Raw genomic sequence first — 72089 nt, 5'->3', positions numbered from 1 at the left:
AACCCTCAACGTAGCCAAGGCAGTAATCATCCCATCTCTCATGCTCATCAAGTATGAGAGGGATGATGACACTGTTGGTTCCCTGAATGGGGATTAGAAGACGGCCCGAGAGTGCTATCTCTCAGCCGTCAGAGACAATGTAACCCCAGGCGGCCAGGAACCAATAGACCTTGACAATGTCAAGGATGCTGACCCAGCGCCTGCCCCACCAGCCGCCGAAAAGAAAAGAAAGGCACCTATGCTGGTGGAGGTGAAGAAGGAGAAAAAATAGCAATCACTGACCGGTGAACGGTCAGATGAGCTCCGTCCCCAACCGGCTGGTGAACATATTGACATACCTCTGGACGACAGCCTTCCGGAGCGTACCGTGAAGGTTGGGACGGTTGCCTTTTCTAAGTTAGGTGCAGACTTGCACCTTCTGCTGAAAGAATTCAAAGACATTTTTGCCTTTGAAGTAGAAGAGATGTCAGGCGTCAGCCCGGATCTTGCTGTCCACAAACTCGCCGTGGACCCTAAAAAGAAGCCCATCCGGCAAAAGAAAAGAAATCACGGCGAGGAAAGAAGTCAGGCGGCAGCTGCCGAAGTAAAAAAGCTGTTGGATGCTGGGTTCATTCGGCCATGTAATTTCCCCGACTGGGTGGCGAATGTTGTGCTTGTAAAGAAGCCGAATGGTACTTGGCGGATGTGTGTTGATTACACAGATCTCAACAAGGCATGTCCCAAGGACAGTTATCCGCTTCCTAAGATCGACAGTCTGGTTGATTCAACAGTCGGGCATGCCTTAATGAGTTTTATGGATGCCTATTCCGGCTTCTATCAGATACCCCTGTGGAAAAAAGATCAAGAAAAGACGGCCTTCGTCACTGATCAGGGGCTATTCTGTTACACGGTGATGTTGTTTGGTTTGAAATATGCACCGGCTACGTTCCAACGGATGATTAATCAGATTGGGAGGAATGTAGAGGCATACATTGATGACAAGATAGTCAAATCCAAACAGCAGGCGGATCACCTTACTGATCTCCGAGAAACCTTCACCACACTCAGGCGGCATAAGGTCATGTTGAATTCTAAGAAATGTGTCTTTGGTGTTGAGTCTGGGAAGTTTCACGGATTCCTGATTGATCAAAGGGGGATAGAGGCTAACCTTGAGAAGATACAGGCGGTGATTGACATGAATTCACCCCGTACTGTCAAGGAAGCGCAGAGACTAACCGGTTGCTTGGCTGCCCTGGGGAGATTCCTCAGCCGGTCAGGTGATAAATGCCTTTACTTCTTCCAAGCAATCAGGAAGAAGACCAGATTTGAATGGGGGGATGAGGCTGAGGCGGCCTTTCAACGGCTGAAAGAACACCTCCACTCTTTGCCAAGACTTGTTAGTCCACTGCCTAGGGAGGTGTTATACATGTACTTAGCCGTCTCAGATCATGCCCTCAGTGTCGTTCTCCTTGCTGAGAGAGACGGTGTTCAGCTTCCGGTCTATTTCATTAGCCATGTCTTAAAAAATGCTGAGCTCCGGTACCCCATGGTAGAAAAATTTGGCCTTGCCCTGTATATGGCTTTCAAGAAATTGAAACCTTACTTCCTGGCTCATCCGGTGGTAATCTACACCGACCAGCCCCTCAAGCGGCTAATGTCTACTTTGGAGTCATCCGGCAAAATGTTGAAATGGGCTATTGAAATGCAAAGTCTTGAAATCACTTTTGAACCTAGAAAGGCAGTGAAAGGTCAGGCGTTTGCCGACTTCATTGTTGAAATGACACGACCGGTGCAACCGGATAATGTTGACCAGGTTTGGAAAGTGTATGTAGACGGAAGCTCAACAAAGAACGGCTGCGGTGCAGGAATTATATATGAGTCCCCTAAGGAGGACAAATTTGAATATGCATTGCGGTTTAAGTTTCAAGCCTCATATAACGAGGCGGAATATGAAGCCCTGCTAGCCGGAATCCGCATGTGTAAGGCAGTAGGGGCAACTAAAATTGACGCCTATTCTGATTCACAGTTGGTCGTCAGCCAGTATGAGGGAGCATATGAGGCTACTCATCCGGCTATGATCAAATATCTTCAGGCAGTCAAAGAAGAGACTGGGGCACTTGAGGAATTCCGTCTGAATCAAGTGCCTAGGTCAGATAACAACCAGGCGGATGCATTGTCTAAATTGGCTTCTTCCGCCTGCTGTGATACTCCTCGGTCGGTCTTTTGGGAAGTTTTTGAAAAGAGAAGCATACATGAAGAGCCCATTGGAACCTTAGACCGAAGCTCTACCTAGATGGATGGCATCCGGGCATATTTAGCAGACGGCACGCTTCCTGATTCATCACAGGAGGCAGCCGTCCTGAAAAAGCGAGCAGCAAACTTCGAGTTGAGAAATGGAGAACTCTTCAAGGCAGGTTTCCTCAAACCTTTATTGAAGTGTGTTACCCCAGAAAAGGGGAAATAAATTCTCGAAGAATTGCATGCCGGATACTGCGCCTCTGATATAGGCGGCAGGTCTTTAGCTGTCAGAGCCAGGCGGCATTACTTTTGGCCTACTCTTGAAGCAGACGCCAAAGAGTTAGTCAAAAGATGCGACAAGTGCCAAAGGTTTGGCCCACTGATTCGGCGCCCGGCTACTGATCTGACGGCAATCCACAGCCCGGTCCCATTTACCAAATGGGGCATGGATATCTTGGGTCCATATACGCCTGCACCAGGCGGAAAGCGCTACATTTTGGTGGCTGTGGATTATTTCACTAAATGGGTGGAAGCTGAGCCGGTTAAGAACATCAAGACAAAGGATGTCATCTTCTTTATCTGGAAGAACATCATCACCTGGTTTGGGGTACCTATGTCTATGGTGTTTGATAATGGCCCTCAGTTTGAGACCCCCCAGCTCAAGACTTGGTTGGGAGATCAGGGTATCTCACATTGTTTTGCATCAGTCGGCCGACCCCAAGCAAACGGCCAAGTTGAAGCCTTCAACAAACTCATCTCAGACGGCATAAAAAAGAAAATTGAAAGAGCCGGTGGTTTATGGGCAGAGGAATTAATTCATGTCCTGTGGGCCATCCGGACTACTGCTAAAGGGGCAACCGGAGAAACCCCATTTCTTATGGTATACGGTGCTGAAGCCGTCTTGCCCATTGAGCATTATGAGCCGACTCTCAGAGTTATGCTCTATGATGAAGAGGCAAATTGGGAGGCCATGCGGCTGGCATTGGACTCCCTCCCGGAACGCAGGGGTAACGCTGCCCTGCGCTATGAGATATACCGTCTGAGAATGACCAGAGCTTATAACAAAAGAGTGCACAAGCGTCCCCTGAAAGTGGATGACTTCGTGTTACGAAAAATGGAGGCAACCGATAGGGCCAATGAGGCTGGGAAGCTAACCCCTAATTGGGAAGGTCCCTACCGGATTTATGAAGAATTCAGGAACGGCACCTACCGTCTGGAAACTCCGGACGGTCGCCGCCTGCCTAGAACTTGGAATGTAGACAATCTAAAAAAGTACTACTTCTGAGAATGTATAATTTTTGTAAACAGTAAGTCAATTAATGAAAATTCAGGCTTTGTTTGCAGAATTATTTTTGCCATTTTTATTGTTCGTCCGCCGGGGCAATACCCAGACGGACCCTGTGTTTAACCTGCTAAGTTTGATACTTAGTTTGGTTTAATATTATAACTGCTTGTCCGCCTGGGTAAAGCCCAGACGGACTCTTTATTTAATTACGTTTGATAGTGTAATTTAATAATTGTTGGACCGCCTGGGTAATACTCAGACGGACTATTCGTTCAACAAACTAAGTTCGATACTTAGTGTAAATTCAATGTTGTAATTATGCTCGGACAATGATCCAATTAAAAACTAAGCACAAAAAGGCTTAGTGGCTATACAACCGGTCTCAAACAAGACCAAAGGCCAATATGGCCGGATGGTTGCTTATTTTATAAAACCGCCTGTCCCAATATGGACAAAGGCGTCCGGCGACACCCCTCCGGGTGCAATCGTCGCAGAGAACAGACTATTCGTCGGTTCTTGGTACAGATGCAGATGGCAAAAATTGAACGACCAAATTGGTCAACTCATAGTTGTCTGACCAGAATAATCTATGAAGAACAATTAAGTAACCAAGTACCGGATGCCCTAAGGCATCAGTCGGTCATCGGTTGAAATTCTTACTTGGGTTATTTATTCCAAAGTTGCACCCACTTCCCCCATTGGGGCAAAAGATTGTGTAATGGCTACGCGTTAAACCCAGACAGAATATAACCGCCTGGGTATGAAGCTCAAAGCACCCGCTTTTATGGCCGGCTGTGCACTTGGTTTGGGGCAATCACCATTGTGATTGATTGGCCTAAAAATACTTCATACTTCTCCTTGTATCAAGTGTTTTTAAGCCAATCAATCAGCTTGAAATAAAACCAACCACATAGCCGCCCAGGGGCAAGAGCACCCGGAATACAAATTGCCGCATGCTTTTTTAAGTTAGGCAAAATATTAAAGAATTGCAAACAAATGCAAAATTCAAATTGAAAAACTCAAAACACAAGCATATATAAACACCGACTGAGTCGGAATACTTCATTAATATTCAAAATGGCACAAAGGCCAGAATAAGTGTTAACCTGACACATCCGGTGAAGAAAGAAAGAGATAAAATGTTAACCCAACTCCTTAGTTGGTAAAGATACAACAATACACGGCATACAAGCCGGTAAATAAAATGGTTGGCATACTGCCGCAGAAATTGGGGAGGCCCGCCTAAGGCTTAGGTGGAGTCTTCTCCGGCTGAGTCTGGCTGGCTTGGCCCTCATGATGATCATCCGCCGCCGGCTCCTGATCATTAGAGACTTCATATCCCTGCTCAGCAGCCCAGTCTTTGAAGCGAGGCGGTGGAGCATCACCCAGTTGTTGGGCATCATACACCGCAGTGGCGTAATCATACCTCAGCTTATAGACCTCAAAGTCTATTTCTGGGTAAAGGAGGCCCCAGGTGATCTTTAGCCGGGCCAAGTTGTCCCGCTCATTCTCCTCAGTCAGCCGGGTCTGCTCCTGGGCCAGCTCGTCCGACTGCTTGTTGCGCAGATTGATGAGCTCGACCCTCAGGCGGTTATTGTCTATCCGGAGTTGGGCATTCTCCTTGTCAGCATCCTCCAATGCCTTGAGATCTGATTTGGCATCTTTTAGCTTCTTATCAAGGTCATCAGCCCGGCTGTTAGCTTCATCGTTTGCAGCCGTCAAACTCCGGATCAGCTCTTCCTGTTTCAACTCTACTGCTTTAATCTTTAAATTACACATATAATCAGAATGTTCAGCAAAGTTGAGATTTTCTAGGGCCCTCCATTTGGCGTCATTTACCTCTTCTTGCTTCCGCCTGAAGGAGCCCCGGAGACTGTCCACTCTCACCATAGCCTGAGACAATAACAGCCGGTTTGTGAGTTACTAAGCCAAATTAAAGATAAAAGATATCAGGGTAAAGGGATTTTTACCTCAGCTAGAGAACCCATTATCCGGTCGAAGTCCACGACCTGCAGATCAAGTATGGAGTTCTTCTCAGACCGGGTGAGGGTCCTCACCATCCGCTTTGCGAAGCTTGCAAGATCCAGCTGGTCAGAAGTCAGATCTGCATCAAAAGTAGTGCTTTGTGAGATAGAAGCAGCATAGTTAGCATTCATCCGTTGTCGGCTGCTGACTGACCCCTTTAAAGGATCAACCTTGGTCTTGACTCTCATAAAATCAAGTGGCCAAGGTATTTCAGTTTGTTCCTTACCTTGAGCTTCCGGATGGGTCTCCGGCTTACTCTCCTCCCCAGTGGTTGCCGCACCGCCTGCAACCTCAGGTGGCTCGCCACCCTTTGATGCCGTAGAGACATCCGGCGCTTTCTGCTGCTCTAAGCTTTCACTTAGTTTTTTCAGAACAGCAGGGGATTTGCCCCCAGTCGTTGGACGACCGGATTGGGCAGATGTCTGTTTCTGGGGGGGATCCCTTTTGGCGGCTTTCGCAGCCGGAGTCTTTTCCAGATCATCCCCTTGCCTTTTGAGCATCTTGGAGAACGATCGTGGAATTCTCTTGACGGACTCCTGAGAGAGAAGCAAAATGTAAGTATACCCAACCGGTATATAAAAAAAATAATAATAATAATGCAAACATATAAAGTCAGGCGGTCTTACCCCGCCTTTCTTCGTATCCTTAGCCTCGACGGCTGCCTTTTTGGCAAGTGCCGCCTCCTTGCGCAGCAGCGCCGCGGACTTAGCTGGAGTTTTTTCCTGGTCAACCATCCTCAAGGCTTCCTCTGCAAAAACAAGAATTTCAAGTTAGAGAAAATTAAGGCAAGTTTGCAATAAAAATGAAATAACAATCATTCCGAATGAGAAGTATTGTACCCCTGGGAAACATTGTACTCAGCCCGCAGGCGGACAAGAAGCACTCGTCCTTGAAGAAGTCCGGATGGGGGATCCAGTTCTTGGGAACTATGATGTGAGTCCCATCCCCCATGGGCTCAGTTGTTGTCTCAAAAAATCCCGGCTCTATTATTTGCTCCCGGGCCTTAGTAGATAGCACCGGGAGAGGGCATTTTCGGCCTAGAAGAGCCGGCTCGGTGTTGTACCGGCGCAGTGTCCGGTTGTGTCTTAAAGTGGGGGAAGAAATCAAGTAAAATTTGTCTTTCCACCCGGACCATTTGGACACTTTGTCCAAAGTCATCAAGTATTGGGGCAAGGTAGTCAGAGTATACCATGCCCCATGGCCGCCTGGAGCCTTGCTTAAGTAGTGCATATGAGCGAAGGCAAAAAAGCTGGGGTTTAAATTTTGAAACTTGCAGGCGGCGACGTAACTTAGAATGTTCACCCACGAGTTAGGGGTGAGCTGCCAAACCCCCAGATCGTACCCCTTGAGGATTTTCCTAATCCCGGGGTGGAGGGGGAACCGGAGGCCGGCTTCGATAACCGCCTCGTAGCAGATGAAGTAATCATCTGCGTGATCAATGTCGTCACTCCAGGCCATTACAGCATCAGCCGGAGGGACAATAATCTCCCAACCCCTTCCAAAGGGGTGCTTCTCTTTAAAAGCCCTGAACCCGCTATTAAGTAGGGTGATATTGCTTGGCAGCATCCGGGTCTTTTTGGGGTTGGGATTGTCAGCAACCTTGGGCGGCTGCTGATAGTCAGCCGCAAAATCGTTCTGATCAGAGCCGGAAGATTCGGCTCTTGATCCTTGGCCGGCCTCAGCACCGCCGGCTTCATTAGAGGAGGCGGCTCCCTCGTCGTCTACCTCTCTTATTCCAGAGCTCCCGGAGGTAGAGGGAGCCTCTTCGTCAGATCCGCTCTCCTCCAAATCCATCTATTCCCCTTCCGGGAAAACCTCATCGGCTGGCACTCTCATAGTGCGCCGGCTCTTTGACCGCCTGGCCGTCTGTTTCGTTCTGGCCATTGTGTCCTGCACAGACACAGAGAGGGAGGAATTCGGAGATGAGCATATAGGTTCCGACAGTCCAGAAGAGGCACCCCCTATTCTAGACTCAGCCGTTCCGGGGGATCGGCTGAGTGTCCTAGGCAGTGCCGAGTGGGTGGATTGGGAACTCATTTATATTCTCTTAAGAAAGCCGGGTATACAGGCGGAAAAAATGGTATACAAATTGAAAGGGAGAAAAGCTAAAATGGTACAGGCGGTTACCTTGCTTTAACTCTGGAAATCTGAAAACCGCTACAGCCGGTGAACCGGGTGATGTATTGCTAGCACTCGGAAGCTTGAAACTTGCTGTGATGCAGGCGGGAGCAGAGAAATATCTCTCTAGAATCTCTCTTTTTCTCTCTCTAAAAAGTCAATGTGAACGTAAGGTGTGAAAAGGAGGGGGGTAACTTTCTATTTATAGAAAGTAAAAGTGGGGGGAAAAATTTTGATTTGAAATTCAAAATTTTACCCGTTACTATTCACCTATGAAAGGTGGACACGTGTCACAGGCCCCACGTGATATGCACGTGCGACCTGTGAGGGGCAAATGTTTAGGGTATTTTTACCCTAGACACGTGGACCAGTGAGAGGTCGCCACGTGTCAAGCTCAGGATGGCCCATGTGGCTCAACATCCTCTTGACACTTGGCGCCCTCAGATATGCCTCTGAAATGGCGGCCTTCAAGGGCCCAAATCCCTAGGAGCGCCGTAAAACGGCGCAGCCCACTAAAATCTAGGTCAAATGACCTAGATAGGGGCACATTCTCCAACGACCCTATAAATAGGGAGATATTCCCCCATTTTGGGGACACATTCAATCATTTTATTACACCTTTATTCTCTTACATCATAGAAAGATCTGAGCTTGGAATCCGAGCAGATACCCACCTAAATTTCCGTTCTCTTTATTCCGTTTCAAGTTACTAACTTGACCGTCGGAGGCGGAGCTCCAACCACCCGGAGTCTCCGTTATTTTGCAGGTACAGCTCAGCCGGATCAGACTTCGTGACGTAACTCTCCCAAGGGACAAAAACACCCAAAACAGTTAGGATTCCTACGGAAATCGAGCAAATGCCTCTAACTATAGAGAAAAGGCACAAACCGGCTTATATTCAAGCCATAGAAGATGATGAAGTGATCCAAGATGAAGAAGAAGAAGAAGAAGAAGAATCGTGGAATACGGATATACTCAACTATGCCACCAAAGGAGAATACCCTCCCCAAGCTGACAAAAGAGCAAAACGAGCATTAAGGCTCTTAGCTTCTCAATACGTACTCATAGACAACGAGTTACACAAAAGGGTACCTAAGGGTCGAGCTCTCTTATGTGTAGGAAAAAAGGATGCTCAAAGAGCAATGAGAATAGTCCACGAAGGAATTGGTGGAACTCACGTACATGGGAAAATGCTAGTTTTAAAGATAATGCGAGAAGGATACTATTGGACTACTGTAGACACCCATTTGTGTCTCCCCAAAACCAAACCCAGTGATGAGTACCTTTCGCGTCGAATCATAATCGAATGAAGTGAAAGTGTGGAAAGTCTAGTGATGCGGATAATTTTAATTTCTTTTCTCTTCTCTCTGTTTTTGAAAACTTATTTTAAGAAAACAGCCAATATAGTTTGGTTGGTCCATGATATGGGTCCAATAGTAGTGTAGTTGGATGGGGCTTGACAAGAGCTTTCTAACAATATATTATAAGCCCAATTCAGGTGAATATTGAGGAAGTTATGGCCAAATTACTGAACTGGGCCCGGTTTGAGCCTTATATGCGGCCCAATGATCTAGGGGAGGGCCTAATATAGATTTATCATTCCTAATGCAATTAGGAATGGTTTTAGTCTTCTAGATTCTTCTAGAAGGTTCTTTTCATTCCTAATTCAATTAGCATTGATAAATTGACTTTTGTTGACTTTTCAGAGTTTTAATTAAAATCAAAGAGCATTTTTTAGGGAAATATGATTTTCTCCTCCTGTACGGCAATTTTTATCTGATTTTAAGAAAACGCATGAATTTCCAAATCAGCGCCAAACGCCAGCTGTAGCGCCTGGCGCTACGCTTGGCGCCTGGCGCTAGCATTGGCGCCTGGCGCTAATGTTGGCGCCTGGCGCCAATAGCCAGCGTTAGCGCTAGTTCAGTTTTATGTGCGCCAGAACTCTGTTTTGATGTTTTATCTTTTTGGCTGATTTTCTTTATAAATAACGTGCTAAAAACTCCGTTTTAATTCACCAACTCTCATCAATATTCTCTTGATTACTCTCTCTCTCTCTCTTTTCTAAACTAGCTTTTTAAATACAAAATTCCGCATTCATTAGATCTAGATACACCTAGACATATTCTAAGTTGCCTTCGCCCTAGACGTGAAAGGTTTAATTTCTGAGGGTTTGGTCTCAAAACTCTCTTTCAATTATTTAATTATGATGTAGAAATCATGTTTAGGTTGTTATTATGATATTCCTAGTATCATGTCTAGGGTAACTTTAATATTAAATATGATTGTTATGATGCTTCCTATGTTCTTCCTAATATTTATGATGGTTAGTATCATGTTAGGGATAAAGCTTTGATTTTTATTGCTTAGTGACATGCTAGGATTTGTTATTAATCTTGTTAGTATCATGCCTAGGATCTTGCTATTATTATTATGCTTTAACATGAACATGTTTATTTTTATGATTATTATTGTTATTATAATTATTGTTATAATTATTGTTATGACGATTATTTTTAATGATGATTATTATAATTATGATTATTATTTTTATTATTATGTTGCTTGTTATTTATTGTTATGGCTTGATCACACCTTTTTATGCATGTTTAAAGGGAATTTGTACTTGTAATCACGCTTAATAAGATAATTAATAATCTTGTTTAGGGTAATTTGATTATAATTCAAGTGATTGCCAATAATAGATTTATTTGTACATTAAATTCAACCAATATAGATTAAACAGGTTTAGGGTAATCATATTGATTTCATGTTAGTTCGAAAGCGCACATGAATACGATCAGAATAAAGTAGAGGCCTATTATTAGGGCAGCTTCAATCTCTTTTAGGTTGGATTTGTACCTTCATCCCTGAACCCTATTTGGTTCAAGACCTTATGGAGTTGACGATCTCTTGGATTGTTAAGGGGTGTAACCTTCACCTCGTGAACGATTTACAAGTTCCTACAACTTGTTGGCGACTCTTTTGCTCTATCTTCTTTCCCTTTGGACGCCACCGTACTTTAGTGTATGATCACAGTGGGGTTCAAGCTAGGGGATTAACGCTTGAAATTATTCCCTACAGTTTTTGGCGACTCCACTAGGGAGGATTTCTATTTTAATTCCTGAATTTGTTTCGTCAATGATTTAGAATGAGTGGATGAGACTCGAAACGTTCTAAGTATTTCATGTGCGTAATTTTGATTAACATTATTGTCATATGCATAAAAAAGATCTCATTAGAAAGACCATCCGCAATGAGTTAAAACATAGGATTTTACACGTAGGAAATTTGAGAAATATCTTTCACAACTAGGATTGAAATAACACTGCGCGAAACTGGAAAATTTTATCGAGCACAGAAAGCTGCTGAGGCATGTAGGAATTAGCGTCATCAACCAGAGCATTGGCGCCATAATTTTAACTGTAGCGCCAGACGCCAGCATTGGCGCCAAGCGCTACAGCTAAAACTTGGCGCCAAGCTCTGTTTGCTGGCGCCAAATTCTTCCAATACCGAGCCAGAAATATGCGTTCTAATTTCGACCAGTTTTTCGCATTGTTTGCTCGATCCTACTTCCTGATTGAGTTTTTCTCACTTTTCTGAAACCCATATGTGTTCTACATATGGACATAACCCTCTGGGAATTCATGCTCCATCTACCTGATTGAACGCTCTAAGCAACAAAGGGTACATCCGAGAATGTTGAATTCACCAAACCATGGAATCGAGTTTTTCTAAACTCGCGGTGTCCCATCCACTCGCGCCAACCCTTCACGGTTAGGCTTCCGCGTGGTGCATCCGGACAATTAACCATGTACCCTCTATTGACTAACCCATATCCCGAACTTTAGAGAACTAGAGCCATGATTAGGTTGCAAACTCATTGCATCATGTTGTGCCTACTTGACTAATTGTGCATTATTGGTTGTGCATACTCTATATGTTTTTGCCCTAACCGTTTGTTTGACTTGTGTTAAGATTAAATAAATTGATTTATGACTAAAAGAACATTGCCTAATTAATTAATTAATTAATTAATTTGAGTCAATAAAGTCTAATATTTTAATCAGAATTGACCTAGTACGACTTTAGGCATACCCCTGTTGATTAATAACACCGAAAACAGTCCCAGATTGAAGCTCCAGCATTGGCGCCAAAGTCTGGACTGTAGCGCCACTCTGTGGAGTGTGGCGCCTGGCGACAGCTCTGTCGTTTGGCGCTACACTACACAGTGCGACGCCAGTCCTGTCGTTTTGCCGACAGTTCGGATTATTGATCGAGTCATCACCTATTGTCTAATTAAACAGTTTGCTAATTAATTCGGTTAAATTTCGCTGTCAATAACACCTTGTCGAGTCATTAATTGAGTCTAGTCACATAGTCTAGCCACATGGTCATGACACGAGTCTTAACATGTCACCTACACTCACTAGTCTTAGCACTCACTTCAAGTATATGTCACCGTGACCATGTCTTGGGCTCATGCATAAGTCGGTCTTTCCGTCATTTAAGTTGGGGGTACATCCTATTCCTAATTCTTCATATCCCTCCATCTACATCATTTTTTTCACATTTTATTCCAATCTTTCTTCACTTCCTCCATCCATTGCATGTTGAATAAAGTTTGAGTCAAATAATAAACAATGAATATCCCCAAATTCCTTTTCCACAGTACTTGGTCAAGGAGAGAAGGGCAATTAATCAAGGACAACCTCTTTATTCAAGTTTCACTTTTTGATAAACCAATTCATCAAAAGAGGAAGGCTAAAAAGATAATGGCAAGTCAAGAGGAAGTTAATGAACTTAGGAGTCAGTTAAATGACGTGACTGAGGTGTTAAAGGCTTTAACCCTCAAAATTGATGACCCTGTGAAGCAACAACAAATGAATCTTATGCAAGAAAGCTTGAGCAAGCTAAGCTATCTAGTGACTATAAATTTCAGGGCATGAGTTCACAAGGGGTCTCGCTGGACAAGGAACTTCTTCCACATAAGTTCAACGCCGCTGACATCCCTAAATTTAAGGCGACAGATAACCCTTACTTCCATCTAAGAGCTTTTGAAACCATAATGAGTATTAAAGGTATCGATAAGAAGGTTTTCCCCTCTATATTTTCTCTATCTCTTGAGACCTTTTGTCAACAATGGTTCTTTTCCCTTGACAAAGAGAAAACCTCTTCTTGGGAGTCGATAACAAACGCTTTCATAGATAGATATAAGTGCAACATCCAAGATGAAACAGACCATAGACAACTCGAGATGTTAAAACAAAAAGAAAACGAAGGGTTCACGTCTTTCTTCAATAAATGGAGGGAAACTTCTGCTAATATGGTCAAGGCTCCTACCGAAAAAGAATCTGTGAGGATGTTTATCAAGAATCTCCAAGGGAAGTATTCAAGGCACTTAAAGTACCAACACAATTTGAATGCTTTCAAGGTTGTCTATAATATAGGCATTGACATTGAAGATGACCTTCTGAAAGATAATAATGCGAGAGGAAAGAAGAACGACCATCCTTCTTCTTCCTCTCCCATTAATGAGGTACATGCCACGAACGCCTCTAAATCACGAATCCAAAGGTCAAAAAGGGTATTCACTCCACTTGGTATGAGTTATGAAACAGCTTTCGAGAAGCTACACCACAAAGGACTAGTCATGCCCATAGGGCCTATCAAAGATCCGATTCCAAAAGCCAGGCCACCTAAGTGGGACCCCAATAAGCACTGCAAATATCACCAAGGAAAAGGTCACGACACTGAGGAGTGTTGGAAACTCAAAGAAGTTATTCAAGATCTGATCGATAACGATGAAACTTCCGAAATTCTAGCCATCGAAGAAGAACAAGCATCCTTCGACCCATCACTTCTTATCACACCTGTAGGAGAGCCCATGATCGAGACAGCTTATATAACCTCTCTCGATGAAGTGGCCATGATTGAGGAGGATGAAAGTCTTTTCTTAGATAATACCAAGGAAGGCTCGTCAAGTCTGAAAGAGGACGTTCGGAAATTGCAAGATGTCGTTGCCATGCTCTTGAACGTGGTAGAAGGATTAGCAAATCGGGTGATGGCCATCGAACAAAATTCTCACCAAGGGTTTAATGAAGAATTTAATGCTCCTAAGCCACGGGCAAAACGGACCATTGAAGAATACACACCAATAGGAACGACTTACAATGAAGCTTTTGACTGTCTTCATGATCAAGATCATATTCACTCCATTTGTCCCATTCAAGACCCTCCATCTGAAAAACGTTTTCTCAATTGGGATCTAAATTCCTATTGTCGATACCATAAAGGTCGCGGTCACATTGATTCAAATCTCCTTCATGTTCCTCCGCGCGATAAGAAGGCCAAGATCAGTAACAATAACAACAGTGGTTGTAAAGGGAAGAAGAACGACTATCCTTCTCCTTCCGAAAACACCTACTCTAGCAACAGTGTTGGTACTTTCGACCTTAATGAGATCTTAGGATTTAGAAAGCAACCGAAAAGGGATTTTACCCCTATTGGAATTAGCTACGATGATGCTTTCGATCGACTCCATGCCAAAGGAATCATTACTCCTATTGGACCTCTTCAAGATCCCTCGCTTGAGAAGAGAGTGCCTAGTTGGAATCCAAATGTGCGCTGCAAGTACCATCAAGGTAGGGGTCATGCTACTGAGAGCTGTTGGAAGCTAAAGGAGACTATCCAACATTTGATTGATAATAACAAGCTTCCCATACCTCCAGTTAACAAGAAGAGCGAGTGATGATAAAGCAAACAACACAATGCAAGAGGCGAGCTTCAACGACGAGATTTCATGACCTCTTTTTCTTTATTTTCCCTTTCCCTAATAAGTCTAGCATAGGCACATTTCTTTTCCTTTAGATTAATTTTGTAGTTTTTTCCTTTTCCCCTTTTTAATAAAATGAGCGTTTATTCTCTTACATATGATCATTTCATTACATTGCATTAAAAAAAAAAAAAAATCTGTGTCGAATTAAGCACAAGGTATACCAATGATTTGAGGCACCCCTTGTAGCCACATCATATTACCTTTCACCCTTCAATTATACATCCTTTTTTGGTAAACCACTTTGAGCCTCGTCTAACGATAGACCCTTCATTTTTTCAACCCATATCTACCTAACCTTGGAATGGGACAGTGTGCAACTTATGCAATTCTAAAAAAAAAAAACTTGAGCGAATTCAAAAGATTAAATAGAAAAAAAAATAATAATAAGCAAAAGCAAAAAAATAAAATAATCATAAAAGTGTACAAAAGGGTAAGTGTTCCAATGTCTTTGATATGAAAATATCTTTGATATGAACACGTCTCAGATTGCGTCTCTTGTCGAGTGCTCGGTACTATGCCTAAGAAACATGAATGCCAAGTGAGTGATAGACCGCATGATCGGGATTGCCCACACTTATAAAAATGAAATAAATGCTAAAGCAAAAGAAAGAGCTAAAAAAGAGTAGCAAGCCTCAAGTATAAAAACAAATATTCAAAAGCAAGGTTGCACACCTTGGGGGCTTATCTAGGGTCTTGAGCCTTTTATCCCCTTCTTCTTCAACCTTTAGCCTAACCACGTTACAACCCTTAAAAAGACATTTTTGAGGTATACACACACTTGTGCGAGGTTCGGCTAGAGCTACGTTCGGCCTGATTCCTAACGGATACGTAGGCAACCTCACATCGAGGTGCGGCCGTAATAAAAATGCATTCATATTCAAATTCACACACTTACACCATGATCATATCAAGGGATCTCCTACGCTCATCCCTATTCATTTAAAGCTAGACTTGGGGGCTTGATCCCTACATCATTAGCTTACCTAACCTAAGAGGCACCACCATTTGACTCTTTTCAATATATTTTCCCACACACTTAGCCCTTGCGGCCTAACTTTAGTGTCACTTTCACACACTGCACAGATACATGACCAAATATACCTTCCCTTAGGAACCCTTTGTCATGAAATCTTAACACAACGCTGAAGCATGCCTTGTCATATCAAAATCACTCATCAATCATCACGAAGTATGAAGTTCTTAGCCGCCGTGCCTAAGTTACCCAAATACTTTCATCATTGAGTCAACCATTGAGATAGCCTAGGATGGATTAATCCTTGCCCCTTGAGAGATAGTATCAAACAACAGTTGACTAATCTCATTCAACATGCACCTTCAAAAACTTCGCTTCTTTCTTTGTCGCGTCTTTCTTTTTCGGAAGAAAGTCGGTACCCTCCACACAAAAAAATGACAGAAAATTTTTGAAGTTATCCCATAAATTTTTGCTTTTTTGCATTTTCGAGTCGCACGATCACATTACAATGCACACACGAGTCATGTACACATTGAGTTATGTCGTGTCATGTCACCTTGATTTGAGTCTAACGCATGTGTCAAACACTTTGAGTCGAATCAACCTCGAGTCAGTCACAGAGAGTCAAGTTTATACTTTGAGTCGTGTCAAGTCAGTGAGTCAAGCGACATTAAACCTTAGGTCAACCCTAAGATAATTAAATATTAGCAAAGTTCTATAGTCAAAAATAAATACAGGTGCAGCAGAATAGGGAATACCCTACTCCAGCGCCAGACGAAAATATTTAGCGTCTGGAAATAGTTTTTAGCGCTTGGCGCTAGATCTCAGCGTCTGGCGACAGAGCCAATTCTTGGCGCCAGAGATATTTCAGCAGGAACAGAGCTCGAAGCCTCTCAGAAAGGTGATTTCGACCTCATACAGCAATTTTGGGTTCCTTGGTACGCCAGTTAGCCCCTATAAGCAATTTGACATGATTAAGTAGTCGGTTTGATTACAGTCTAAGTGATCGACCTGACGGAAGATTGTCTCACTTAGCTTAAAGCGCCTAAGCGTTGGCTCATCACGGACATAATGGTTCAGCGGAAGCAAAGATCAAGCGAGCTTTAGCGATCGGCAAGCGTTGGTCTTTGGAAGTTTTTCTTCGGAATATTATCGCGACAAACATTATTTTCAAGCTCTTTTGCTCTAGAGACGCGTGAGCATATCATCAAAGCTCTTTTGTTCAGAGACGCGTGAACATTACATTCAAAGCTCTATTGTTCAGAGACGCGTGGACATGTATTTCAAAAGCTCTTTTGTTCAGAGACGCATAAACATTTCCATCAAAGCTCTTTTGTTCAGAGACGCGTGGACATATCATCAGGCTCTTTTGTTCAGAGACGCTTGGGCATCCTATTATCAAGCTCTTTTGTTCAGAGACGTGTGGACATTCCATCAAAGCTCTATTGTTCAGAGACGTGTGGACACATCATTCAGAAGTTCATATCATCAAAAGCTCTATTGTTCAAAGACGCGTGGACATATCCAAAAAAAAAGAGAAGCTCTTTGTTTAGAGGCGCGTGAACATATCCTAAAAAGAAAAAGAAGCTCTTTGTTCAGAGACGAGTGAACATCGAAACAGCAAGATGGCGTTCCATAGATTGTGGAAAGTTGTCAAAAAGCAACTGAAGGTGATTTCAGGCGAAGTTGTCTTCAATCATGTTCCCTTAGACGTGGAAGATGGTCATAAAGCAGAAGGGGATGATTTCAAGCGAAGCAATCTTCGATAGTATTCCCATGGACGTTGAGTATTATCATAGCGGAAGAGGATTGTTCCAAGTGAAGCAATCTTCGATGGTATTCCCTTGGACATGGAATATTATCAAGGCGGATATTGGAAGCAGTTACAAGTGTAGGAGTTTTCAAGCAGGATGGCATTCTCTTGGCAGGAGGTCATCAAAACAACAGTAAAGCAGCAGCAAATCGGTTACTTTCAGAGACGTGTGCTCGACGGTGCAAGATACGCGTTTCTTAACTCTTTTATCTATTTTAACTAACGCTAGTTTGCAGGTATCGGTGTTACAAGAGTGATTTAGGATCGCAGAATGTTCTGAATCATTCTCCGTCCCTATCGATACTTTGACTTTTGTTTTCGAAACTTGCGTTTCTCCAAACTCAGTCAAAGTGGGGGCTTCTGTAGACACCCATTTGTGTCTCCCCAAAACCAAACCCAGTGATGAGTACCTTTCGCGTCGAATCATAATCGAATGAAGTGAAAGTGTGGAAAGTCTAGTGATGCGGATAGTTTTAATTTCTTTTCTCTTCTCTCTATTTTTTTAAAACTTATTTTAAGAAAACAGCCAATCCAATTTGGTTGGTCCATGATATGGGTCCAATAGTAGTGTAGTTGGATGGGGCTTGACAAGAGCTTTCTAACGATATATTATAAGCCCAATTCCGATGAATATTGAGAAAGTTATGGCCAAATTACTGAACTGGGCCCGGTTTAAGCCTTATATGCGGCCCAATGATCTAGGGGAGGGCCTAATATAGATTTATCATTCCTAATGCAATTAGGAATGGTTTTAGTTATCTAGATTCTTCTAGAAGGTTCTTTTCATTCTTAATTCAATTAGCATAGATAAATTGACTTTTGTTGACTTTTCAGAGTTTTAATTAAAATCAAAGAGCATTTTTGAGAGAAATACGATTTTATCCTCATGTACGGCAATTTTTATCTGATTTTAAGAAAACGCGTGAATTTCCAAATCAGCGCCAAACGCCAACTGTAGCACCTGGCGCAACGCTTGGTGCCTGGCGCTAGCATTGGCGCCTGGCACTAATGTTGGCGCTTGGCGCTAATGTTGGCGCTAGTTCAGTTTTATGTGCGCCAGAACTCTGTTTTGATATTTTATCTTTTTGGCTGATTTTCTCTATAAATAACGTGCTAAAAACTCTGTTTTAATTCACCAACTCTCATCAAGATTCTCTTGATTACTCTCTCTCTCTCTCTCTCTTTTCTAAACTAGCTTTTTAAATACAAAATTTCGCATTCATTAGATCTAGATACACCTACCATATTCGAAGTTGCCTTCGCCCTAGACGTGAAAGGTTTAATTTATGAGGGTTTGGTCCCAAATCTCTCTTTCAATTATTTAATTTAATTGTTGTTTATTATTTTCCTTGAAGTTACTAACGCGTGTATTTTGTTATTAGAAAGAGGTACGAGGCATCAAAGTAAGTACTTTAATGGCTTTTATTGATGTTATGATGTAGAAATCATGTTTAGGTTGTTATTATGATATTCCTAGTATCATGTCTAGGGTAACTTTAATATTAAATATGATTGTTATGATGCTTTCTATGTTCTTCCTAATATTTATGATGGTTAGTATCATGTTAGGGATAAAGCTTTGATTTTTATTGCTTAGTGACATGCTAGGATTTGTTATTAATCTTTTTAATATCATGCCTAGGATCTTGCTATTATTATTATGCTTTAACATGAACATGTTTATTTTTATGATTATTATTGTTATTATAATTATTGTTATAATTATTGTTATGACGATTATTTTTAATGATGATTATTATAATTATGATTATTATTTTTATTATTATGTTGCTTGTTATTTATTGTTATTGCTTGATAACACCTTTTTATGCATGTTTAAATGGAATTTGTACTTGTAATCACGCTTAATAAGCCAATTAATAATCTTGTTTAGGGTAATTTGATTATAATTCAAGTGATCGCCAATAATAGATTTATTTGTACATTAAATTCAACCAACATAGATTAAACAGGTTTAGGGTAATCATATTGATTGCATGTTAGTCAGAAAGCGCACATGAATACGTTCAAAATAAAGTAGAGGCCTATTATCAGGGCAGGTTCAATCTCTTTTAGGTTGGATTCGTACCTTCATCCCCGAACCCTATTTGGTTCAAGACCTTATGGATTTGACGATCTCTTGGATTGTTAAGGGGTGTAACCTTCACCTCGTGAACGGTTTACAAGTTCCTAAAACTTGTTGGCGAATCTTTTGCTCTATCTTCTTTCCCTTTAGACGCCACCGTACTTTAGTGTATGATCACAGTGGGGTTCAAGCTAGGGGATTAACGCTTGAAATTATTCCCTACAACTACCATGAATAGTGTAGACACCTAAAAATGTCTCCCCAAAACCAAACCCGATGATGAACAACCTTTCACCGCCATTATTGGTCGGGTTGAGTATTTAATCTTGGAGTGCTTAAATCCATATTTCCATTTCTTATTTTCCTCTTTTCGTGTCCTTTAAACCCAAAATAATTCATTTCGTGTCCTTTAAAATCATTCATTTCGTTCCTTTTTATAAAAACGTTTGATCCAATTTATTTTGGTCCATAATATGGGTACAATGATTTTATAGTTGTTTGGGACTTGAAAATTGCTTTCCAACGGTATATTATAAGCCCAAATCCGAGTTATAACGAATAAGTTATGGCTAAAATATTAAAATGAGCCCAAACCGAACCTAAGCCCACCTTACCTACGACCCAATGATCATGTGGAGGGTCCAAATTATTTAATCCCATTCCTAAACTAATTAGGATTAATTAGAAGCTTCTATAAGTTTCTAAAAGATCTTGATTATCCTTTTTGAAAAGATAAGATTAAATAGTTTGAAATTGAATAAAACTCCTTTTTTTGAAAGTCTTAATTTTATCCGAATGAAAGACGTTCAAAGATAGACAGATATTATTTTATTTCCTCATATTTTTTTATCTAAATTTTATATGGTTGGATAGCCCTTTAAATTATCTTTCCAATGATATATTATAATATCAATTCCGAGCTATAACGGAAAAGATATGAATAAAATGTCAAACTCTATCCAAAACTGACACCGTCTACCTATTTCGGGTATATCTTTTGTTCTACAAAATATTTTAATCTGATTCTAATTGGGTTAGAAATTAGACTTCAATATCTTTCCAACGATATCTTATTCATCTTATTCCGATTTCTGGATCAAAAGATATGATAAAAACAAAAATCGCAAAAACTGCTTTCTATCGAGTTTTATTCCGATTTAATTCGGATCTTATCTTAATTTTTCGACCCTTCTTTTATCTCTATAAATAGAGGTCATATCTCCCCTTTTTTCAAACATCAACAAGCTTGATCATCAAATCCTTCTCTCTTCCTCTCTTTTACACAAAAAATCATTCTTCTTCTCTCTCTCTCATATTCTAAGCCTTAAACCTACATTCCTAATTACACCATTCTTCCCTTAAGCACTCCAAGGAGTCCATACAATACCTGAAGTTCTATACTTTAACCAAGGCGTGATAGGTAGAATTAACTGAGGGTTTGGACCAAATCAACTCTACTTTTAATTTAATTTAATTTTCAATTTGATTTATATTTTTATTGAAGTTACTAACAATTTATTCATGATGTAGCAATTTAAAGGAACGCGCGGAATGTGAGTAATTAGTTAATTTAATTACTCTTATTTTTATTCTTGTTGCTAGCATCATGATTAGGTTATTTTATATTTGATTTGATTAACTCTATTATGGTTAAATTGCTTCCAATATTAATGTCAATTCTATTATTTTTATTGATCACCATATTGCATGTTTAAAGGGAATATGTAATTGAAAATCACGCCTAATAAGATAATTTGGATGACCGGTTTAGGTTCCTTTTTAATCTTGTTATTAATTAAAGTGATCACAAATATTTTAGAATTATATGTTGCATTAATATTAAACCAATTTAGCTTAATGATAGTTTGGAGCAAATTGAATCTTTGTTTGTATGCCTTTGAGATCGCAGGAATTACTTTTCACTATAAGAATCGAGTAGAGGCCAATACGGGCGAATGTGGCTCCATGACTCACTTTGTACCATCATCCCCGATCCTCCTTTCGTGGTTCCGAACCATATGGAGTTAGTAATCTCATGGATTATGAATGGGGTGTAACCTTCACGGGTCAATCGTTGTTGCCTTCGTTGTCCCTTTATCGTGGTTGCCTTTTATGATCCGTGAACGGTTTACAAGTTCCTTAAAAACTTGTTGGCGGCTCCCTACTTTATTTGTCCCTAATCGTATTATGTCAATTCCCACTTCCTATGAGTGCCAAGCATATTCACAACATGCTTTAACGTAGGCGCACTTCGAGCGACGCCTACAATTTGGCGACTCCACTGGGGAGGATTCTTGATTATTTATCGATTTGAGTGATCAGTATTTAATTAAGATTAGTGGATGAGACTTGAAAGATTCTTGAAAAATATTCCTGTGATTTAATTGGCATTGTCACATATGCATATGCATTTTAGCTTACCTATTTTGCCACAATAGTACGTGTTCTACGTATGTGGCTAGCCCGGGGAATTTATGCTCTATCAACCCGAAAACGCTCATGGCAATAAGGGTTCATCCGAGTTTTTAAATCCACCCAAACCATGGAGTCGAGTTCGATTTCATCACAAACTCGCGGAGCCGCCCGTTGGCATACACCCTCAAGGGAGGCTGCCTTGCTAACGCGTCCAAACTCTTAACCATGGTATCCTTTGACACCCAAAAGCTTGACCATAGTCGAACATAGAACTTGACTTTAGGTTGCGAACTTCATTGCATCATTCGTGACAATGTGATTATATGTGCATTTTTTGAATTTTTAATTATTTATTTTTTATCAAACCCTTTTTTTATTATTAGAGTCGAGCCATAGATTTTTTTTTTTTTTTAATTTTTGAGTCAACCCGGGTTTGTATTCCCGTATACTGCACAAGAGTCAACTTGTTTTGGTCATATCTGGAGTTCTAGAAAGAGTTACGTGTCGTGACACCTATGGATCTGTAGCCCCAAGTTTTATCTTTCATTTGGAATTGGTTTCGTCTCAATCAGAGTCACAGATCAAAAGTTACAACCGATATACTACGGCATGTCCAGTTTAGGTGTCTTTTTAGCGTCAACTTTTATTTATTTATTTTTATTTTATTTTTTTTATTTATCTTTTCGTGTCAAGCTAGTCTTAGCCAAGTCCTTTAATCCGTGTCAAATCGTATAACATAGGATTATAGATTTTTTTTTATTTTTTTCATTTTTTTTTTATACCCATGAGTCATAACTCTTCTAGAATTCTAGTCCTCTTCCTAGTTTCTTGTGATCATTTTTTATGCTAATCTTAACATGTGTTCTTCGTCTTTGATTGTGGTTAATCTTATTTATGAATAACGATTTCCAATGGACCGTTTTCACCTAGTAAATAGCATAAACATTAAAATTTGACAAAATTAATCAAGTTAGTTTGTCTTTTAGTCTTCCGTGCTATTTGGTCATTGGGTCCTTTGTTTTTCACAACGTCTTCATGTCTAGCCATGCGATCATACCACGAGTCTTAATAAACTCATCTAATCACACATGTTGAGTCATTGCACACACTTTTTCTTCAAGTAATGCACTAAATTGTTTATGATCGTATATCAGGACCATGCATGCGTCGTTTTCCGTCGTAATAGGAATGAGTGGAGTTTTCCCATCAGATTTCAAAATTGTTTCTTACACTCTTCCTTTCCAATCTGAGTATTGAGTGAATGCATTAAGTGAGTTCATCCTTACAAAGTACTTGAGTCTAAAATCACTAGGCAATAGTTGGAAGAATAAGGGGAACGTCACTCCTTCCTTCTTTCCTTCCAATCAAAGCATCAACAACAAGAAACTTTTTTTTTTCACCAGGCAGCAAGAAGTTACTCATAAACAGCCATGAAGACAATGAACGATGCATGCTTCTCACCAAGATTTCATGTTTTCTTCTTCTTTTGTTTCAAACCCTTCCCCCTAAAAAGTCTAGCATAGGTTCTCCTTATCCATGTGTATATATGTCACATTTCTTACCTTCTTCATAAATGAGCATCTCTTTCTTACATTCGATCATGTGATAAAAATAAAAAAAATAAAAAAAATCATCAATTGCCGAACTAAACACAAGGTACACCAATGATTTGAGGCACCTTTGCAACCCTGTCATTCCCCATTAACCACTCAATCACATATCCATTTCTTTATCAACCACTTTGAGCCTCGTCTAACGTTTGGCCTTCATTTATTCAACCCACATTCACTCAACCCTGGGATTTGAAGATGTGTAATTGTATAAAATTCAAAAAGCAAGTAAAAAAAAGTAGCAAAGCAAAAATAAAACAATGTCTAAAGGCAAGTGTTCCAATGTCTTTGATATGAACACGTCTCAAATTGCGTCTCTCATCGAGTGCTTAGTACCGTGCCTGAGAAACATGAATGCTAAGTGAGTGATGGACCGCATGATCTAAGATTGCCTACATTGATTCAAAAGAATGAAAAAAAAAAGTTCAAAGCGAAAAAAAAAATGTGTTGAAAATAAACTTGCAAAATTCAAAATTTTCAAATTCACAATTACACATCTTGGGGGCTTCTCTCGGGTCTTGAGCCTTTTACCTCTTTCTTCCTTAAACCATCAACTTAACCACATTACAACCCTTAAAAGACCTCTTTGAGGTGTACATACACTTGTGCAAAGTTCGGTTAGAGCTACGTTCGGCCTGATTCCTAACGGATACGTAGGCAACCTCACATTGAGGTGCGGCCACATTCATATTCATATCTATGCATGATCGAGTCAAAGAATATCCAATGCTTATCTCTATATCCCTACCCATTTAGAGCTAGACTTGGGGGCTTGAACCCACATCACATTAGCTTACCCAGCCTAAAGAGTCATCATCTTTGACTCTTCACACATATATTTTCATCACCATAACCTTTGCAGCCTCACCTTAGTATCACTTTCACACACTTCTTTCACACATACATATCCATATCATCTTTCCCTTAGTAACCCTTTATCATGAAATCTTGTATCTCTATCGCGCATGCTTCATCATCTTTCAAGACAACATTCATCAGAAGAAACGTTGTATACTTGCTTAGCTTCTTGACCTGAGCAATGTTCTTTGTTTCATGCATCACATAATGTGTTGAGCAATATTTCTATATCAATGATTTGTAATAATACAAAGCATATAGTTCTTAGCTCCTTGACCTAAGCAACGTTCATAATCACTTCATCTATATACGTGTTTAGCTTCCAGACCTAAGTGACGTTCAAGATCGCTTCTTTACACCATATATGATGCTTATCTCCATGACTTAAGTTCATTCATCGTGTCACATGATGTAATTGTCCTTAGCCTCCTGGCCTAAGGACATGCATCATGCATACATTACTTTAAAAAAAAAAAAAGCAATTCAATCCATGCGATTCATTTTGTCTTGCTCAACGAGGAAGTTCAAAACTTCTTTCCTTTTTTTCGCGTCTTTTCTTTTGGGGAAGTTTAAAAAAACTTTTTCAAAATTTTCACATCGAGGGAAGTTCGAAAATAAAAGTTCAGTTTTCACATCTTTCTTTTTCGGGAGAAAGTCAGTATCCTCCACTCATGACAAAAATTGACGGAAATTTTTTTATTTTGCATCTTTGTTTGCTTGTGTATGCACACACACATATACACACACACACACACACTCACAAGTCATACACATGTAATGTCACATCAAGTCAAACTTGGTCAAGTCAGTGGTCAAGTCAATCACAATATATACGAGTCCATTGGCAAATTTATTTTTGCAGGTCTCATCTACAACCCACGTCCGGGGACAAGCGGACCATCTACAGCCCACGTTCGGGGACAAGCGAACCATTTACAGCCCACGTTTAGGGACAAGCGAACCAACTACAGCCCACGTCCGGGGACAAGCGGACCATCTAAAGCCCAGGTTCGGGGACAATCGAACCACCATCATTTCATGACACAAGGTTCTCGATACACAGAGACTTGAAATCTCATCATCTGTCGACTTTCCTTAAGCATGGAAAGTATTATTTGGTGGATTTCTTCAAGCATAGAAAACCACCAAGTCGGCTTTCCTCAAGCATGGAAAGCGTTATCGGTGGATTTTTCTTCAAGTATAGAAAACCGCCAAGTGGTCGGCTTTCCTCAAGCATGGAAGGCATTATCCGGTGGATTTCTTCAAGCATAGAAAACCGCCAAATTCATACATCGGCTTTCCTCAAGCATGGAAAGTATCATCTGGTAGATTTCTTCAGGCTTAGAAAGCTACCAAATTCATCAGTCGGCTTTCCTCAGGCATGGAAAGCGTTTCAACATACGTCATCCGGTGGATTCCTTCAAGCATAGGAAGCTACCAAACTTATTTGTCACCGATACACTCGTGTCAGATACTCATTCTATCCCTTTACTCTTTTATCTGTAGAACTAATATTTTTCTGCAGGTATCGGCGTATACAGAATGATTTAGGATCGCAGAACGTCTTAAATCATTCTCCGTCCCTATCTACTACTTTGACTATCGTTTTCGAAACTGACGTTTCTACAAACTCAGTCAAAGTGGGGGCTTCTGTAGACACCTAAAAATGTCTCCCCAAAACCAAACCCGATGATGAACAACCTTTCACCGCCATTATTGGTCGGGTTGAGTATTTAATCTTGGAGTGCTTAAATCCATATTTCCATTTCTTTTTTTCCTCTTTTCGTGCCTTTAAACCCAAAATAATTCATTTCGTGTCCTTTAAAATCATTCATTTCGTGTCCTTTTTATAAAAACGTTTGATCCAATTTATTTTGGTCCATAATATGGGTCCAATAATTAAATAGTTGTATGGGGCTTGAAAAGATCTTTCCAACGGTATATTATAAGCCCAAATCCGAGTTATAACGAATAAGTTATGGCTAAAATATTAAACTGAGCCCAAACCGAACCTAAGCCCACCTTACCTACGACCCAATGATCATGTGGAGGGTCCAAATTATTTAATCCCATTCCTAAACTAATTAGGATTAATTAGAAGCTTCTATAAGTTTCTAAAAGATCTTGATTATCCTTTTTGAAAAGATAAGATTAAATAGTTTGAAATTGAATAAAACTCCTTTTTTTGAAAGTCCTAATTCTATCCAAATAAAAGACGTTCAAAGATAGACAGATATTATTTTCTTTCCTCATAGTTTTTATCCAAATTTTATATGGTTGGATAGCCCTTTAAATTATCTTTCCAATGATATATTATAATATCAATTCCGAGCTATAACGGAAAAGATATGAATAAAATGTCAAACTCTATCCAAAACTGACACCGTCTACCTATTTCGGCTATATCTTTTGTTCTACAAAATATTTTAATCTTATTCTAATTGGGTTAGAAAGTAGACTTCAAGAGCTTTCCAACGATATCTTTTTCATCTTATTCCGATTTCTGGATCAAAAGATATGATAAAAACAAAAACCGCAAAAACTGCTGTCTATCGAGTTTTATTCCGATTTAATTCGGATCTTATCTTAATTTTTCGACCCTTCTTTTTTCTCTATAAATAGAGGTCATATCTCCCCTTTTTTCAAACATCAACAAGCTTGATCATCAAATCCTTCTCTCTTCCTCTCTTTTACACCAAAAATCATTTTTCTTCTCTCTCTCTCATATTCTAAGCCTTAAACCTACATTCCTAATTACACCATTCTTCCCTTAAGCACTCCAAGGAGTCCATACAATACCTGAAGTTCTATACTTTAACCAAGGCGTGATAGGTAGAATTAACTAAGGGTTTTGACCAAATCAACTCTACTTTTAATTTAATTTAATTTTCAATTTGATTTATATTTTTATTGAAGTTACTAACAATTTATTCATGATGTAGCAATTTAAAGGAACACGCGGAATGTGAGTAATTAATTAATTTAATTACTCTTATTTTTATTCTTGTTGCTAGCATCATGATTAGGTTATTTTATATTTGATTTGACTAACTCTATTATGGTTAAATTGCTTCCAATATTAATGTCAATTCTATTATTTTTATTGATCACCATATTGCATGTTTAAAGGGAATATGTAATTGAAAATCACGCCTAATAAGATAATTTGGACGACCGGTTTAGGTTCCTTTTTAATCTTGTTATTAATTAAAGTGATCACAAATATTTTAGAATTATATGTTGCATTAATATTAAACCAATTTAGCTTAATGATAGTTTGGAGCAAATTGAATCTTTGTTTGTATGCCTTTGAGATCGCAGGAATTACTTTTCACTATAAGAATCGAGTAGAGGCCAATACGGGCAAATGTGGCTCCATGACTCACTTCGTACCATCATCCCCGAACCTCCTTTCGTGGTTCCGAACCATATGGAGTTAGTAATCTCATGGATTATGAATGGGGTGTAACCTTCACGGGTCAATCGTTGTTGCCTTCGTTGTCCCTTTATCGTGGTTGCCTTTTATGATCCGTGAACGGTTTACAAGTTCCTTAAAAACTTGTTGGCGGCTCCCTACTTTATTTGTCCCTAATCGTATTATGTCAATTCCCACTTCCTATGAGTTCCAAGCATATTCACAACATGCTTTAACGTAGGCGCACTTCGAGCGACGCCTACAAATAGGGATTGTCATCAATACGTAAAAAGATGCCCTAAGTGTCAAATCTACGCCAATTTACAACATGTTCCTCCATCTCTACTCTACACCTACACTTCGCCATGGCCATTCTCTACATGGGGAATTGATATCATTGGCAAAATCACTCCCCTAGGAACAGGAGGTAACGAATATATCTTAGTGGTAATTGATTACTTCACAAAGTGGGTCGAAGCGCAATCATACGCTAAACTCACTAAAAAACATGTAGCACTCTTTATCCTAATCATACGCTAAACGCAGACCGTATTTAGATTTACAAAAATACATCACGGATCGCAGTTCGTAGTTTTTATCCTAATCGGGCCCCACTAGTTGCCATTTCATAAAACCTGTGTGAGCATATACATTCCATTCATCCATTCACTATTTGTGAATGGCCCATGCATTTTACAACAATAAACAAGTAACAATTCATAAACACGTGTGAACTAGTAACTAATCTAGGTGGTTAATCCAATTAACACGCCTAATTAAAGCAAGTCAAAGTTGTTTTAACCGGTTATGTAAATAAACGCAATTAAAATTTGAAGCTCCCACTAAATTCCGCATCCAACTTAATTAATCCAATTAATTAAGCCGGTAAAACCCAAAATTTGTCAAAAATAAATTTTGCCAATGCCGCTCAAAACCCGAGGCCTAGCCTCCAAAATTTTTAATTAAAATAAACAAAATTAATTAAAATAAACAAAACGGCCAAAAAGCAAAATTAAAACCGAGAGAAAAGTGCATCGACTACCCAAGGCTAGCACCCTTGAGCACTCACACGCACGCAAGTGCTGGGCGCTTGCCTAACAGCCTCGGTCTTGCGTGTTGTGATGCTTCTGGGCGCTGCTTGGAAGCGCGCACTCGATGCGCGTCTAGCTGCAGCTGCCTAGCACTGATGCTACGCCTTGCATCGTCTCGCACGCCCCTCATGCACCAAGTCAGCACACGGCTCCTCGCACACACCTAGCACCACACGCACCAAGCGCATCAGCCTCGTCCCTCCGCAGCCACATGCGGGCTGTGCGGGCAGCCTAGCTGGCCGAGGGATGCACATGGCTATTGTGCCTTGGTTTGCGTGCTTGTGCCTCGGGATTAATTCCCGATTTTGTGTGACATCTCTAATCAATTCTAAATTAATTTTAGAATTAATTCATTGAGCAAAAATGAAAATTTAAACATGTCTAACTTAATATAAAATTTTCAAAGTGCATCTAACCAAAATAATTCCCAAGAACCATTCTTTAATAAAATTGGTTTAACTTGGTGCAACAAAAATAATAAGAGAGCAATTACTCACTATTAATTTAATTAGTTTAAATTAATCTTGAGTTTTTGACAAAATAAAAGGGAGTTGGAAAAAATGAACATAAGTTCAATAAAGATTCCAACTTTAATACTTGTGAATCCTTGAAAAATTATATCTTCCAGTATGAAGATAAACAATTTTTCTATCACAAAGTTTCAAAATTTATGATTCCAATCAACTACAAAATGATTAAATCAACAAAGTTTAACAAAAATTCATGGAATTTAGTAATATAAAGTTTCAATCACTTAACATAATTAAAGATTGAATCTTTAATACTTGGAAGCCTCAAAGGACAACAATTTCACACTTAATGCAATTAGTTTGCAATTATGTGAAAAATAAAACCAAGCATTCAAGCACAAATTACTACAAAGTAATCATGCCTACAGAGGTTTAAAATTGCATATAAAATATGTATTGAACCAATTACATAACCACCATAAATATGCAATTAATTTTCAAGGTTAGAAAGACTTTAAATTTTTCGTAAAAACGAAAAAACCCTCGAAAATAGCATTTCTGGTCGTTTTTTTGGCTAAAAACCGAGTATTAGAAGGGTAAAACCATTTCCAGAATGCCTTTTCCACCCAAAATTCACTATTTTGGGTCAAAATCTGGGTTCGGGGCTGAAGGTAGCTTAAATACGAGGTTAAAATAGATAATACGAGCTACTAACCTAATTAGCAACTTAAACCAGAAAAATTAAGCCATAAAAATCACCTTGAAAAATATTATGATTTTAAAAATAAACGAGCGTGGCTCTGATACCACTGTTGGGGTTTGGTAAGTCCAACTTACCGTGGAAACGACCCCGACCCAAAGAACCGCTCGCAATTAATAAAACCATAAAGCATAACAAATAAACATAAAAGGATAAAATCGGAATTTACCTTTGACGTGTGCTTCACCCGACCAAATTGGCTCTTACTTGAAAGCTTTAGCTCCGAAAATACCGAGCCTCCAACGGTATCCACCCACAAAGGACAAACACCGACTTTTTAGGTCTTTTACCTTGGAGTTAGAAAGGTCCGACCAAAACCCAAGTGTTAATGGAGTTTAAGAGTTTTTGCCAAAATGCAATGCTATGCTCTTTCTAACTCCCACTCAAGCAAAGAATTCTCAAGCCATGCTTTGGTTATTTATAAGGAAGGATAGCTTGTGAATTCCACTCATCTTTTAATGTGGGACTTTTTCACAAAAAGTTCCCACATGAAAAGATTGATGAATTCAATCCTTAGTTAAATAAACCAAGGAACAAGTAAAAAGTGTCACATGGTTAGGTGAGCACCACTTTCCCACTTGGTCCCCAAGGTATTTCACATGCAATGTAAACTAACCATGTGTCACCCAACCTTGAGCCCCAAGTTGGGTTCGGTTGGGCTATTTTATTTTGGCCTGTGTCCATGACCCATCGCCCCGGGTCCACGGCCTCTTGCCACACGTGCCGCCACCATGGCGCGTTGCCACGTGGCACGCTGCCTACGTGGCACGCTGCCACTAGGTGGCTGCCACTTAGCGGCTGCCGCGTGTGCTGCCACATGGCGTTTTGCCATATGTGCTGCCATGTGGCACGCACCTATTAGGCGCACTTTCCTAGCCTTTCGCGCGGATAGGATTTTACTTGTTACTTGAAGCATTTTCCCGTCTCGCCAAATCCTAAATTTTGGCTCGACATTTGAGATTCTCCGGCACTCGGTTTCGACGCTCCAAGCTCGAATTTCCGACGTCTAAATATTTAACACTCGAGCGATGAATTAATTTCTTCCGAATTAATTCGTCGAGTCGGTTCGTATATTTCCTTGGGTGTGACCCGAAGGGTTCAGTCAAGATTAAGCTGTAATATTAATTATACATTAATATTACTGATCGGAAGCGGCCTCCACCCAAGCATTCCGATCGCTTGACCTTACTGAATATATTAGTTTTCTAATAATTCTGAACCCGCTATCAGAATAATACACTTGTTCGAAGGAAACCATTCCTTTCACGCCCTTTGTGCTAAACGGGTACCCGCTTAACCGCTAAGCTTTTTTTTTATTTAAACATAAATATTGCTACAGTACTAGTGCTAGAATGCTAGTATAAACCCTTTAGGGATTTTTTTGTTCCATTTAGCAGCCACCAGCCCACCACTCCACCAGCCAACTATATTCTCTCTCCTTCATCTCCCTCTCTTTCTCTCGGTCTCTCCATCCACCTATTTCTCTGTCCCCCTCTCGATCTGATCTCTTCGTCATCCTCTCTAATCTCTTTGTCCCCCTCTTTCTTCGTCTCCGTCCCAACAAATTGAAGCGGCACAACCTCAAATTGTAAACAACAAGCAAATGATTATGGGTCCGAGGTGTAACATTGATAGAGATGAGTCCAATTTCAGATTTAATTAGAAAGGAAGATGTTTTTCGTAATTATTCTAGCCTGTTTATTTGTATTTTGATTTGCTAGATTGAATGGGTATAAGGTTTCGTTGAAAGTAGGTATAACTCATTTTTAAAGTAAGGAGCTCAGTCAAATGATGAAATTCATTTTATTGATTTACTAAGATCCAGGAATTTTTATGTAATTAATTGTTTAGTTCTAATTTGTGTTTTATATCACAGTTGACTAACTTGAGTCTTGATAACTTTACTCACTTAGAATTACTGTAATTGTTATAATTCTTCTTGTTTTAATTGATTATATTATAAAATTAAGCCATATAAGATATGAAAAAATGAAAGATGATAAATTAATGTAGATAAGAGTACATAAATCCTGGTACCCTTTGACCCGACCCGAAAATCGGGTACCCGGTTTTACCGGGTCGGGACATGGGCCGCGTTACAAGCTACCCGAAGATCCAGGTGCCCGAAGTTTTGGGTACCCGGATTTGAAGACCCCTAACAGACACTAAAATTGCTCGACCCTCAAAATTATTACCACTAGTGAGGAGATATTGGCTAATCATGCAAAAGAGAAAAGCTCTCCTCCTATAAACATGAAAAGACTCAGAATATGGTCTATCAAAGTACTGGCGTGCAAATTCTTTCAGATTAACTACAGTCCCATCTACAATATTTGTTAGATCCCTGTCTTTAAAATTAAAGAAACGCTCAAAATATTTATAATAATATTCACTAATATTGGGAATTACCGCAAGATCCATGGAAGGAAAGCCTAGAATAGCACCAAATTCTTCCGGTAAAGGACTAATTTCATCATAGCCTAGTCTAAAGCAATGAGTGTATGGATCCCAATATTCTAAGGCGGTATGAATAAAATCTACATCTATGTCTACCCCCTTAATACCATAAATACCTCCCAGATGAAAGAAATCAAGCTCTTTTCTCTCCCTAGCAGTCAAAAATCGGCACCACTCACGAGTAAAATCACTAAAAATCTTAAACATGATTGCTTAAAGAGAATTAAAGCTATAACTATTATTTTAATCTGTTTAAAATATACAAAATTCGGCAGATTTGGGGGCCATTTATGCACAAAACTGATACAGTTTGTTTTCCGAAAGGATTCAGAGAAAAAAAGTATGTCGCCAGACACAAGGACAGTGTCTAACAAATAGGCATGTCGCCTGGCAACGAGGTCAACGTTTGGCGACGACGTCAGCGTTTGGTGACAGAAAGTCGGCTCAACGACAGCTTTCTCGCGCTATGCAAATCATATGTTTTCTTTGATTACGACTCGATGTCGGTGCATTGACTTTATGTTTTTTACCTTTTTCAAACATTTTTTCGATTAATTAAAGCTTAATTAATTTAGGCTTATGTTGTCAGAATTTTATTTTTCATTTTTTTCTTTTTGGGGGAGAAAGTCGCATACCCTTCATTAATAATAAAAATGACAAAAATTTTTGAGCAAAAATTAGTCACAATTTTTTCACACACTTACATCCACATAAAATAAAATATAAAGAAAAAATAAGCATAATAAAGTTGTATATACAATATGTCTAACATAGAAGTCATATGATACAAATTAGCAAAGTCCTAAAAGTCAAATAAAATAAACACAGGTACAGCTACGGTGCCGGAGGACGCAAATGGGGAGGCACTTCCAAAGTGTCAAAAAACAATGTAGATCGTGGAGTATTCCCCTCACCGGCTCCAGGATCACTGACAGTCAGGATCGACAGAATAGGGTCAGCCCATCCAGGCTCACCCTGGTGCTGAATAGCCAACGACTGAGGCTGCGGTGGGTTCTGCGACGACGAGCCAACCTCGTACGTCCCACCACCCCCTAAAGGAGTCGATGGTACTCCTCCGTGGCCTGTCAGCCTATCATATGCACCCTCAGACGAAGAGCCTGAACCCTCCGGTCTCTCAGCTAGAGATGTCTCCGATCGATCAGCCACCCTCACCCCTCAAAGAGATGCGACGACACCTCGAGTCGGACCTCTCTCTTCTAGCCTCAAGTCTCGCCCGAGTGTGCGGAGGAGGAATAGGATGTCTCTGCAAAAGTAAATCTGTCAGATACTAAATGAGTAAATAAATCATTAGATAAGGATAGGAGAAATGCCTCTGCAGTGTCGTCACGACGACAAGAAGCTCGATCCCTCAATCTCACAAGCTGGTAACGAAAGGCGTCCAAACCCCTCGCCATCCTCGTTACCACCTCGCGAGAGAACTGTCAAGAGATAAGTCAGTAACAATAAAAAATAAATGCGCAAGTAAAAGGGCAAACAAATTACTCACCCAAGTCTGGTGTCGTGGTGTAGACTTCTCGATAAAGCGATAATCCGGAGGAGCTAGAGGAATCATCTCCTCAACAGGGCCATACATCCCCTGATAGGTGATGGACACAGGTGGAGCGACAAACTCCGCGTGCGCATCCTACAAAATAAACTGAGTAATCAATATCTACTTGGGGGGCTATACAAGAGACAAATACACATGATTAAGAATACCTCCTCTCCTCCCTCTGGCAAAACAGGTGGTGGAGCCAAGAGCGGCAGCAATGCCTCTGTGTAGTATAGCTCCGGATGAGCCTGAGTCCGCCAATGCGTTCCCTCTGGCGCCCTACTCGCCAAGGTCCTCAACCTCGCCTTATCGAATATATGTCGAGGAGGGCAAGCAGGAACAAAGAAAGCCTCCGAGGGGTGTTGAATAGCCACTCTCTCGCCTAGATACACCGCAGCATCATACGTCCTCTGGAAGTATCGACGCTGAGCGGTGTATTGCGCAGCAAGCGCAGGAATGTCAAAATTGGCTCACGGTCAAAACATTACGGCCGACTCCTACAAAAGGCATACTCATAAGATAAAATCCTACTAAAGGTATGAAAAGGCAATTATTTAAATAACATGCCGAGAGGATCAACTCTCGAACGCGCCTAGAAGTAACATCCGCACTGTGAAGGCCTCCCCAACCGACAACAATGGGGAGCTCGCGAGGTGAAGGTCTCGCCAGCGTAAGAGATGGAAAGTACTCGTAGAACCAGATCTATGAAAATAAAGAAATATCAACGTAACAAATGCCAAAATAGATGTAGAGCTAACTTTAAAAGAAATAAAGTGTACCTCTACGACTCTCCAAAAGCTGGAAAGTCCGATGTCTCCCTCGAAGGAGCTATAACGACTAGCAAATCGCAGTTCGATTAGGAAGTCCGCATAGCCAAGCTATCCCAATCATACGACCCGACCATAAGAAGGTCGCGAAGAGCGGGCAGGTAGTAGAGTAGTACTCGGCTACCCCTGTCAGGAGAAAAGGTCCCTGACAAACAGATGAGGGTGAAGATGCACACCCGCTGCTCTAGGGTGGTCGCATTGTCCTAAAAGGTCGTCGCAAGTGTGGTCCGGCGAATGCACCTAGTGCTAAGCTGCGTCGGATCAGCCTGAGCACGAGCCCAAATGGTGATAGGGCCCAATAGCTCCAATAGCTTTGGAGAAAAGACAGTGATCTTGCCATCGAAAGGAAGCGGGATCGAAGTGAACTCCAATCCCGTGATGAGACTGAAGTTAGTAGGGGTAACGGTCATCTCACCCCAAGGAAAATGGAAGGTGTTGGTGGTGTCCTAAAGAATTCCACCAAAGCTCGGACTACATAGTGGCTCTGTCCGAAAGAGTACATAGCCTGAGTGGCTCTCAGCAAAGGAGTCAAGCCACATGACTCTCACAGAAGACGCAGACCGTTATGGTCGCGAAAGTATGTATCGTACAAAGAGCCGATGGCCGTGTTTCCAGAACCATGGCTACGGACCCTCCCGCTGTGAATCTCGCGTCGGACGCACTCTGAAATTTGGAATTCAGGCGCGAAATACAGAGTGCGCTCGTCCCACTCTAGAAACCTCCCTAGGGAAGAAGACGTCCCTACGCCGGCATCAACGGGATCGTCCTCCCGATGAGCCTCCCTAGAACGAGAACATGAACCTCGTCGTCTAGCCATGCTATATTATGCAAAATACCAAAAATTAAGGTTCTATAGTATCTAAGGTTCGCCTAGACGCATGATACTATGTTCGCAAAAAACAGAGTACGTAGTACTAAAATAGAGCATAATTCCAATTTAAGCATAAATGGCAATTTTCAGCAATCAAACAATTTCTTGCAATACTATGACAAATATTGTGACAAGTTTGACAAGAATGGCTAGCAAAAACACAAAGAACAACTCATATTGTTCTCACGTACTTAAGAGTTTCAACAATGGCAATTTGCTCATTTCTTCACCAAATTGAGTAAAACAAAACTCCAAAATTCTATAAACATGATATATTAACATAATCTAGCAATTTCAAGGCATAAAATTCAACAAAAAAGTGAATTAAGCATAACTTGGTTCGATTTTTTCGAAACCCGTGCACAAACATCTCCAAATTCAGCAAAAACCGAGTTGAGTTTGAGCAACTCTTACATGGAACGGGAAAATAGAAGAAATGAGCTTTGATTTGCAACAAATTTGAGCGAATTTGGTGGACAAATGAGCAAGAACGATCGATTCGAAGTCTCGAGCGAACACGAAAAAACAACAGCAAGCAGTCACGGCAAATGAAGAAGAAAGGGGTTTTATTTCAAAAACCCGACATCATCGCCAGGCGCTGACCTTCGTCACATGGCGACAGAGCTAAAACCTGGAGATAGTGCGTTCTAGCGTGCGCTGGTGCGGCGACGGATATCTGGCCCTCATAAATGACTATGTGGACCTTATGCAGCAATTTCGGGTTCCTTGGTATGCCAGTTAGCCCCTATAAGCAATTTGACGTGATTAAGTAATCGGCTTGATTACAATTAAAGTAGGTGATCGACTTGATAAAAGATCGTCTCACTTAGCTTAAAGCGCCTAAACTCTGGCTCATCACAAAGGCACCGACATAATGGTTCATAAGCAGCAAAAAGCACCGACATAATGGTTCACAAACTGCAAAATGCGCCGACGTACTGGCACCGCCGAAATTTCAGTAAACATCACAGCAGCAAAGTTCAAGCGAGCTTTAAGGATTAACAAGAGTTGGTCTTCGGTAATTTTTTTCGAAATATTATCGCAACAACTAAAGATGGCTGCAAGCGGAGTTATCTTCGACGGCATTCCCTAGCTTGCGGAGGGTTGTCACGAAAAACTAAGGATGGTTTTAAGCGAAGTTATCTTCGACAACGTTCCCTAGGATGTGGAAGGTTGTCAGAAAATAGGAGGTGTTTTCAAGCGAAGTTATCTTCAATCATATTCCCTAGTATGTGGAAGATGGTCAAAAAACAGCGGAAATTGAAGGCAGTTGCAAGCATGGTAGTTTTCAGGTGGTATCCCCTAGCTTGAGGAAGATCGTCAAACAAAAATCGGTTACTCCAAAGACGTGTGCTCGACGGTGCAAGATACTCGTTTCTTAACTCTTTTATCTGTTTAACTAACGCTAGTTTGCAGGTGTCGGCGTTACAAAAATGATTGAGGATTGCAGAACGTTTTGAATCATTCTCCGTCCCTATTGTTACTTTGACTTTTGTTTTTGAAACGTGCATTTTTCCAAACTCAGTTAAAGGGGAGGCTTCTGTAGACACCCAATTGTGTCTCCCTAAAACCAAACCCATTGATGAATACCTTTCACGTCATTTGTTTATCGAACAAAGTGAAAGTGTGAAAAGTCTAGTGATGAGGATTTTTTTTATTAAAAATATTTCTCTTTCTATTTTCAAAAAATATTTCTTTTCTTACCCTATTTATGAGAAATAGTTAGTCCAATTTAATTTGGTCCATGATAAGGGTCTAATAATATTGTAGTTGGATTGGGCTCGAAAAGAGCTTTCCAATGATAGATTATAAGCCCAATTCCGATGAATTATGAGGAAGTTATGGATTAAATTAAATTAGGCCCAATGATTTTAAATAATGTGGCCCAATGATCTAGAGGAGGGCCTATTAATTATTATTCCTAAAGTAATTAGGATTGATTTTAGTCTTCTAGGAATATCTAGAAGGTTCTCTTTAATTCTAAAAAGATTAGGATTGATAATTATAATTTTAAAAAGATGTTTTACTTTGAATAAAATATATTAAATCTGATTTTAAATCTTCTTGGACGTAAAATTACCTGTAACCGGTTTTAAAGGTGGTTCCGCGTGTAAAACCGCATTGTACTTTTGAACCAGCGCGAGACGACAGAGTCATCACTTGACGCTGACTTTCGTCGCCTGGCGCTGGCCTTCGTCGTCTGGCGACGAGCCTATCGTCTGCCGCTGATTCTTGTCGTTGGCGACATGAGGTATTTTATTCCGAATATGATTTTCTTTGATCCTGTGTTATTTTTCCTATAAATAGGGGTCGTATTTCCCTGTTTTCGGAGGACTCAGAATTCTCCAATTCTATTCTTTCTCTCTCTAAAAGCTAGAAACTTTCCCTCTCTCTATTCTTTTTCTAAACCTTCCCTCTCTCAAAATTCCTCACTCATAAGTTCTAGAAACACCTAGCCAAGTTCGAAGTTTCCTTCTCCCTAGACGTGAAAGGTTTGATATTTCTAAGGGTTTGGTCCTTAACCCCTATTTCAATTATTTAATTGTTTTGTTTTGTTTATTCTTTTCCTTGAAGTTACTAACGTGTGTATTTTGTTATTAGAAAGAGATACGAGGCATCAAAGTAAGCGCTTTAATTGTTTTATTGATATTTTGATATAGAAATCATGCTTAGATTTTTATTTTGATTCCTAGTACTATGTTAGGATGTTTTATTACAAACTAGTATCATGTTTAGGGTTAACTAAAATTTCTAATATCATGTATGATTATTATGATGCTTCCTATGATTTCTAATATCATGTTAGTATCATGTTAGGGTTAAAGCTTTGATCTTTAATATTTAGTGACATGCTAGGGTTTGTTATTTATCTTGTTAGTACCATGCCTAGGATCTTGCTATCATTATTATGCTTTATTTTTAACACGATTATTATTATTTTTATGATGATTGTTAAGTTACTTAATGTTTATTATTGTTATTGTTTGATCACACCTTTTATGCATGTTTAAAGGGAATTTGTACTTGTAATCACGCTTAATAAGATAATTAATAATCTTGTTTAGGACAATTTGATTATAATTCAAGTGAGCGCCAATAATAGATTTATTTGTGCATTAATATTCAAACAACATAGATAAACAGGTTTAGGGTAAACCTATTGATTGCATGTTAATCAGAAAGCGTACATGAATACGAGAAAAATAAAGTAGAGGCCTATTATTAGGGCAAGTTCAATCTCTTTTAGGTTGGATTTGTACCTTCATCCCCGAACTTCCAGCCATGGTTCCAGACCTATTGGAGTTAATGATCTCCTAGATCGTTAAGGGGTGTAACCTTCAACCTTCTTCCGCAGCAGGTGTCGCCCGCATCTGAATAGGTTGCGCGCGACAGCCCAACGCAAGTCATTGAGATGCCCTGCTTTGGGCAGCGTAACTGATGCTCTTGCGTGTGGTATTATGGTAAGATTCGATTTTATATTTTTATGAAATCTGAATCTTTCGTAAGCGCGTCACTAGAATTTACGCTAGGTGATGTGCGCAACTCCGTAAGTTGCGCGCGCCTTACCTGCGCGACTCATTGAGATGCGCGCGGATTTCTTTGCGGCAGCATTAAATTTTAACCTAGGCGCCCCTAAATCCGTCATAATTAGGTTTTAACCTCGGGCTTAATTCTAATTATGATCGAACTTAGTTAGTTGGACCTTATTACATTTGTTTTTTGGGCTAGGCTAGTCATTTTTGTGTTTTTGTGATTCAATCAGTTATCCAAAAGTATTCTTCACGTTGATCCAATACGAAGATGGTTTTATTTATCGTCATTGCACTACCTGCTGGGACAGGAGGTCAAAAGTAGGTGTCTGCAAAGGTTGAACTCGTTCAAGGTCTTTGGTCCCCATCGATCCCGATCTCGAGAGGTCTTTGTCATTGCTAAGAATAGAAGTGAGAGCAAGGAGTGGAAATTCCCATACTCCTATAAGAGAAGGAGTGAGAGAAGAAGAGGATACTCCACCTTCCTCACCCTCAAGTGAAGACGTAGGTAGCTCTAATTCTTCACCAAGTTCGGAAATCAATCCTTTTTCAACCTTTGACTTTGAGAGTGTGCAACCCCCAAAAATGGGAGAGAATACGCCTTTGAGTCTTCTTGGGGATCCCGAAGCCTTTAGGGCTCAAAGTGGAATCCTAGCTCATAGTACTCAAGCCAATAATTTCGAAATCAAGCCTAATTTGATTGCCTTGATAAAGCGGAAACAATTCTCAAATGGAAAGTATGAGAGCCCTCATGAAGATCTAAAAGAGTTCGAGAAGTATTGTGATATAATATAAGCCAATGGGGTAACTTAAGAATACATTCGACTCAAGATGTTCCCGTTCTCTTTAATTGGGAAAGGTTTAGAGTGGTTAGAGAACGAGGTGTCCCCTAACTCTCTAACAACTTAGGACCAAGTTACTACGACATTCTTGAGGAGATTCTATAATAATAGAAAAACCGCCACATTTGGAGATAATCGAACCATTTACAGCCCACGTTCGGGGACAATCGAACCAACTACATCCCACGTTCAGGGACAATCAAACCAACTACAATCCCATTCGGGGACAATCGAATTATCGTCATTTTTTTAGTGATCATCTCCCAACCAAAGATGATTCACAGTGCAAGGTTTTTGATACACAATGGCGTGGAAGTAGACCCAGCCAAAATCAAAGTTGTGAAGGGTTGGCCTACGCCCAAAACAGTGTCTGACGTTCGGAGTTTCTTAGGTCTAGCAGGATATTATAGGCGTTTTGTGAAAGATTTCTCAAATATTGTTAAACCTATGACTACTCTGATGAAGAAGGACAAGAAGTTTGAGTGGGATGATTAGTGTGAAGAAGCATTCCAACTCTTGAAACAGAAGCTAGCACCAATGCTTACACTGCCAGACGATAGTGGTATCTATGATGTGTATAGTGATGCATCAAAGAATGGTTTGGGGTGTGTGCTTATGCAAAATGGGAAGGTGATTGTATACGCATCAAGGCAGTTAAAGACCCATGAAGTGAATTACCCAATCCATGATTTGGAACTTGCTGCAATTATCTTTGCACTAAAGATCTGGCGTCATTACTTATATGGAGTGAAATGTAGAATTTACACAGACCATAAGAGCTTGAAGTACATTTTCACTCAAAAGGATTTGAACTCTCGCCAAAGGAGATGGTCAGAGTACACGACGGATTATGACTTGGACATATAATATCATGAAGGGAAAGCAAATGTAGTTGCAGATGCTCTAAGTCGTAAGACCAATCATGGATTGAATACATTGATAGTGGCTGATGAGTTATGTAGAGAAATGAGTAAAATGAACTTAGAAGTTGTAGAATGGGGAGTACCAGCTGGCATTCTTGCGAATTTGACTATCCAACCAACCATATTCGATGAGATAAAGGAAAACCAAGCAGAAGATGTGAAATTGGATAGGATTCGTGAGAAAATAAAGCAACGCAAAGCTACAAATTTCAAAATTCATGAAGATGGAAGTTTGAGGTACAATGGCCGATGGTGTGTACTTCAAAAGTGTGAGGAAGTGAAGAGAAAGTTGATGGAAGAGAGACACAATACACCCTATTTAGTGCACCCAGGAGGGGATAAGCTATATAAGGACTTGAAAAGGTGTATTAGTGGCCTAGAATGAAGAATGGAGTTGTGGAATTTGTAGCAAAGTGTCTGACTTACCAAAAGGTGTAAATAGAGCACAAGAGGCCCCAGGGAACTATGCAATCATTGGAAATTCCTGGATGGAAGTGGGATTGCATTTCAATGGATTTTGTGACTTGCCTTCAAAAGTCAAAGAGTGGAAATGATACCATTTGGGTAGTGGTGGACTGACTTACAAAATCTACAGTGTTTATACCAATGAAGGAGACTTGGAAGATGAAGCACAACTTGCAAAAGCTTACATCAAGAATGTTGTGAGGTTATTACATGGAGTTCCAAAGGATATTGTGTTTGATAGAGACTCTAAGTTTCTCTCAAAATTATGGAAAAGCGTGCAGGAAAACTTTGGTACGACACTTAAGATGAGTACAACGTTTCAACCTGCCACAGATGGGCAAATTGAGTGAACCATTCAAACCTTGGAGGACATGTTGAGAGATTGTGTTATAAACTTCCAAGTAGGATGGGAAGATAGCTTGAATTTGATTGAATTTTCCTATAATAATAGTTATCATGCGAGCATAGGATTGGCTCCATTTGAGGCATTATATGGGAGGAAGTGTCGTAGTCCAATTCATTGGAATGACATAAGTGAAACAATGATTCTAGGGCCCCAAATTATTGAGGATACAGTGAAGCAAGTAAGGGAAATTCAAGCTAAGATTCAAGCAGCTCAAGATCACCAAAAGAGCTACGAAGATTTGAAGCATAGAGAAGAGGATTTTGGAGTTGGTGACAAGGTGTTATTAAATGTATCACCAATGAAAGAAGTAATGATATTTGAGAAGAAAGGAAAATTGAGCCCAAAGTACATTGGTCCATATGAAATTCTGCAAAGGATAATAGGCAAGGTAGCTTATAGGTTAGCCTTACCTATGGAGCTAAGCAAAGTGCATGATGTATTTCATGTGTCTCAATTAAGAAGGTATATACCTGATAAATCCCATGTGATGCAACCTGAAACCATTGAGCTAGACCAAAGTTTAACCTTTGAAGAGAGACTTGTCAAAATTCTTGACAGTAAAGTGCGTAGTACACGCAATAAGAATGTTAAGATTGTGAAAGTGCTATGGTCTAACCAAGAATATGAGGAAGCCACTTGGGAGGTAGAAGAAGAAATGAAAAAGAAATACCCAGAGTTGTTTCAGCTATGTTGAGTTACGGGGACGTAACTAGTTTTCTTTTAGGGGGTAGAATGCGGCAGAATTTCGCACTTTTTCCCTATATTTTCAGTTATTTTTGTGCTTTTTGCACAATTTTAACGAGTATTTTGAGTTATTGTGTTCTCAATAAAACACAAAAAGGTAAAGGTATGACAAAAAGTACAGCAATATTATACTAAATGAGGAAAAACTTTGAATTTCGTTTCCCAAGTTTCGGGACGAAACTTCTTTTAAGGAGGGTAAGGAGGGTAGACTGTAATACCTCTTATTTTTATGCATATTTTATTTTAAGTATTTTGAGAAGTATTTAATTAAATTTAAATGTTTTATTTAAAGTATTTTAATTATTCATTTTAATAAGTTTAGAAACATTTTATAAAAAGAAAGTTTTATTTAATTAATTATTTTATTTAAGTTGGGGTTTAATTTAAGAAAGTTTTATTTTAGTAAAGTTTTTATTAGGGAAGGGATTAGGAAATAATAAAAAAGAAAAGTTTAGGGAAAAGGGTTTCTAGAGAAGGGGTATAAACATTCAACACTTGAGGCAAATCAAACTTTGCCCAAAGTGGAGAAAACCCAAGGTAAACTTCTCTCCCTTTCTCTTTCTTTTTCTTTTTCTTTTTCTTTTTCCCCCTTCCCCTTCTCGGCCTCACCCTCACCCTCGGCCACCACTACCACCGGTGGGCCGCCAGCCGCCAGCAGCACTAGCCATCGGCAGTAGGCAGCCACTGGCGCCGGGAGCAGCCGTGGTGGCTGTCGGCTGCCCTCCTCTTTCGAACAAAAAAAAAATTAATCTTTTTGTTTTAAAACTAGTTTAATCCTAGATCTAATTATTAATTATGAGTTTTGTGATTTAATTATGATGTTTGATTATGAGCAAAGTTATTAGAATCAGGATTCTACTTTGAATCGGTGAGTGGGGTAGAATCAAATCGGTAAATCGAATCGTAGAATCGTACGATTCTACCAAAATGTAAAATTGGGCTTCAAAATGTAACAAATGACTACATACATAATTTTATAGCAGTGAGAATGATAATAATGTATATTGTTAATAACATAATATTGACATACAAACATAAAATAGTTTTTAAAGTAATTTCGCACGCGCATAACTCAAACAATACACTATAAACTATAAAGTCGGATTATTGGTACACATTCTTAACCATGAGAGTACACGACAGTTGTTGTTAAATTATGAAAAAAATAATGTTGTTGACTCGTAAAGTTATTTTCCCTAGACCCATGCATAATAAAAAAATTCCAATAAAGATAGAAAACTAAGTGTCAAGTTAGTTCATTTAACGAGATAGCTAAAGAATGACAACTACAACAAACTCATGTTATAAAAGTGTTTTTTATATGCCCAAAGTTGAGAGCATGAGACTCATGAATACATTCTTATGCCCATAAAATTTAAATGGTTGGATGGAATCTTAAAAGCTATTTAAATTGATGTTTCATAAGCTTTATTATGATTTAGATTGAATAATATGTAAGTCATTGACTAAAGTTAGGTTCAACTATGACACCCTTACACTCTTTACTCTATAACATAAAATATATAAATGATATAGGTACGAAACCAATTTTATCAGAAAGTAGACTTCAAGAGCTTTCCAATGATATATTATAAGCCTAATTCCGACTTCGGAATCAAAAGTTATGGGTTTCCAAAAATCAGGTTTTTTGCAGGAGTAGAATCGGTATAGAATCGTAGAATCGGTACCGATTCTATGAGCAATTCTACAACATAACGATTCTACCAGCGATTTACATCGTTTAGGTGGATTAGGATCGTAGAATTGTACGATTCTACGATCTGAATTGCGATTTTAATAACATTGATTATGAGTATCATGTAAATTAATTTTCAAATTTTATTTTTAATTGAAAAGCCCCAATTTTTGAAACCCTATGTTCTTAAATAATGAGTTATTGAAGGATTATGATATATAAAGGTGTAAACCTTTGATTTAAGTGTTTTAAGGCCTAATTACAACAAGTTTTCATTATAATATAATGCTGGAATTTTTGGTGTGCATTAAAAATCAAGTTTCTTTAAGGAATTTCAATTACCCAGTAATTGGGATTAAAGTATGATGTTTTAAATATAATTTCAAGTTATTTTAATTAAATTATGAGGGGTTTTATAGTATTATACATTGCTGGAAATTTGTGTTGAGAGAATTTTAATACTCTTCTATGATTTTAAATTGTAGAAGACTTCGAAGTGAGTGATTTCTATTAGTCGTGGCGATTTTAAGATCGTATACAAGGTACGTTCGCGTTCTTAGCATAACTTTATTGATGTAGTAGCATGCTAAAGGTGTTTAATTGATTACAAGTAGTATCATGCTAGATTTGGAATGAAAATTATGATTTGGTTGTTGTTGGTGATTGAATATACACTACTAGAAATTCCGTGGTTTTTGGACGCTTTTCAGGCTTATTTTCGACACAATAAAGCATCGGAATTTTTTTTCTCGACGCTTCTGAAAAGCGTCAAAAAAAGGTGAGTCGAGAAATTTGTTGGACGCCTAAAAGCGTCGCAATTCTCGACGCTTTTTTATTGTCCAAATTTTTATACGAAGCGTCGAAACATGTATAGTTCTCGCACTTTCTCATGTTTGGCGATGCTTTTTCTTGTCTATTATCACAAAATTGAGACGCTTTTTTGTGTCCTTAGATTTATGTATTAGATGTCCTCTGTTTTATCGACGCTTTTTTCCGTCCATATTTTTAAATTTAGTGACGCTTTTTCTACTCTTTATAAAATGTATCCAATTTGGAGAATATTTTTCTAGCAAAAATAAAACTTAATTCAGTCATTGGAGATTAATATAGCTAGCAAAGATACACCATATCAGAGTTTTTAAAAAATTAAAAGAAAATTTTACTCAAATTCAATTTTACTCATAATTAATGAAGAGTACAACTTGGTATATGTACAATACAGTGCCAAAAACCAAGATATTCTGACATTTTTTTTTATCTAAGCTAGAATAATAAAAGAAAGTACAAATACATTCTATGTATCACAAATCTTGTACCAGAAACATCAGTGTGACAAGCCTCCACCACTGGCTAACCATGACTGATAAGATAATTAACCTTTGCAATTTGCACCCTACATCAGGGGCAACGAATAGGAGACGAAAGGCCTGTCAAAGTAAGGCATGGGCTGAGCTTTCGGGACGAGTTCCTTTCTTAATCTTCTTATTTCTTCCTCCTCTTCTAACTGTTAGAGCAAAAGAGAAGTTTCTGACTTAATTTACTGCGATCATAATAATACTGATTATGTTCAGTTTATTAGTTCTTTTGTAGTGTACCTTCTGTTGCCTCTCTCTATCCAGTTTGTATTGCTCTATCAACGTCAATTTTTCAGAAATCTGGTAATTGAATCACAATTACATTAGCAACATATGTGATGCATACTATGATTACCAAAAGTACTTAAAAGAAATGAATTCAATAATCACTAAACATACCTGGTTTGACCACGAATAGGTGAGCTTATCATTGTCCAAGCAAAATCCTAGAGCTGTATAGGATTAATAATCACACATATGTGTAAATTCAATCACCAGATTTCAATTACCTGCAAATTCAATTACCAGATTTCAATTACCTGGTGGTCAATTATCACACATATGTGCAGCTTTAGGTCAATTGGCCTTGTTATGTCTTTAATTGGTGGCTTTATCAGACACTACATATGAACGTACACGTCAAGTTAGCATTCACTGAATTATGACGATGATGATGAAGACAATGAGATCAGAACCAAACATGTCAATGAAGTTTTTTAATTCCAGCCCTTCCTTTGTCCATGTTCTCCGGATTCCTCATATTTGCACCAATCTACTATACCATAAAACAAGTCCTTGGTAGTAAATCATTAGTGAAAACCAAATCTCCACAATTTAAGATGATAAAAAAAAAAAAAAAAAAAAGAGCTAACATGAACTTGACTAACAAGGATTAAGACATATGTGTCTCCAACTCTCCATTAATTTACTTAAAGCATGAGTGCATGACATACAAGTTATGTTCCACAAAATGAGTAAACTTAAGTACTACAATTAGGGCTGGCAAAAGCTGACCCAACCCGACCCGAACCCAACCCGAAATAAACGGGTTTTGAGAAAGATTTTCAACCCATTTATGTAATTGGGTCAACCCGAACCCAACCTGAATTTAAACAGGTCGGGTTCAGGTTGGAAATCCCAACCCGAAACCAACCCGCCTAAACCTATTTAATTAATTGGGTCAGTTTCAGGTCGGGTCAACCCGAACCCAACCCACCTAAACCTGTTTACCAGCCCTATTTTTGAACCAAATTTTTAAATATGGGCCAAGCCCAAAATATTTAATGACAAAAAATGAAAAACCCTAAAACTCTTTCTTACCTCTCGCAGCCGCTTTCACTCTCTTTCATTTTCATTTACTTTTCATTGTCTCTTTCTCTCTCCTCTTTTCTCTCTCTTGTTTTCAATTTTTTCCATTAGAATTGCTGATCAAAGTTCGTGAGTCTTCAATCTTCATCTGAAAGGTAATTTACTTGTTAATTTCATTATCTCTACTTAATTTTGTTGTATTTTTATGCGTTTGTTTCTTCAATTTCAGTAATTTACTTGTTTTAATACGTTTTGTTTCTTGAATTTCAGTATTTAACTCGTTTTTAATCTAATTGAAGTTCGTTTGTTTATAAATTCATTTGTTATGCGATTTTTTCATCATCTGATTATGCAATTTTATTTGGTTTTTTTATGAGTTCATTTGTTTTTTCTTCACCATCTGTTTATGGGCTTTACTTGGATATTTTCATGAGATCAATTTGGTAGTGTTGGTTTATTTAGATTTGAACTTATTTCTTAATTCATTGTTTTCTTAAGTGTGTGATAATTGTAGAATGCCAGATTTGGTTATGTTTATTTAGAATTTTTTTAAATGATTTAATATAAATCTTACCCTTTAATTTCTTTCTTTCTTTCTTTAAAAAAAAATAAAAATAAAAATTATTAGTATTAATTTATTTTTTGTTCGTGCATGCAGCAGAAATAAAACTTACAAGGCTGTAATCAACCATTGAAATAAAGATTTGATGTAACCAAGACATAAGGAAACAAGCTTTCTGCGAATTGGAGAAGCTCATAAGCGTTTTATTTTGAAATTTATTAGGCATCAATGTCGAATATGTATTGAATTTATTTGTTGGAAACATCTAATAAAATTTTTATATTTACATTCTAGCATTTTTAGAGTATATTTTCTGTTGTTATGCCTATCAATGTCGATCAGTTTAACTAACAGGTTTAGAAAAAAAAAAACTTTTTAAAAACCAGGTTAAACAGGTCGGGTTCAGGTCAACCCGATTATTATCAGGTCGGGTTTGGGTTTTATTTTCAGACCCGTTTAAGTAAACAGGTCGGGTTCAGGTTGGGGGGTGCTGACCTGTTTATGTAAACAGGTCAACCTGAACCCGAACCAACCCGACCTGATTGCCAGCCCTAACTACAATCACTCATGTGACAAAGTGCTAGACTGTCAATGATAAAAAAAATAATAATAATAAAAAAAAAAAAAAAGTCCCAAATGAAATGTTAAGTGTCTATACAAGTTCAATTATTGAGAATCCAACATGGGTATTTGAGGAGTAATGAAGAGTTTAGAGTAACATAACCAAAAAACACAAAAATAAACAAAAAAAACAAAAACTGTGCATATATATGGAATTGCAGAAATACAAGATCTTTCATTAAAACAATGCCTAAAATAAGATGATATTTCATTTAAACATAGATCTTTCATTAAGTCATGATAAATGGCTAAAGACGAGAAGCCATTGAGAATTGCATTACTATCTCTAGTCAGTTATCTTTTATGTGTTTGAGAACTCTTTAATTATTTCTAAAATACAAAGAGACAATGTTATGGAGTCCTCACAGAAAAAGTTATAAATGTATAGAAAGTGACCAAAGAAAATATCCCAACCTTAAAGATTTTAAAACTAACAAATTCACTAGATGCGGTAATTCTTTTGGCTATTGCAACTACGACCTCATACTCTCATAGACACATATAGATATCACCACTCAAAGCTACCATCTAAGATCCACACCCAATAAAGGAGATGTTGCTTAAAAGCCATCATCTAGGCAACCAAATTGACCAACAATTGTCATCCAAGCAAAATCCTAGAGCTGTATAGGTAATTTATAAATTCACAAAAAGGTTTAATTTCTTTTATTAATTCAAGTCTAGTAACAAAATATGGACACAAATCACAACCACAAACACACAAACAAGAGATAGGACACAAACAATACACATCCATGAAGATAGCTAAGGCAGCTCAGTCAACAAGGGAAGGCAGTAGCACGTTTGCAAACACCTCAATGCATGCAGACGCAACACCAAACAATAACAACAGCAACATAAAAAAAAGAACAAAACAGAACAACAATTAATAACAAAAGCAACAACACATACATTCCTACATCACCAACCTATTCGTTTCTCAGCCACCTGCCATGAGGCTGCCAATATGGTTGCTATGCCAGGAAGACAAGAGCAACAGAGATATCAAGTAGGCACCAAATTAGCACAAAAGCATCAAGTTGAGAATAAACTCCTTCACATCCTCTTAATCACAGTCCCTTATACATCCTGAAAAAAAATAATGAAAGAAAGCAAACCAAAAGAACTTTAACATTGTATTTGTTGCATAGATCTAGAGAAGGAATTAATTATTTAATTGAAAAATCATATGAGAGTTGATAAAATTACAAGTAACATTTGCTTGGTAAAAGCTACAGCCAAAGATGAATTGAATTTGATTAAAATAAAGTAACTAAAAAATAAACAAAAATATATCAAACAACCAATTAAATACAGTAAAAAGGAACGTTTCTCAAAATCTCAACTTTTCTCTGGAAAATACTTCAAAATTTTCAATTTAATCGATTGTGTATAAACTTCTTTTAAATTCGCACATGAAATCGACAATATTATTTCTTATAAACGAATATTTACCTAGATTCATCGCAAAATGAAGCATAACAATATATAATAAATCCCTATAATCTCTGTTATTCATAAATCAAACAATATCTGATAATAATTTTGTAATATTGTTGAAATTAGGTTGCTAAAACGATTTAATAGACTTCAATCAAAAGCGAAATTCATATTCAATCGAAAATGAAAGATGTACCTTTGAAACAACAGCGGCATAGAGAGTGACAAAATCAAGTAGAGAAATTTTATCAAGCATTAGGGGAATTGCAGGAAGAATTAAGATCTAGATTAAGATTCCATAAATCTCACAAAGAGGGCGGGAAAGTTAGGGTTGAGAACTAAGTAGTCTGAATTTTTTTTTTTTTTTGGTTTATTTTCCGCTTAAAATTGAAACGTGGGCTTAGTTGTGAGGTACTAACAATTCACGTGCTTGACATGTGCTTGTCTTCTCGACGCTTTCTAGCGACGAAAATTGCTTTCGTCACCTAAAAGCGTCGAAAAATGCGGATACTAAATTCTTCTGCTAACTCCCCTTACCTAGCGTCGAGGCCCCAGCGTCAAAAAAACACTCATTTTGTAGTAATTATGAAGCGTGATTTATTTGTGATGAATGGATGGAAAATTATAGTATGGAATATTGTTTATGAACCACACTTTTATTTATGGCATGTTAGAGAGCATGTTTAATTAAACTAAATGTTTAATTTGGTTTGGAATATTAAAAGGGAATTTTATTATGGTTCATATAATTTTTATTGATGCTTTAAGCATGGGAAATGAGCTATGTAAGTGTCTAAGTACACGATGAATAAATTATATGTTGGTGCCTTAGTGCACTTAAGGTGTTTTTAACATCGAGGGATAGGATTTGTGGCGCTTTATGCGTTTAAGGTGTCATTGGCACCGAGGTAGATTTAAAAAGGGTTCAACATTAAATATTATGTAGTCACTAATTATTCAAGAGTTAAATTGGTATGTTTGATTGTTTGAATAATTATTGTTGATTGAATCACTACAAGAAAAAGGGTAATTAGCGACGGCCAAAGTAGTCGCAAATCCGTCGCAAAAGTGGATTTGCGACAGATTTGCAACTACTTTGGTTAGTTGCCAAAGACCTTATCGCAAATCCATTGTTACGACTAATTTTTCAACAGTCGTAAATTTAGCGACGGATTTGCAACGCCTTTGCAACTGTCATTTAGCGACTAACTTTCAAATTTTAGCAACTAAATCATTGTCCGTCGTAAAATATTTGCGACGGATTAGCAACTACGGAGACCAATGTTTTAAGACTACTTTTGCGACGGATTAGCGACTACAAGACCAAATTTTTGCGACTACGAGACTAAACCTTTGCGACTACGGAGACTAGTTTTAGTGCGACGGATTTACAACTGCTGAGACTAATTTTTTTCGCGACGGATTAGCAACTACTTACGAGACCAAACTTTTGCGACTACAAACCAATTATTTGCGACTGATTAGTGACTATTGAGACTAATTATTTTGCAACTAACCAATTAGTCTCTAAACCAAATTTGCAGTTGCTAAATTTCTGTGACTGATTATCAATATTTGGAGACCATAATTTAGCGACGACCAAAATCAATCACAAAAAAAGGTACCCATGCATAAATTCAATAACCAAAATGTTAATTTTATTCAAATATCCAAAATATAATCAATTTTGTATCAATGTATTAAAAAACAATATTTAACTCATAAAACTAATTGTTTCAAAAATCACCTCTCATATAAAGAAAGCTACTTCAAATAAGAACTAATGACAATATAAAAGACCAGTTGTTCACAAAATTACCACCAAGAAAATAAAAATCACTTAGTTGAATCACGAGAGCGGGTGATTGTAGACGTAGGAGGCTTAAAAGGACGGTAGCGTTGTTGGACAAGTGATGTCGTTTCCTGCATTTTTTTTTTTTTTGCATAGCTAATTTTTCCTTCTTTCATGTTGCTTTTTCGATCTCGTGATTCAAAAAATTAATTAGCATATTTTAAGCTCTTTGTCGCTATTTTTTTTGGCTTTCTTCTACCTTGTTAAGGTTTTCTTCCGTCATCTTCTTTAATTCTTCAACTTGAGAGCTTAGTTGAGAAATCATGGAAGAAGTTGAAGATGATGCAGTAAGTTGAGAAGTAGGATCGCTCTTGTAGTACATTTGTGAAGCACTCCCTAAACCATAAATTTTTCCTTTCTTTTGCCCACCTGCAACCTCCAAATAGACTTTGTCGTGGTTTCATTATTCCTCAAGTTTTTCCATATATTCTCCCTGCATTAAGATATGTATTAGTAACTGTAGACACCTAAAATGTCTCCCCAAAACCAACCCGATGATGAACAACCTTTCACCGCCATTATTGGTCGGGTTGACTATTTAATCTTGGAGTGCTTAAATTCATATTTCCATTTCATAAAACCAACCCAACTGCTAGCCCATTTCCCCAAACCATAACTTATTTTCCTCTTTTCGTGCCCTTAAACCCAAAATAATTCATTTCGTGTCCTTTAAAATCATTCATTTCGTGTCCTTTTTATAAAAACGTTTATTCCAGTTTATTTTGGTCCATAACCTGGGTCCAATGATTTAATAGTTGGATGGGGCTTTAAAAGATCTTTCCAACGATATATTATAAGCCCAAATCCGAGTTATAACGAATAAGCTATGGCCAAAATATTAAACTGAGCCCAAACCGAACCTAAGCCCACCTTACCTACGACCCAATGATCATGTGAAGGGTCCAAATGATTTAATCCAATTCCTAAACCAATTAGGATTAATTAGAAACTTCTATAAGTTTCTAAAATATCCTAATTATCCGTTTTGAAAAGATAAGATTAAAGAGTTTGAAATTGAATAAAACTTTTCTTTTTGAAAATCCTATTTCTATCCGAATTGAAAGACATTCAAAGATAGACAGATATGATTTTCGTGCCTCATATTTTTTATCCAAATTTTATATGGTTGGATAGCCCTTGAAATTATATTTCCAATGATATATTATAATATCAATTCCGAGCTATAACGGAAAAGATATGAATAAAATGTCAAACTCTATCCAAAACTGACACCGTCTCACTATTTCGGACATATTTTTTATTCTATAAAATATTTTAATCTGATTCCAATTGGTTTAGACATTAGAATTCAAGAGCTTTCCAAATATATCTTATTTATCTTATTCCGATTTCTGGATCAAAATGTATGATAAAAACAAAAACCGTAAAAACTGTTGTCTATCGAGTTTTATTCCGATTTAATTCGGATCTTATCTTGTTTTTTCGACCCTTCTTTTTTCTCTATAAATAGAGGTCATATCACCCCTTTTTCAATGATCAACAAGATTGATCATCAAAATAATTCTCTTCTCCCTCTTTAGCCTAAATACTAGCCACCCTATTCTCTCAAAATACTTCCCTTAAGCACTCTAAGGAGTTTATACGACACCCGAGGTTCCGTCCTTAAACCAAGGTGTGAAAGGTACAAATAACTAAGGGTTGGGACCAAATCAAATCTACATTTATTAAATTTAATTTCCATTTGATTTTTTTTTTATTGAAGTTACTAACAATTTATTCATGATGTAGCAATTTCAAGGAAACGCGGAAAGTGAGTAATTAATCACTTAATAACTCTTATTTTATTTTCTTATTGCTAGTATCATGATTAGGTTATTTTATATTTAATTTGACTAACGCTATTATTGTTAAATTGCTTCCAATATTGATGTTTATTCCATTATTATTTATGATCACCATATTGCATGTTTAAAGGGAATATGTAATTGAAAATCACGCCTAATAAGATAATTTGGACGACCGGTTTAGGTTCCTTTTTAATCTTGTTATTAAATCAAGGGATCACGATATTTTAGAATTATGTGTTGCATTAATATTCAACCAATTTAGCATAATAATAGTTTGGAGCAAATTGAATCTTTGTTTGTATGCCTTTGAGATCGCAAGAATGCTTTTCACTATAAGAATCGAGTAGAGGCCAATACGGGCGAATGTGACTCCATGACTCACTTCGTACCATCATCCCCGATCCTCCTTTCGTGGTTCCGAACTATATGAAGTTAGTAATCTCATGGATTATGAATGGGGTGTAACGTTCACGGGTCATCGTTGTTGCATATCGTTGTCCCTTATTCGTGGTTGCCTTTTATGATCCGTGAACGGTTTACAAGTTCCTTAAAAAACTTGTTGGCGGCTCCCTACTTTCCTTGTCCCTAATCGTATTATGTCAATACCCACTTCCTATGAGTGCCAAGCATATTCACACATGCTTCTAACGTAGGCGCACTTCGAACGACGCCTACAATTTGGCGACTCCACTGGGGACGATTTCTTGTTATTTATCGATTTGAGTGATCGGTATTTAATTAAGATGAGTGGATGAGACTTGAAAGATTCTTGAAAAATATTCCTGTGATTAATTTGGCATTTTTGCATCAGCATAGACGTTTAAACATCGCATTTAGGTCTGTCCCGTAGAAAAAAATTGAATAACTTGATTGCGTACGAAGGAAAACAAGGCACCAGTCAGATTTTCTGACTGCCGTGCCACGGCAAAATCTGCCGTGTCAAGGTACAATGCACCGTCTGACGGTGTGCCGTGCCGAGGCACGGGAATATTTGTCGTGTCACGACAGTCTTAAAATCAGTCATGTGGCTTATTTTCTCTTCTCACAGTCAACTTCCTTCGATTTTTCTGAAAAAACGTGTGTGTTCTACATACGTCTTAGCCCTGGGGGATTTAAGCTCTATCAACCCAAAAACGCTCATGGCAATAAGGGTTCATCCGAGTTATTAAATCCACCCAAACCATGGAGTCGAGTTCGATTTCATCACGAACTCGCGGAGCCGCCCGTTGGCATACACCCTCAAGAGAGGTTGTCTTGCTAACGCGTCCAAACTCTTAACCATGGTACCCTATTGACACCAAATAAACTTGACCATAGTCGAACATAGAACTTGCCCTTAGGTTGCGAACTATTCTTTGCATCATTGTGCCTACGTGTTTTATGTTTGGTCCTTTTGATCCTAACCTTAACGATCTTTCTTTGTCTATGGTGGATTATTTTATGATTAACGATTGCCAATGGACCGTACTCACTTAGTAATTAGCAAAAAAAAGGGGAAGGGTTGTCGCGACACGGGACTGTCCACCGTGGCGCGATGGACCCGCAGCAAAAAAAAAAAAAAAAAAAAAAAAAAAAAAAGTCTGTCGCGCCACGGGAAACTCTACCGTGTCACGGCAAATTTTCACCGTGACACGGTGGATTTCCAAAAAAAAAATTCCCGTGCCACGTCAGCATCCACCGTGGCACGGGAATGTTTACCGCGCCATGGGAAACTCTACCGTGTCACGGCAAATTTCCACCGTGACACGGTGGATTCGCAAAAAAAAAAAAAAAAAAAAAAAAAAAACAATTACCGAACTAAACACAAGGTACACCAATGACTTGAGGCACCTTTGAAACCCTGTCATTCCCTATTAACAGCTCAATAACATACTCATTTCTTCGTCAACCACTTTGAGCCTCGTCTAACGATTGACCTTATTTATTCAACCCACATTCACTTAACCCTGGGATGGGAAGGTGAGCAATTTGTGTAACAGTCAGAAAGCAAGTTCAAATTAAAAAAAAAAAAGGGAAAAGAATAAGTAAATAAAAAAAACAATGTCTAATGGCAAGTGTTCCAATGTCTTTGATATGAACATGTCTCAAATTGCGTCTCTCATCGAGTGCTTGGTACCGTGCCTGAGAAACATGAATGCTAAGTGAGTGATGGACCGCATGATCTGAGATTGCCTACATAGATGGAAAAAACAAAAAAAAATTCAAAAAAATAAAAATATATATATATATATATATATATATATATATATATATATATATATATATATATATATATATATATATATATATATATATATATATATATATATATATATATATATATTATATATGAAAAATAAAACTTGCAAAGTCTAATACATAATTGCATATCTTGGGGGCTTCTCTCGGGTCTTGAGCCTTTTACCCCTTTCTTCTTTAAACCTTCAGCTTAACCACATTACAACCCTTGAAAGACCTCTTTGAGGTGTGCACACACTTGTGCAAAGTTCGGTTAGAGCTACGTTCGGCCTGATTCCTAACGAATACGTAGGCAACCTCACATCAGGGTGCGACCACATTCATATTCATATCCATGCATGATCGAGTCAAAGAATATCCAATGCTTACCCCTACCCATCTAGAGCTAGACTTAGGGGCTTGAACCCACATCATTTATCCTACCTAGCCTAAAAAGTCATCATCTTTGACTCTTCACATATATTTCCATCACCATAACCTTTGCAGCCTCACCTTAGTATCACTTTCACACACTTCTTTCACACATACATATCCATATCATATTTCCCTTAGGAACCCTTTATCATGAAATCTTGTTTCCCTATCGCGCATGCTTCATCATCTTTCAAGACAACATTCATCAGAAGAAACGTTGTATACTTGCTTAGCTTCCTTACCTGAGCAATATTCATTGTTTCGTGCATCGCATAATGTGCTGAGCAACATTTATATATCAATGATTTGTAATCATACAAAGCATATCGTTCTTAGCTCCTTGACCTAAGAAACATTCATTATGCACTACTCATCAATCATTTCATCTATATACGTGCTTAGCTTCTAGACCTAAGTGACGTTCAAGATCGCTTCTTTACACCATATATGATGCTTAGCTCCATGACTTAAGTTCATTCATCTATCGTGTCACATGATGTAATTGTCCTTAGCCTCCTGGCCTAAGAACATGCATCATGCATACATTATTTTTAGGACAAGCAATTCATACGATTCATTTCGTCTTGCTCAAGGAGGAAGTTCAAAACTTCTTCCCTTTTTCGTTATTTTATTTTGGGGAAGTTCAAAAACTTTTTCAAAATTTTTATCGAGGGAAGTTCGAAAATAAAATTTCATTTTTCACGTCTTTCTTTTTCGGGAGAAATTCGGCACCCTCCACTCGTCTCATGACAAAAATGTTGGAAAATTTTTGCTTTTGCATTTTCGGTTGCTTGTGTCTGCACACACACTCAAACTATACACACACAATCACAAGTCATACTCATGTCATATCATGTCGTGTCAAGTCAAACTTGGTCAAGTCAGTTGGTCAAGTCAATCATAGTCTATACGAGTCCCCTGGCAGATTTTATTTTGCAGGTCTCAATTACAGCCCACGTCCGGGGACAAGCGGACCATCTACAGCCCATGTCCGGGGACAAGCGGACCATTTACAGCCCACGTCCGGGGACAAGCGGACCAACTACAACCCACGTCCGGGGACAAGCGGACCATCTACAGCCCACGTCCGGGGACAAGTGGACCATCTACAGCCCATGTCTGGGGACAAGCGGACCATCTACAGCCCACGTTCGAGGACAAGAGAACCATTTACATGCCACGTTCGGGGACAAGCGAACTAACTACAGCCCACATCCGGGGACAAGCGGACCATCTACAGCCCACGTTCGGGGACAAGTGAACCAACTACAGCCCACGTTCAGGGACAATCAAACCACCATCATTTCATGACGCAAGGTTCTCGATACACAGTGACTTGCAATCTCATCATCTGTCGACTTTCCTCAAGCATGGAAAGTATTATCCGGTGGATTTCTTCAAGCATAGAAAACTGCCAAATTCCTTTGTCGGCTTTCCTCAAGCATGGAAAGCATTATCGGTGGATTTCTTCAAGCATAGAAAAACGCCAAAATCATATGTCGACTTTCCTCAAGCATGGAAAGTGTCATCTGGTAGGTTTCTTCAGGCTTAGAAAGCTACCAAACTCATCTGTCGGCTTTCCTCAAGCATGGAAAGCATTTCAACAAACGTCATCCGGTGGATTCCTTCAAGCATAGGAAAATACCAAACTCATTTGTCACCGATACACTGGCGCCAGATATGTATTCTATCCTTTTACTCTGTTATCTGTGGAATTAACATTTTTCTGCAGGTATCGGCATATACAGAGTGATTTAGGATCGCAGAACGTCTTAAATCATTCTCCGTCCCTATCGACTACTTTGACTATCGTTTTCAAAACTGACATTTCTACAAACTCAGTCAAAGTGGGGGCTTCTGTAGACACCTAAAAACGTCTCCCCAAAACCAAACCCGATGATGAACAACCTTTCACCGCCATTATTGGTCGGGTTGAGTATTTAATCTTGGAGTGCTTAAATTCATATTTCCATTTCATAAAACCAACCCAACTGTTATCCCATTTCCCCAAACCATAACTTATTTTCCTCTTTTCGTGCCTTTAAACCCAAAATAATTCATTTCGTGTCCTTTAAAATCATTTATTTCGTGTCCTTTTTATAAAAACGTTTATTCCAGTTTATTTTGGTCCATAACCTGGGTCCAATGATTTAATAGTTGGATGGGTCTTTAAAAGAGCTTTCCAACGATATATTATAAGCTCAAATCCGAGTTATAACGAATAAGGTATGGCCAAAATATTAAACTGAGCCTAAACCGAACCAAAGCCCACCTTACCTACGACCCAATGATCATGTGGAGGGTCCAAATGATTTAATCCAATTCCTAAACCAATTAGGATTAATTAGAAACTTCTATAAGTTTCTAAAATATCCTAATTATCCGTTTTGAAAAGATAAGATTAAAGAGTTTGAAATTGAATAAAACTTTTCTTTTTGAAAATCCTATTTCTATTCGAATTGAAAGACATTCAAAGATAGACAGATATGATTTTCGTGCCTCATAGTTTTTATCCAAAGTTTATATGGTTGGATAGCCCTTGAAATTATATTTCCAATGATATATTATAATATCAATTCCGAGCTATAACGGAAAAGATATGAATAAAATGTCAAACTCTATCCAAAACTGACACCATCTCACTATTTCGGACATATTTTTTATTCTATAAAATATTTTAACCTGATTCTAATTGGTTTAGAAATTAGACTTCAAGAGCTTTCCAAATATATCTTATTTATCTTATTCCGATTTCTGGATCAAAATGTATGATAAAAACAAAAACCGTAAAAACTGTTGTCTATCGAGTTTTATTCCTATTTAATTCGGGTCTTATCTTGTTTTTTCGACCCTTCTTTTTTCTCTATAAATAGAGGTCATATCACCCCTTTTTCAATGATCAACAAGATTGATCATCAAAATAATTCTCTTCTCCCTCTTTAGCCTAAATACTAGCCACCCTATTCTCTCAAAATACTTCCCTTAAGCACTCCAAGGAGTTCATACGACACCCGAGGTTCCGTCCTTAAACCAAGGTGTGAAAGGTACAAATAACTAAGGGTTTGGACCAAATCAAATCTACATTTATTTAATTTAATTTCCATTTGATTTTTTTTATTGAAGTTACTAACAATTTATTCATGATGTAGCAATTTCAAGGAAACGCGGAAAGTGAGTAATTAATCACTTAATTACTCTTATTTTATTTTCTTATTGCTAGTATCATGATTAGGTTATTTTATATTTAATTTGACTAACGCTATTATTGTTAAATTGCTTCCAATATTGATGTTTATTCTATTATTATTTATGATCACCATATTGCATGTTTAAAGGGAATATGTAATTGAAAATCACGCCTAATAAGATAATTTGGACGACCGGTTTAGGTTCCTTTTTAATCTTGTTATTAAATCAAGTGATCACGATATTTTAGAATTATGTGTTGCATTAATATTCAGCCAATTTAGCATAATAATAGTTTGGAGAAAGTTGAATCTTTGTTTGTATGCCTTTGAGATCGCAGGAATGCTTTTCACTATAAGAATCGAGTAGAGGCCAATACGGGCGAATGTGACTCCATGACTCACTTCGTACCATCATCCCCGATCCTCCTTTCGTGGTTTTGAACCATATGGAGTTAGTAATCTCATGTATAATGAATGGGGTGTAACCTTCACGGGTCATCGTTGTTGCCTATCGTTGTCCCTTATTCGTGGTTGCCTTTTATGATCCGTGAACGGTTTACAAGTTCCTTAAAAAACTTGTTGGCGGCTCCCTACTTTCCTTGTCCCTAATCGTATTATGTCAATACCCACTTCCTATGAGTGCCAAGCATATTCACACATGCTTCTAACGTAGGCGCACTTCGAATGACGTTTACAGTAACTATGATATAAAATGTTAAAACTTAAAAGACTAAAAACATTTAAAAAAAAATAAAAAAAAAAGTTAAAAAAAATTTAAAAAAAAGTAAAAAAAAAATATGCAACACTTACATTAAAATAATTTATGTAAGCAATTATTAGTAAAAATTTCGACAGAGTCTCCTTTGTAAATTGAAGAATTCCCTCCAATAGGGTATGACTTCAAAATAAACCTGTTTTAATTCACATCATTCCATACCACGTTAATCATTTGATTAACGCGGACCAATTATTCTCATCCTCCAACTCAAATCACACAAACAAATAAATAATCTATAATATCTTGAGTATCAAATGCCTGTAAGTTGTAACTATCCAATCCACATGCTACTAAGTTGATCATTCATATGCTTCCTATTATTGTAGCAAAGTGACACAGAAAAGCAAAGATATAATCTACTCTCTGCTTTTCTGAAAGACGGTTATGAAAGGCCAAAAAAAGTACCTATTTTCCTTTGCCCTCTCATCTGCAGCACCACCAACACTCATACCTTTGTGTGGTCGGAAGGCTACCAACTCTAGGCCTCCATCTTAAATATTAAGGTTGCACTACATTATACAAGATCAGGTCGATGAAATTAACAAAAGGAGACAAAAATTACAAAATTTAGAATGAAAATTCTTGATCCCCATCCCCACTTTTTTTTCTCAAAAAATATCGTGAAGCATTGATTATAATTAAATAACAAAACCGCTTAGTAGTTAGCAATATAATCACTTGCCAAAAAGGCAGTAAAGTTAAAAAGGCAGTGAACAATGACATGCCCAGGAGGAATATCTTGAGGTGTGTTGGGGTTTGGTGAGTCTGACTCACCGCGGAAACAAACCCAAAAACAAGACCGCACTCGCAATAAATAAAACCATAAACATAATTAAATTAATCACAAGATTAAGATAAGCTAATTACCTTTGACGCGTGCTTCACTCCAAAATAAGCTCTTACTTGAAAGCTTCAAGTCCCGCTCACACGGAGACCTCCAACGAAGTCCACCCGCACCAACAAAACCGACTAGGTCCAATGTCTTGGGGTTAGCAAGACCCGACCAATAAAACCCGAGTAATTATATTGAGTTCAAAGGTTTTCACTAATTGTGATGCCTTTTTCAACTCTTACTCAAGCATCATTCCCAATGCCCATACTTGGGTATTTATAGGAAATGATGGGAGTATCATTTACTCTCCCATCAATGTGGGATAGTATGATTTTTCCATTTTATTTTAAAGCTAAAATAAAATTAATAATCAAGCTAGTAAAAAATCAATAAGTGGCAAGCTCATGTGAGTGGTTAGGTGAGGACCACTTGGAGAAGGGGGGGACCAAACTTGCTCCCCACTCCCTCTCCCATAACCGGCCACCTCACTCCACACACACTCAAGGACCACAAGCCACATGGCACCCACCCTTGGGCACCAAGGCAGCCAAGGTGGGCTGCCATGTGCTGTTGTCCGTGGCAGCCACGCCCAGCAAGCCCAGCAGGCCCAACACTCGCATGTGGGCTGCCAGGCGCTGCTGGCCAGCAAGCCCAGCATGCTTGTGCGGGCTGCTGCTGGCCTTGTGCCTTGGCCAGCGCTGCTAGGCAGCAAGCAATGGCCTAGCCATGCTGCTGCTAGCTGTGGCGAGCTGGCGCGCCTAGCGTGCTAGCTGCTGCAGCTTGTTGCGGCATGGCTTGCTAGCCATTGCGCGCACAAGGCTGTGCCTAGCATGCTAGCACGCACTAGGCAGCGCCTAGCCTTGCGATGCTAGCATGGGTGCGCTAGCACGCACCAGCCAGCCTAGGCTCGGCTTGGTGCGCATGCTAGCCACCATGCTAGGCCATACGCCCTTAGCACTCGGTTTGCTTGGGCATTCCGATGCTAGAGGTATTTTGATCTTTTGTTGATTTATTACTATTTCTCGTCTCGTCTTTCACTATTTTTCGACTCGACTTCCGACGCTCGGTTTCGACGCTCTAAGCTCGAATTTCCGACGTCTAAATAAATATTACTCGGTCGACTCATTAATTCCTTCCGAATTAATTTGTCGGTTCGGTTTGTTGAATTCTTGGGTGTGACCCGAAGGGTTCAGTCAAGATTAAGCTGTAATATTAATTATTCATTAATATTACTGATCGGAAGCGGCCTCCACCCAGGCATTTCGATCACTTGACCTCACTGAATATATTAGCTTTCTAATAACTCTGAACCCACTAACGGAATAGTACACTTGTTCGAAGGACACCATTCCTTTCAATCTCCCACTTGTCCTTCCGGACAAGTGCGCATTTTGTGTACAACCTTTTTCCTATGTCGCTTAATGTCTCTTCATGAACTATAAGGTAAGATTTATTTTGTCATCCTTATTACGTCCAGAAGTGTTTCCCGATTCCGAGTCCGACTGTCAATAAACAGATGATTTCTAAAATCCATCCGAGCACGGCCATGCATTTTACAGTCTCGCTCTACGAGAGGCCTTGTATACAACAAAGACATCTTCCCTATTTTAGTAGGGGGACATTCCTAGTCTTGTAATGTAGCTCCTCTTACTGAGAGGACCTAGTCGCCCGAGTGTTGCCGTTATAATCCCCTATTACGGCAGACGTTTGACAACATCAAAGCGAACTAGTACTCAAACAAGAGAACTCACAATACTCATGGTCGAGGAAATAGGTTCCGATAGCCATAATGAGAAGTATACTTATGACAAATTTTTTTAATTTCTTAAAGTATTCTCATAGGTCGATCCAGTATGGTTCTAAACCAATACCTGTGCAAATGATTTATGACAATCATGTCCTTGTAGCACATGAAACGGTGCTATAAATCAAACTACACACTAATCTCAATCGGTCATTAATCTTCCATCGTTTAAATGACCTTGAATAGGGATAATTTTCGATTATAATATTCAATGTTCACTTAATAGGTGTTTCCTTACCAAGACTGGTCTTGATACCCTATTTTGAATATTCTCATAATCGAACGGACTCATTATTTAATCCTAAACCACAATTAAATAGCATAACGGAGTAATAAAATATTGCATGAAATTTTATATTACTCCAAAACTTGAATGGTTTTCCTTAGCGTCTTACATTAATTTTTCTCAAAATTAACTAAAACACTAAACAAGGAAATCAAAGCCAGTCTCCTACATGCTTGATTCCCATTGCCTCAACGTGCTTGTTGTGCTTCACTTGAGGCAAAGGTTTAGTAAGTGGATCGGCTACATTGTCATCCGTTCCAACTTTGCAAATTCTGAATTCACCCTCTGATTTCCATTCTCGAATCATGTGAAATCGCCGCTTGACATGTTTGACCTTCTGATGTTCCCTAGGCTCTCTGGCCTGAGCAATAGCTCCATTGTTGTCACAATAGAGGGCTATTGGACCCTTTATAGAGGGTACGACATCAAGTTCACCAACGAACTTACGAATCCAAACAACCTCCTTAGCTGCTTCAGCAGCTGCTAAGTATTCGGCTTCAGTTGTAGAATCTGCAGTTGTACTCTGCTTTGCGCTCTTCCAACTAAACGCCCCTCCATTTAGACATAACACATATCCAGATTGCGATTTGAAATCGTCTCTGTCTGTCTGGAAGCTTGTGTCGGTATAACCTTCCACAACTAAATCCTCTGCACCACCATACACCAGGAATTTATCCTTGTTCCTTTTCAGGTACTTTAGGATATTTTTGGCCGCAATCCAATGCACCTCTCCTGGGTCTGATTGGTAACGGCTCGTAGCACTCAAGGCATACGATACATCTGGCCTAGTACATATCATGGCATACATGATCGATCCAATAAGCGAAGCATATGGAATCTGATTCATTCTTACCCGCTCATCAGGTGTCTGTGGACACTGCTTCTTGCTTAGGGTTATGCCATGTGACATTGGCAGGTGACCTCTCTTGGCCTCCTCCATGCCAAATCGAGCAAGTACCTTATCAATATAAGTACTCTGACTCAATCCAATCATCCTTTTCGATCTATCCCTATAGATCTTGATGCCTAGTATGTACTGAGCCTCTCCCAAGTCTTTCATTGAGAAGCACTTTCCAAGCCAGGCCTTTACAGACTCTAACAACGGAATGCTGTTTCCAATGAGCAATATGTCATCGACATATAAGACTAGGAAGGCGATGTCACTCCCACTAACCTTCTTGTAAACACAAGATTCATCTGGATTCTTGATAAAACCAAACTTACTGATGGCTTCATCGAATCGCAGATTCCAACTTCTGCTTGCTTGCTTTAGTCCATAAATGGACTTCTTAAGCTTACAAACTTTTCTAGCATTGTTTTGGTCGACAAAACCTTCAGGTTGTGTCATATACACAGTTTCTTCCAAATAACCATTAAGGAAGGCGGTTTTGACGTCCATCTGCCATATTTCATAATTGTAATATGCAGCAATCGCTAGGAGGATCCGAACGGATTTAAGCATTGCGACTGGTGAAAAGGTTTCATCGTAATCAATACCATGAACTTGTCTGTAACCTTTTGCCACCAATCTAGCTTTGTAAATGAATACATTTCCATCTTTGTCGGTTTTTAACTTGAAAATCCACTTACATCCAATAGGTGTATAACCTTCGGGTAAGTCAACCAAGTCCCATACTTGATTTTCAAACATGGAATCCATTTCAGATCTCATGGCCTCTTGCCATTTAGCAGAGTCGGTGCTTGCCATCGCTTGCTTGTAGGTTGTCGGTTCATCTCCATCCATAATCAGGATGTCCTGATTCTCGGTTAATACTAAACCAAGATATCTATCAGGTTGAGATCTTGGCCTCTGAGACCTACGTAGGGTAATGGATTGAGCATTTGCATTGTCGGTTCGACTTTGCACATTTTGATCATTTTGACCTGCGTCAACAGATGCTGTTTGAGCACTTTGACTGTCATTATGATTTTGTTGCTCATCCTCACGAACTTTGTCGAGTTCGATTTTCCTCCCACTTGTCATTTTGGAAAGGTGCTCCTTCTCCAAAAAGACACCATCGCGAGCAACAAACACTTTGTTCTCCGATTTGTTGTAGAAGTAATACCCTTTGGTTTCTTTTGGGTAGCCCACAAAGTAAACCTTGTCAGATTTGGGATGAAGTTTGTCAGAAATCAATTTCTTGACATATGCTTCGCATCCCCATATCTTTAGAAAGGATAACCTGGGAGGTTTCTTCGTCCATAATTCATATGGAGTCTTTTCTACAGCTTTTGATGGAGCACGGTTCAGTGTTAGTGCCACAGTTAGAAGTGCGTGTCCCCAGAAAGAGATAGGAAGATCACTAAGACCCATTGTTGATCGTACCATGTCTAACAAGGTTCGATTTCTCCTTTCGGATACTCCGTTCCATTGTGGAGTTCCTGGAGGTGTCAATTCTGAAAGTATACCCTTTTCTTTCAGATGGTCATCGAATTCTTGGCTCAAGTATTCACCACCTCGATCCGATCGAAGGGCTTTGATTTTCTTGCCAAGCTGATTTTCAACTTCACTCTGAAATTCTTTGAACTTTTCAAATGATTCATATTTATGCGACATGAGGTAGACATAGCCATATCTACTATAGTCGTCTGTGAAAGGGATGAAATATCGATGTCCATTTCTTGTGGTTGAGCTCATTGGTCCACATACATCGGTATGTATAAGACCCAATAAGTCACTTGCCCTTTCTCCCAACTTGGAGAATGGCTGTTTAATCATCTTGCCTAATAGACATCCCTCGCAATTCTCAAACGATTCTAAATCGAAAGAGTCAAGAACACCTTCTTGTAGAAGTTTCTTGATGCGTTTGATGTTGATGTGGCCAAGACGACAATGCCACAAGTAAGTCTGATTTGACTCTATGGTCTTAGCTCTTTTGGTATCATTATTCACATTATAAACTTGTTTGTCTAAAGAAAGCACATAAAGTCCATTTTCAGAATGTGCAATACCATATAAAACATTATCGAGATAAAACGAACATTCTTTGTCCTTTACTCGAAATTCAAAACCTTTGGCGTCCAACGCCGAAATTGAAATAATGTTTTTGGTAATGTTAGGAACATAATAAACATTATCGAGTTCCAAAACTAGCCCGGTGGGCAAAGACAAACTGAGAGTTCCTACGGATATGGCACCAATTCTGGCTCCATTGCCGACCCGGAGTTCAATCTCTCCCTTCTCTAGCCTTCTAGCGTTCCTTAGTCCCTGAGAATTGGAACAAAGGTGTGAGCCACATCCAGTATCTAATACCCATGATGTTAAGCTAGTGAAGTTAAAGTCTATAACGAATATACCTGATTCAGAAGCAACGGTTCCGTTCTTCTTATCTTCCTTGAACTTGAGGCAATCTCTCTTCCAATGTCCCTTCTTCTTACAGTAGAAACATTCGGAATCAGATTTAGAAGACGCTACCTTCTTATCCTTGGTAGATTTAGACTTAGGCGGAAAAGTTTTCTTCTTACCTTTCCCCTTAAAGCCTTTCTTCTTCTTGCCCGAAAATTTGAACGGCTTGCCCTTTTTAATCATGAGCATATCATGCTTCCCCTCATCCTTGAGCGTTTGCTCAGCTTGCTTCAACATACCATGAAGCTCGGTGAGGGTTTTCTCCATGCTGTGCATATTATAGTTCATCTTGAACTGATCATAGCCTTTGTGCAGCGAGTGGAGAATGATGTCAATTGCCATCTCGGTTGAATACCCCGCATCAAGCCTTCCCATGTTTTCAAATAATCCAATCATTTTGAGTACATGTGGGTTGACTGGCTCTCCTTTCTTGAGCTTGCTCTCAAGGATCTGCCTGTGGGTTTCAAACCTTTCAGTTCGGGCCTGCTCTTGGAACATATTCTGCAATTCAGAAATGATCTCAAAAGCCGTCTCTTTTTCAAAGAAAGTCTTTTGAAGCTCAGGAGACATTGTGGCCAACATGATGCATTTGACATCTCGATTGGCACTTTGCCATCGATTTAGGGCAGCTTGAGTCACCTCCTCATTGGGAGCCTCGGGCATTTCCTCATCAAGGACATATTCCTTTTGCTCTTGCATGAGAACAATTCGCAAGTTCCTTTGCCAATCAAGAAAATTTGGCCCACTCAGCTTCTCCTTGTCGAGAATTGAGCGTAACGAGAATTGGTTGTTTGAGTTATTTGAAGACATGATTCTACAATTGAAAGAATTTGAAATGAAAAACCATTCATTATACTTAAATAAGATTGAATTCATGCATTTTAATCAAACTTATTTAAAACGTCTTATTCACACATTAAAGATTGTCCCCATTTTAGGTGAGAATAAGTCGATTCCAAGATCCAAAGAAACAAAGAGTGGTTAAGCATGCTTTGGCTTGTCTTAACACTCAATCTCCTAAGGTAAGCAACGCTTTGCTAATGGCTCCAAGCCACTCTTGGTTGAATAAATCGTCGCATCCAATGCTCTCTAAACAATTTATTCACTTTGCCACGACATGTTAGGACTCCATCACTCATATCGTTGAGTATAACCAAAACCACCTTGCACACCCGGTATGCCTTACGTTCCTTGGAGAAGTAGTGATGCCTCGCTTTGGCATAGCCCACCACTACCCTCGTTCGGTTGGTAAGTGTGTTTTGGAATGGCAAGTTTTACTCAATATTTTAGGGACCTAGGGTTTCTATGTTGGTTGATTTAAGTGAACTTAATTAATCATCTCAACATTCGAAATCCTAAACATGCATCTAACATATAATTCATATATATATAAACATAAATATATATCGAAAACATAAATAGAGATGCATTTGGCAACTAGCATGACCCCTTGAGATGTTCAAGTCTTCAAAAGGTCTTCATTTGCAACTTCATGGCTTTGTCTTCTAAGAACCCCGTCTTCAAGACTTGACCAAAATATTACAATTGCTAGTATCTACGATTAGGACTAATCTAAATATTAAGGTACAAAAATACTCAACGGTTCGCAGACCGTATTTAGATTTACAAAAATACATCACGGATCACAGTCCGTATTTTCATCCTAATCGGGCCCCACTAGTTGCCATTTCATAAAACCTGTGAGAGAATTTACATTCCATTCATCCATTCACTATCTGTGAATGGCCCATGCATTTTACAACGATAAACAAGTAACAATGCATAAAACGCGCGAGAACTAGTAACTAATCTAGGTGGTTAATCCAATTAACACGCCTAATTAAACTAGTCAAAGTTGTTTTAACCGGTTATGGAAATAACTAAGAGACGCTCCCACTAAATTCCGCATCCAACTTAACTAATCCAATTGATTAAGTCGGTGAACCCAAATATTTGCCAAAATTAATTTTGCAAATGTCGCTCAAAACTCGAGGCCTAGCCTCCAAAATTTTAATTAAATAAACAAAATAATTAAAATAATTAAAACGACAATTTAAGCAAAATACGTATTCCAAAATGTCTAAGTGCCTAGCACTAAGACTTGGAGTCCAAAAATTACCTTTACTTACATATTAAGCAACGCTAAAATTAACTTTAAAATAGCATCGCCTTAATAACCCGGGGTTATTGTGCCAATTATGGGATTGTACGTACCGTACAACAAGCACGTAGTATGCCCATGCGCACCCCCGCAACACCAAGCATGCATGTGGGCTGCTTGTGCTCGCATGCGCTACGCCCAGCATAGCCAAGCGTAGCAGCGCGCACAACATTATGCTGCTGCTGCGCCATGCTGCTGCTTGCTGCTGGCTGGCGCGCTATGCTGCTGGCAGCGAGCAGCAGCCCACGCCCTTCCTCGCACACACACACGCACAGCACCAAGCACCTAGGAACGAAGTGCCTAGCAGCCTCGGCAGCCACATATGGGTTGCGTGAGCAGCCCAGCTGGCCGAGAGCTAGCTCGGGGCTCTTAGGCCTCGTGTTGCGTGCTAATGCTTCGAAAATTATCGATTTTTGTGTGTGACATTATAAATCAATTCTAAATTAATTTTAGAATCAATTTTGAGGAAAAATGAAAAATAACAAGTCCAACTAAAATAATTCATCCAAATGCAATTAACCAAATTTATTTCCAAGAACCATTCTTTAATAAAATTGGTTTAACTTGGTGTAATAAAATAAATTAGGGCAATTCTCACTATTAATTTAATCGCTTTAAATTAATCTTGAGATTTTGACAAAATAAAAGGGAGTTGGAAAAATGAACATAAGTTCAATAAAGACTCCAACTTTAATACTTGTGACTCCATGAAAAAATTATATATTCCAATATGAAGATAAACCAATTTCAATCACAAGTTTTAAACTTTATGATTCCAATCAACTAAAAAATGATTAAATCAACAAAGTTTAACCAAAATTCATGGAATTTAGTAACTCAAAGTTCCAATCACTTATCATAAATAAAGATTGAATCTTTAGTACTTGGAAGCAACAAAGAACAACTATTTCACACTTAATGCAATTAATTTGCAATTATGTGAAAAAATAAAACCAAACTTTCAAGCACCAATTACTACCAAGTAATCATGCTTAAAGTGGTCTAAAATTGCATATAAATAAAGGAAAGAACCAAATTCATAACCACCATAAATATGCAATCAATTTTCAAGGTTAGAAAGACTTAAAATTTTTCGTCAAAACGAAAAATTCCTCGAAAAATGCATTTCTGGTCGTTTTTTGGCTAAAAACAGAGTCTTTAAAGGGTAAAACCATTTCCAAAACGCCCTTTCCACCCAAAATTCACTATTTTTGGGTCGAAATCTGGGTTCGGAAGCTGAAGACAGCTCTAATACGAGGTAAAAATTGGAAAAACGAGTTACTAATCTAATTAGCAACTTAAAACCAGAAAAATTAAGCCATAAAAAACACCTTGAAAATATTATGATTTTAAAAATAAACGAGCGAGGCTCCGATACCGCTGTTGGGGTTTGGTGAGTCCGACTCACCGCGGAAACAAACCCAAAAACAAGACCGCACTCGCAATAAATAAAACCATAAACATAATTAAATTAATCACAAGATTAAGATAAGCTAATTACCTTTGACGCGTGCTTCGCTCCAAAATGAGCTCTTACTTGAAAGCTTCAACTCCCGCTCACACGGAGACCTCCAACGAAGTCCACCCGCACCAAAAAAACCGACTAGGTCCAATGTCTTGGGGTTATCAAGACCCGACCAATAAAACCCGAGTAATTATATTGAGTTCAAAGGTTTTCACTAATTGTGATGCCTTTTTCAACTCTTACTCAAGCATCATTCCCAATGCCCATACTTGGGTATTTATAGGAAATGATGGGAGTATCATTTACTCTCCCATCAATGTGGGATAGTATGATTTTTCCATTTTATTTTAAAGCTAAAATAAAATTAATAATCAAGCTAGTAAAAAATCAATAAGTGGCAAGCTCATGTGAGTGGTTAGGTGAGGACCACTTGGAGAAGGGGGGGACCAAACTTGCTCCCCACTCCCTCTCCCATAACCGGCCACCTCACTCCACACACACTCAAGGACCACAAGCCACATGGCACCCACCCTTGGGCACCAAGGCAGCCAAGGTGGGCTGCCATGTGCTGCTGTCCGTGGCAGCCACGCCCAGCAGGCCCAGCACTCGCATAACCGGCCACCTCACTCCACACACACTCAAGGACCACAAGCCACATGGCACCCACCCTTGGGCACCAAGGCAGCCAAGGTGGGCTGCCATGTGCTGCTGTCCGTGGCAGCCACGCCCAGCAGGCCCAGCACTCGCATGCGGGCTGCGAGGCGCTGCTGGCCAGCAAGCCCAGCATGCTTGTGCGGGCTGCTGCTGGCCTTGTGCCTTGGCCAGCGCTGCTAGGCAGCAAGCAATGGTCTAGCCATGCTGCTGCTAGCTGTGGCGAGCTGGCGCGCCTAGCGTGCTAGCTGCTGCAGCTTGTTGCGGCATGGCTTGCTAGCCATTGCGCGCACAAGGCTGTGCCTAGCATGCTAGCACGCACTAGGCAGCGCCTAGCCTTGCGATGCTAGCATGGGTGCGCTAGCACGCACTAGCCAGCCTAGGCTCGGCTTGGTGCGCATGCTAGCCACCATGCTAGGCCATACGCCCTTAGCACTCGGTTTGCTTGGGCATTCCGATGCTAGGGGTATTTTGATCTTTTGTTGATTTATTACTATTTCTCGTCTCGTCTTTCACTATTTTTCGACTCGACTTCCGATGCTCGGTTTCGACGCTCTAAGCTCGAATTTCCGACGTCTAAATAAATATTACTCGGTCGACTCATTAATTCCTTCCGAATTAATTCGTCGGTTCGGTTTGTTGAATGCTTGGGTGTGACCCGAAGGGTTCAGTCAAGATTAAGCTGTAATATTAATTATTCATTAATATTACTGATCGGAAGCGGCCTCCACCCAGGCATTCTGATCACTTGACCTCACTGAATATATTAGCTTTCTAATAATTCTGAACCCACTAACGGAATAGTACACTTGTTCGAAGGACACCATTCCTTTCAAGGTGAACCTGCACTTCCATATGCATACTCGGTCTTACAAGTAATCTTAGTTATTTCACCAACCTGTTAAAAAACTGATTGTCAAATTTCAACTAGATGATACAAATAATTGAGTGGAAGAGCTTATGGATAAGTAAATCAGTGATATTCACCTTCATAGTTATGACAATGCCTTGATCACAGTGCCCTGCCCTATCTCAAATGAAACATTGTATTGTCTTCATGTGTACTATCAAAGACTTCATCTGTTTAAGCCAGAATGCCTTCATAACGAACTACCACACCCAAAAATGAAAAAGACGGTTTAAAGTAACAATTATAGAATTTCATCGCTGTAACAACATTTAAATAACACATTTCTACAAGATATACTTTCTAAAAGATACTGAAAAAAAGAGAAGTAAAACAAACACCTTGGTTAAAGAAAGAACGATGCATATGATAATTTTCCATGTAAAAAAAAAGTCAAACTAAAAACTTCCATAATAATGATTTACAGTTATTATCAAGCTATTGCTGAATTTGACATCCTAAAAAACAAGTGTATGATTGTTCCATAATAGTGATGTGCATTTATTCTCAAGCTACTTGAATGGATTTATGAGACATTGATTGTTCCATAATAGTGATATGCATTTATTCTCAAGCTACTTCAATGGATTCATGAGACATTTTTCTCCTCTATCCTCTCTAGGTATTTCTTGCAATGGTTTAATGACAGTATATACTTCCATCATAGGAGGGGAAAGACAAAGGAGTAGGAGTCAAATATCATGATATCCAATTTTTGTGTGTGTTCGTGTCTATCACAAATAACAATACCATTAATTCACTAACAGCAACAGAGTCATATATAATCAA

General features: G+C 38.9%; 2 long non-coding RNA genes across 5 annotated transcripts; one reads left to right on the top strand and one right to left on the bottom strand.

Moving 5' to 3' along the window:
• Positions 1-45514: 45514 nt before the first annotated feature.
• LOC145559772 (uncharacterized) lies at positions 45515-49956 on the bottom strand. 4 transcript variants are annotated; one of them, XR_014092941.1, is made up of 5 exons: positions 49767-49956; positions 49060-49219; positions 46039-46411; positions 45880-45939; positions 45515-45788 (listed from the first exon to the last, which is right to left on the bottom strand). It is a non-coding gene; the product is annotated as an uncharacterized LOC145559772 (long non-coding RNA). The 4 variants fall into 4 exon arrangements; XR_014092942.1 differs by having other exon boundaries at positions 45515-45939; positions 46039-46259; positions 46340-46411; XR_014092940.1 differs by having other exon boundaries at positions 45515-45939; positions 46039-46414.
• Positions 46875-47816, top strand: LOC145559773 (uncharacterized). The gene is made up of 2 exons (XR_014092943.1): positions 46875-47102; positions 47606-47816. It is a non-coding gene; the product is annotated as an uncharacterized LOC145559773 (long non-coding RNA).
• Positions 49957-72089: the final 22133 nt, after the last annotated feature.

This window comes from Chenopodium album, chromosome 9, assembly GCF_948465745.1.
Source record: "Chenopodium album chromosome 9, dcCheAlbu1.1, whole genome shotgun sequence".
NCBI classification, from domain to species: Eukaryota; Viridiplantae; Streptophyta; class Magnoliopsida; order Caryophyllales; family Amaranthaceae; genus Chenopodium; species Chenopodium album.
This window is presented reverse-complemented; position numbering and strand designations above follow the sequence as displayed.